Here is a 53788-nt window from a genome sequence, read left to right as displayed (position 1 = left end):
GCTTGGAGCACTCTTGAAGGATAATTATTAGGAAATTAATTTATATTTTTAAACTTTGGGTTTTCTTTTAGAAAATAAGTTATGTTTTTGGGCTTTGGGCTTCCTTTTATAAATTAGTTTATGTTTTGGTTTGGGCCTTCTTGTAGGGTTCTTAGGTTTTCTTAAACTCATGTACCTATCTATATATAGAAGTATAAAAAACTATTCTAGACACTTTTAGTCATATATTGAATTTGATTTTCATTAAAGAGAGGGTTCTCTTTGTTCTTGGCTTAGGCCTCTGGTTCTTATCAAAGATTAACATCTTTGTGGCGAATCTTCACTTGACTTATCAATCTACTAGATTGTGGCGTCCTCCATCTCTGTCTTATTCCGCGTTCTTCTCTGATTTATTCGTGTCGTGCCTCTTCAGGATTCAAATTCAGAAACGATCATACTCTTTCCTAGATAGGATCGTATCATCTGGTATCTAGAGCAAGGTTCTGGTTTGAATTTCCTCTTCTATGTTATTTTTCTGTCATATGAAACAAAAAAAATTAATTACAATTTTTAATGTCTGTTTGTTCTATATTTTGTTTTAAATTTTGTTTTTTTCCTTTGTAAGGAGTAAAACCCCTAAGGTTGTTTCCAATTTGGTTGAATTTTTTGTTTTTTTTTATTTGGCGTATTTATTTATTTTTTTCTTTTTTGTTCTCTGTTTAAATTGTGTATTTTTACATTTGATTCGTGGAAATTATTTGTTATTGTGTTTGGGATTTGCAAGTGCCCTTAGTTTGATTTACATGAGTATGAGGGTTTGAAGGATCAATTGTTTAATTTGTTTTTGTGTTGAACTGCAAAAAAAATATATAAATACAACAAAAAAAAATATTGTGGATCAAGTCAAAAGGAAACAAATATATATTGGAAAAAAAAAGTAGAAAAAGAAGGATCCAAAAAAAAAGGGGGGGGGGGAGTTCAACACAACTTTTATTGCAATTTTATTTGTGGTTTATTGATATTTACTTGCAATCAGTCTTTCTCTTAGAGTCTCCATGTTGTCTCATTTAAATCTCTTTGGTAGTCCTATTATTTTCTAATTTTAATTTTCTTGTTTTGTGTCTTTACAATTCCTTGAAGTTTTGTCTAGTGTTTTGAATCCTCTTTGTCCTCTTAAGTCAAGATTTAGATCTCGCAACTTTCTTCACATTGTTTGTTCACTCTTTCCTTAAGCTACTAGAGTTCTTCGCCAAGCACTAAAGGGAATTTGAGTGGTAAAAGGCAAGAGAGTACATTCAAGAAAAAGCCTATATGTGTGATACACGAGTGGAAAATTGAGTGAAACACTTAGCGAAGTGGTGAGGTCCTAAAGATATTTTATTATACTAAACATTTTCTTGCAGGAATTAGCAAATATTGAGTAATGCAAAATGTTTCCACAGAGGCATCCTTCTGGAACTGGTTTAACATATGGTTTAAATTATCCTACTCCTAACAAAAATCATTTGGTTCAAGGACTTGAACGTACCAAGAGACTGACATGTAGAGATACACCTAGTGTTTATGAGGTATTGGTAGCAGACGTTAATGCCTTGGAGTCCAGAATTATAAAGCTAATCGGCAAGATTGCTAGTATTAAACGGAAGCACAATCCTGATAGAAAATTATTGCCAAAGACAAGTACACTAAGATGTTCCAAATGTGAAGGCTCTGGGCGTGAAACTCATCAATGTCCTAATGGGGATGCAAGTCCCATGACTCATGAAGACCTCAAGAACTACATTTCATACTTGAGAGAGGAGGAAGAAAGGATAATGCAAAAATTAGATATATTGAAAAGAAGGCAAGAGCGAAAGCTAAAAAGAGTCCATGAGAAGGAAACACTTATAGAAAATTAAGCAAAGGAAAAGAGAGAAAGAGACGAGAAAGAAAAGAGAGAAAAAGTAGGGAAAGAAAGGAGCGAGAGAGAGAGGAGAAAGAAGAAGGAGAGAGAAAAGAGAACAAAGAGCGAGAAAAAGTAAAGAAAGAAGAGAGTAGGAAAAGAGAAGGAAGAAAAGAGAGAAAAAGAAGAGAGCGAGAGAGAGGAGAAAGAAGAAGGAGAGAGAAAAGAGAAAGAAGAGCGAGAAAAAGTAATGAAAGAAGAGAGTAAAAAAAGAGAGAAGGAAGAAAAGAGAGAAAAAGAAATAAGAGAGCATTATGAATTGTCAATGAAAAAATGTACTAACTTTCCTCTTATTGTTTTATTGCCTATGGACGATTTATTCATCAAAGAGCAATGGCATCAACAATGGAAAGACGAAAGGATACTTAGGGAAGAGCTATTCATCAAGCAACAAGGAGATCAACAATGGGAAGACGAAATGATGATAAAAAAAGACACAAGCTTAGAAATATATGCTCATGAGTTAGCTTGTTTACCCATTTCTAACAAACCTACGGGTGATCAAAGTCATACCTATAATTAGGTTGTTTGTTTGAGCAATATTCCTTTTCTTTTCTTTGAGCATTTTATCTTTAATTTAAAATTGTTTGATGATTGGTGCAGGTGGGTATTTGACCCTGGAGGTAGAACTCCAAATCTTTTATAATAAGAGATTGACCTCTTTCAGGATCCAAATTTCATTTTAGTAGAATTTCTATTATTTTATTTTTGATTTGTGTCTTTGATTTATGTTTGTGTTTGTGCATAGGACCTTCTAGAATTCGGGTTGAATTCTCTCCAAACAGGAGAGAATGATAAAGAATCTTCAAGTGAGACAAATTTGAGGACAAATTCTCTTTAAGAAGGAGGGAATGATAGAGCACTATCCTAAGATTCCATACAAGAAGAACTTAAAGATGAACATTTACAACTCAAAGGACCTATGACAAGGGCAAGGAGTAAGAGATTGAAAAATCACATTTATTCAAGACTCTTGATATTACAAGCAACTACAAGTGAAAATTCAAAGGATATGAAGATCATGGCTTGGAGCACTCTTGAAGGATAATTATTAGGAAATTAATTTATATTTTTAAACTTTGGGTTTTCTTTTAGAAAATAAGTTATGTTTTTGGGCTTTGGGCTTTCTTTTATAAATTAGTTTAGGTTTTGGTTTGGGCCTTCTTGTAGGGTTCTTAGGTTTTCTTAAACTCATGTACCTATATATAGAGGTATCAAAAACTATTGTAGACACTTTTAGTCATATATTGAATTTGATTTTCATTAAAGGCAGGGTTCTCTTTGTTCTTGGCTTAGGCCTTTGGTTCTTATCAAAGATTAACATCTTTGTGGCGAATCTTCACTTGACTTATCAATCTGCTAGATTGTGGCATCCTCCATCTCTGTCTTATTCCGCGTTCTTCTCTGATTTATTCGTGTCGTGCCTCTTGAGGATTCAAATTCAGAAACAATCATACTCTTTCCTGGATAGGATCGCATCAAATTAAAGATTTGAATGAAAATATTTGTCTTTGGGAGACGACTTGGTTCATTTTCACATACTGCATTTAATATGTTTTAATTTGGTGGGGTACAACCTCTATCAGGCCTCATCTTATATCAATACCATGTCCCATTAATTCCAACTCACTCATTAATTTCACATGCCAAGCTTCCACGATATCCATCATTCCATTCATGAATTATGTCACACATACATGGCATTCCATTATATATATATATATATATATATATATATATATATGTATATATATATAGATATATATATATATATACATATATATATATATATATATATATATATATCTCAACATATCAATCATACCCAAACAATTACAAATCATCCAACGACAACCAAGCAACCAAACCACGCACTGTCTCGCCCAATCCCTCGCTCAGGCTGAAGGATCTCGCTCAAGTGAGACAGTCTCGCTCAGGCGAGCCCCCTTCGCCTAGGCGAGGGCTCGAAAAGGAAACAGGAACCAACGTGGGATCTCGCTTAGGCGAGACCCCTCTCGCTTGGGCGAGTGGTTCGCTCGCTCAAAATAATGAGCTGGTCGCCTGGGCGACCTTTCGCGAAAAAGGATTTGGGCGAGCCTCCGCCAGACTCGCTTAGGCGAGTTCAACTCGCCTGGGCGAGATTATCAGTTCTCGCCCTAGTCTCACCTACAGCAGATGTATCTTTCAACCCCAGCCAATCACACAAAGCATTTCACGTCCTAAGAACAATGATTAACCCATACAAATAATTCGCAAGCTCAAGAATAGGCATAAAAACATAACTTAAACTCGAACCCTAACTTCCCGTACCTGGAAACGTTAGCTAAGGATTTGATACTCGAACAGTGAAGGACGATTGCTCATGGGACAGTTTCGCGAGTTGAAAAACAGTGGGACAAGTTCCAAAAATGAGCTCATTAGAAAGCTCTAACTGAGAACATACGGAAGAATCAAAATGAACATAGAGCTTGAGTTGGGAGGGACTTACACAGAACGGAAGAATAAGGCTGAGCTTGCTAAGCTATGACGACTCCAAACCCTAGTAGAGGATGACGACAGCAGCTCTAAGAGATGTGTGGGATCTGTTTTACTAAGAGTAGTTACAAGTTAGGGTTTTGGGGTATCTTAGGTCAGAAATTGAATTGGGCCAACCCCATTTAGGCCCAAAAGATTGGGCAGCCTCTACAATAAAATGGGCAAAAATAATTGTGCCTTACACCAGAGGTGTGCATTTATTAGGAATATTTCTAATACATATTTCTAATAACTCTAAAATATCATATACATATTTTCCTACCGTTCTTTTTCTATTTCTTAGGAAATCTTTTTAAATCTCATGTATATAACCATATTCACCCACGTAACAATATATCTTTTCAATAAATCCATTTAACAAATAATCATCATTTATAACTCATTTATAGGGCAATAATTACACTAGTGTAGTAAGGGCTTTTTGCCCCGGTTATTATCCTCATTTTGCCTTGGGTCTGGAACCGAGGCATATTGGGACGAGGCCTAAAGGCACCCCGTTTAGCCTCAGTCGTTACTCGAAGCCATAGAGTACCTTTTATGCCTCGGTTCTAAATGAACCGGAGCCATAGTGTTAAGCTTCCTCGCCGACGTCACACTCAATAGCACCACTATCACCGCGAGTTCCGGCACCGCAACAGCAGCCTGCGTTCTGCAACAGCAACAACACTGTTTGGACCTGCAACCACCAAGGCAGCACTTGCAATGTTCACCATCAACACAGATCCACTGCCTGCACGCGAGCCAGATTTAAACCATCATCAACGCTACGTAGATCTGCAACTACGACCAACAACTCCATTGCAGCAGCGAGAGCAAGACGCATTCTCCGCAACGCTTCAACACTGATCTGCACCATTAACGTTCACGCAAAGCGTCATTGCGCCGCGACACACAACCCGCAACAGCAACGTCAACGAGCCATGGAACCTGCATTAGCCACCGCAACTCCACCATCTCCGTCGCACAGCCACATCACAGGAGAAGAAGAAGCACAGGCAGCAGCGCATCCAACCATCACCACCGCACCTGAAACAGCCATGCCAGAGGGAGAAGAGAAAGGGTACTGTTGCAAAGAGGGGCGCAGGGAAGAAGAAGAGAAAGGGGGCTCGCGAATTTGGTGCCCTAAATAAAGCATATGGCCTCGGTTATTAATTGAACCGAGGCATATAGCCCTATTTGGCACCGATTCAGACCCACTCGAGGCCAAAGAGGTCACGACTAGTGGGTTTTTGGTTTCGGGTTTGTGTAACCGAAGCATATGACACTTCTTTGGCACCGGTTTTTGGCGAACCTAAGCATATACCTCTCTTCTGCTTCGTGTTAAGCTGAACCGAGGCATAAAAGTTGTCTGAAATTGCAAAAATGCCATCGCGCCATTATATGCTTCGGTTCCTGGACAACTGAGGCATATAAGGCGAGGTAAAAATCAATTTCTGCCCAAGTGTTACTTTATATATCCTTCAAAAGAATCTCTTATCTTTCATATTTTAAAACATCATTTAAATAAAATAAATCTTTTAAATTAATAAACCATTACGTTTCTTGTAATAACTTTCTAAATAAATACTTTTTAAATAATTAATGGTCACTTAAAAATATTTAACATCTTTTAACAATATCTCATAATATTTAACGACATATATCTAATATATTTTTAATTAAATAAATTTTAAACCATTTTGTCTTTTACTTTAAATATTTATTTAATCTCATTTATTTATTTTTATAATTATTATAATTTTTTGGATCTCTTATTCTCTTAACAAATAAATTTTTCGTCCTAAAAAATGAAATTTCTAGAATGCATTTTATACAAAATTAAAAATATTTTAAAACTGTACAAAATTAAATTAATATTTTAAAACATGAATTTGATCGTATAAAATCATATTATTAGTATCTATATATAAATATTTATACAATTGTATAATTAGTTATTAAATTAAATAATTAGTTATTGTAATATATATTACTTGTTTCACGCTCGTAGAAGAAAATTGGGCTTGCTAGAGGAGGAATATGACTCTAAGTTGCCAGAGGATTCTAAAAAAGTACTAATGATTTTGGTAATGTTGCAAAGACCAGAGGTGTGCATTTGTGTTATCTTTCTAATAACTCTAAAATATCATATACATATTTTCCTACCTTTCTTTTTCTATTTCTTAGGAAATCTTTTTAAATCTCATGTATATAACCATATTCACCCACGTAACAATATATCTTTTCAATAAATCCATTTAACAAATAATCATCATTTATAACTCATTTATAGGGCAATAATTACACTAGTGCAGTAAGGGCTTTTTGCCCCGGTTATTTTCCTCATTTTGCCTCGGGTCTGGAACCGAGGCATATTGGGACGAGGCCTAATGGCACCCCTTTTAGCCTCGGTCGTTACTCGAAGCCATAGAGTACCTTTTATGCCTCGGTTCTAAATGAACCGGAGCCATAGTGTTAAGCTTCCTCGCCGACGTCACGCTCAATAGCACCACTATCACCGCGAGTTCCGGCACCGCAACAGCAGCCTGCGTTCTGCAACAGCAACAACACTGTTTGGACCTGCAACCACCAAGGCAGCACTTGCAATGTTCACCATCAACACAGATCCACTGCCTGCACGCGAGCCAGATTTAAACCATCATCAACGCTACGTAGATCTGCAACTACGACCAACAACTCCATTGCAGCAGCGAGAGCAAGACGCATTCTCCGCAACGCTTCAACACTGATCTGCACCATTAACGTTCACGCAAAGCGTCATTGCGCCGCGACACACAACCCGCAACAGCAACGTCAACGAGCCATGGAACCTGCATTAGCCACCGCAACTCCACCATCTCCGTCGCACAGCCACATCACAGGAGAAGAAGAAGCACAGGCAGCAGCGCATCCAACCATCACCACCGCACCTGAAACAGCCATGCCAGAGGGAGAAGAGAAAGGGTACTGTTGCAAAGAGGGGCGCAGGGAAGAAGAAGAGAAAGGGGGCTCGCGAATTTGGTGCCCTAAATAAAGCATATGGCCTCGGTTATTAATTGAACCGAGGCATATAGCCCTATTTGGCACCGATTCAGACCCACTCGAGGCCAAAGAGGTCACGACTAGTGGGTTTTTGGTTTCGGGTTTGTGTAACCGAAGCATATGACCCTTCTTTGGCACCGGTTTTTGGCGAACCGAAGCATTTACCTCTCTTCTGCTTCGTGTTAAGCTGAACCGAGGCATAAAAGTTGTCTGAAATTGCAAAAATGCCACCGCGCCATTATATGCTTCGGTTCCTGGACAACCGAGGCATATAAGGCGAGGTAAAAATCAATTTCTGCACAAGTGTTACTTTATATATCCTTCAAAAGAATCTCTTATCTTTCATATTTTAAAACATCATTTCAATAAAATAAATCTTTTAAATTAATAAACCATTACGTTTAATAACTTTCTAAATAAATACTTTTTAAATAATTAATGGTCACTTAAAAATATTTAACATGTTTTAACAATATCTCATAATATTTAACGACATATATCTAATATATTTTTAATTAAATAAATTTTAAACCATTTTGTCTTTTACTTTAAATATTTATTTAATCTCATTTATTTATTTTTATAATTATTATAATTTTTTGGATCTCTTATTCTCTTAACAAATAAATTTTTCGTCCTAAAAAATGAAATTTCTAGAATGCATTTTATACAAAATTAAAAATATTTTAAAACTGTACAAAATTAAATTAATATTTTAAAACATGAATTTGATCGTATAAAATCATATTATTAGTATCTATATATAAATATTTATACAATTGTATAATTAGTTATTAAATTAAATAATTAGTTATTGTAATATATATTACTTGTTTCACGCTCGTAGAAGAAAATTGGGCTTGCTAGAGGAGGAATATGACTCTAAGTTGCCAGAGGATTCTAAAAAAATACTAATGATTTTGGTAATGTTGCAAAGACCAGAGGTGTGCATTTGTGTTATCTTTCTAATAACTCTAAAATATCATATACATATTTTCCTACCTTTCTTTTTCTATTTCTTAGAAAATCTTTTTAATCTCATGTATATAACCATATTCACCCACGTAACAATATATCTTTTCAATAAATCCATTTAACAAATAATCATCATATATAACTCATTTATAGTGCAATAATTACTTTATATATCCTTCAGAATAATCTCTTATCTTTCATATTTTAAAACATCATTTAAATAAAATAAATCTTTTAAATTAATAAACCATTACGTTTCTTGTAATAACTTTCTAAATAAATATTTTTTAAATAATTAATGGTCACTTAAAAATATTTAACATCTTTTAACAATATCTCATAATATTTAACGACATATATCTAATATATTTTAATTAAATAAATTTTAAACCATTTTGTCTTTTACTTTAAATATTTATTTAATCTCATTTATTTATTTTTATAATTATTATAATTTTTTGGATCTCTTATTCTCTTAACAAATAAATTTTTTGTCCTAAAAAATGAAATTTCTAGAATGCATTTGATACAAAATTAAAAATATTTTAAAACTGTACAAAATTAAATTAATATTTTAAAACATGAAATTCATCGTATAAAATCATATTATTAGTATCTATATATAAATATTTATACAATTGTATAATTACTTATTAAATTAAATAATTAGTTATTGTAATATATATTACTTGTTTCACGCTCGTAGAAGAAAATTGAGCTTGCTAGAGGAGGAATATGACCCTAAGTTGCTAGAGGATTCTAAAAAAATACTAATGATTTTGGTAATGCTGCAAAGAGCAGAGGTGTGCATTTGTGTTGTCTTTCTAATAACTCTAAAATATCATATACATATTTTCCTAACTTTCTTTTTCTATTTCTTAGGAAATCTTTTTAAATCTCATGTATATAACCATATTCACCCACGTAAGAAATCGTATATCTTTTCAATAAATCCATTTAACAAATAATCATCATATATAACTCATTTATAGTGCAATAATTACTTTATATATCCTTCAAAATAATCTCTTATCTTTCATATTCTAAAACATCATTTAAATAAAATAAATCTTTTAAAATAATAAACCATTACGTTTCTTATAATAACTTTCTAAATAAATACTTTTTAAATAATTAATGGTCACTTAAAAATATTTAACATCTTTTAACAATATCTCATAATATTTAACGACATATATCTAATATATTTTTAATTAAATAAATTTTAAACCATTTTGTCTTTTACTTTAAATATTTATTTAATCTCATTTATTTATTTTTATAATTATTATAATTTTTTGGATCTCTTATTCTCTTAACAAATAAATTTTTTGTCCTAAAAAATGAAATTTCTAGAATGCATTTGATACAAAATTAAAAATATTTTAAAACTGTACAAAATTAAATTAATATTTTAAAACATGAAATTCATCGTATAAAATCATATTATTAGTATCTATATATAAATATTTATACAATTGTATAATTAGTTATTAAATTAAATAATTAGTTATTGTAATATATATTACTTGTTTCACGCTCATAGAAGAAAATTGGGCTTGCTAGAGGAGGAATATGACCCTAAGTTGCTAGAGGATTCTAAAAAAATACTAATGATTTTGGTAATGCTGCAAAGAGCAGAGGTGTGCATTTGTGTTGTCTTTCTAATAACTCTAAAATATCATATACATATTTTCCTAACTTTCTTTTTCTATTTCTTAGGAAATCTTTTTAAATCTCATGTATATAACCATATTCACCCACGTAAGAAATCGTATATCTTTTCAATAAATCCATTTAACAAATAATCATCATATATAACTCATTTATAGTGCAATAATTACTTTATATATCCTTCAAAATAATCTCTTATCTTTCATATTCTAAAACATCATTTAAATAAAATAAATCTTTTAAAATAATAAACCATTACGTTTCTTATAATAACTTTCTAAATAAATACTTTTTAAATAATTAATGGTCACTTAAAAGTATTTAACATCTTTTAACAATATCTCGTAATATTTAATGACATATATCTAATATCTTTTTAATTAAATAATTTTTAAACCATCACTACAAGAAATCAAGTGATTAGAGTCCCAATAAAACCCTTCCAAAATCCAAAAACCGATGCTATCCAAAATTTGCGTGCGAATAAGAGCGGACTCAATTAAGAGACGTCCTATCCCATTGAAAAGTGACTCTTTCATTTTTTGACACATTTACCTATGTTGCCAGTAGCGTGGGTCTGACCCTCACTTCCAATTTAATATTTAAATGTTTGTGTTGTCAATAGCGTGAGTTTTAACCTTTTTTTTTTAATAATTTATTTGAATTTAGGTTGGACCCTCTCTTATTAAATTTATTATCAAATCTACTGGTGGACGTTGATTACCAATTGCCTCAATCAAAATTAATCATTCTAAATACAAATTAATAATAATAGAATCTCAAGTCATTTTAAACATTAATTAATATGCAACCAAATTATATTTTCATTTATAATTAAGATATATATTTAGGAAGTGCAATTCCAAGTTATTAACTAAAATATACTAGCAACATAGGAACCAAAATACTAGTAACATTGCACTTCAAAAGTGTATAAAAACCTAACCAAAATGACAGAACAACATATAAGAACAAGTGCCATTACAAATCTCAAAATGACAGAAAAGTGCATGAAACCTAACCAAAAGTGTTAATAAATATTACATGAGAAAAGAGAAAAAAACAACATATTTTAAAAGTAGATTCTCTTAGACAGAACAACACAGGAAGTTAGAATTATATTACCTGCAAAAACAATAGAAATAATTAGAATAAATACAATGCACAAAGTGTTCTTTGTATAATAATAAGTCCTCATAATATGTATATATTCTTTGTATAATTCATATCAAGGCTGGTGATTTCTTAACATACCTGAAGCAAATTCTTTTGAGATCAATTCTCCCATTAGTAAGAGACACAAAGGTAATATGAACCCCTAGTTCCACCCATCCCTCCTTGGTTTCATTCTCTTCCTCAACAACTACATCACATGTTGGTGCTGACTCAGGCCTTATAGAGGTTCTATTACCATAACCCCCCGCCCCCAATAAATCTTTGATCGGATTTAACACCAAGGGAAATAGGAGCTTGGGAAGTTCCAAGCAAAGGTTGAAGTTGAGCTTGCTCCTCCAATATAAGGGGTATAAAACCCCTTTTGAAATGGTGTCAAAGTCAGGATATGGCCTTTGTCCTTTCTTGTAGGTACTGGAGCCTGTGCAAGGTCTGCTCTACTTGTAAGAACCTGAAAACATCAGTACCATATCCTTTAATTGCGAATGTAGAAAAGAAAAAAAAAATTAGATTAACATCAATGCTTTAAACATTCTAATTCCCAATTGTCAAATTTACCTATGTTGATGGATGTTTCTAGTGCTAAATGTGAACTAATCAGAAATACAAGGAGCCATTTACAAAATTACAATAAAATAACTTCGTTACTTTCTTAAAGTACTAAGACTCAAAATGATAGAATCACTTAACAATAGGAACCAAAACAATGACAGGGTATAATTATATATCCTCAGAATTGGAAATAATCCAATTCTTTTGATGATAATGCAATGTAAACTACACAAACAAGAGAAGGAAAACTAACTACATAAACCATAAATTTAAAGGGCATACTTCTTTTTAAAAGGGTAGAGAAATCTAGGACCAATCTACAAAATCTAAAACTGCCAAGCCAGAAAAAGGCAGGATATAGTAAATGTTTAGAATGGGTTCAGTGAACGACGACGACATACCTCTCAGAACAATGGTATCAGGCTCTCGCTAACTTCAAAACGCGAAATGCTCCTATGAGTCCTTCGTCATTCTGTTAAAATCGTCGAAACCAGAAACAAAAACGACAAGTTTGGGTGAGAGAGCGAGAGACATGGAAGGGGAAAGTAATAAAAGCACATGACTTGCTTAACTTTAGAGATGTTGCTTACCACACCTCTGCTTTGAGAGTCACCGGTAACAAAGGGAGCTAAAATTAGGGCTTTACATTGGGACTCATCGTTGTGGCAAAGGAAATTGAAATCAGGGTTGGAAAGAAAGGGGAAATGGGAAATAGAAAAAAGGTTGGAGAAAAAAAGGGAAAAAAAAGAAGCGGAGCAGAGCGAAACCTGCCCTTTTGAATGAGCAGAGTTACTAGCTCCCAACCTTCAATGTCCCGGGCACATTAGGGATTTTTATTGGTAGCACATCAGGGGCCAACACCAAATTTTAGAGGTTGATTCATGAAGTTATTTAGCTTCAGTCGAATTCTAGCACTGAACGATGGGTTAGGGTTAGCAATTGGACGGTGTGAAATGGCTAAGACAATGAAACCTCCTTGTAACCTCAAGTTTTAAAAATATACTATTTTTTTTAATCAATATTTTGATTTTCCTTAAATATTGAATATTAAAATATATAATGGAGTCCCTAAAACCGACGCTTAAGATGTAGAAAGTTAAACGCTGCATCATATATTAGCTGTTTCTCACTCACCTAACATTTTTATTCAATAAAATAAAATTCATATAACATGTGTCGGTTAAGCCAACTAAAAAGCTTTTTAACCGACTCTAATGATGTTCACCTCTAATCCAACGTAGCTCAACGGAAGCTAAATTGTGTGATTCTTGTACTGCATTTTGTTTTTTTACTTTAAATATTTATTTAATCTCGTTTATTTATTTTTCTAATTATTATAATTTTTTGGGATTTCATATTCTCTTAACAAATAAATTTTTCGTCCTAAAAAATAAATTTTTAGAATGAATTTTATACAAAATATTTTAAAACTGCACAAAATTAAATTAATATTTTAAAACATGAATTTGATCGTATAAAATCATATTATTAGTATTTATATATAAATATTTATACAATTGTATAATTAGTTATTAAATTAAATAATTAATTATTGTAATATATATATATATATAATTTATACACAAATTTTATTTATTAATTTAATCACTATTAGTAATCATCTTATTAATAATTTGATAGTTACGTTTGACGGATTTCACTCTCAGTCATTTCAGTATAAATAGTTATCATCCCTAACATTAAATATATGCTATAAAACATAATAGAAACATATTCGTATATATTTATATATTTATTATGTACATATAATGGATCATGCTTCTACTAATATACGCCGAAATAGAAGATCCATAAATCTGAAACTTTTCCGATTCACAGCTTAGAATATATATATATATATATATATATATATATATATATATATATATATATATATATATATATCAATATTTCGAAAAATAAAAAAGTCCACAGCATCTAATACCCATTAAATCTATTCAATTCTAAAAATAATAACAAATCAACAACATTAAATAAACAAAAAAAATATTATTTTGATACCAATCAAAATTTTTTGGTTAAATCATGTATTAGTTTTATCTCCTTCAAATATTTGAAGAACTCATTCATATAACTACAGTATAATACTATTAATATTGTGTCAACACTTGACTCGTAGAACCCTAAAACTATCACAAATGTTAGGGCTGGGCAAAGTTATTCTAATTGCACTGAATTATAAGTTATTTGTACTATATTATACTAAAAGAATTAAACTATTGTCAATGAAAACTGTATTGTATTATTTTGTAGTTTAGTTTAAAAAAACTAAACTTCTTCTATTTCAGTGCAATTAATTGTATGAACTGTGTGTTTTATTCTTCTTTTTTATGGTACCAAATATAAGAGTTAGCGTAATTTTTTTTCAAAGAGGCCAAAATAAAAAGTTAAAACCATGCATCATTTATCCTTAACTTATTAACCCTACATTCCATTTCGTGTTTTTTTTTTCATATGATTTTTAAGAAAAATGAAATTTATGTATAAACTAAATTATGTATATGTAAATTAAAAATTAAAATATAATATTATATGGAAAAAAATTGTTTGTGTCAGTATAAGTTGTTGAACAAAAAAAAAATCGAAACTAATTATCTTGAGTTAAAAATGTGATAACATTTTTATAACTTATTGATACTTAATTTCACTACTATTTCTTTTCAAAACTTGATAAAATTTTCATAAATTAATTTACAAAATAGTTAATTTTAATTATTTTAAAAAAACTTTATAGAAATCAATAGTCTCGTAGATGTGGAGAAGTTCAAGCCTATACTTAAAAAAAAAAACACTTCTCACCTTACACTTTGGTTGATAGATTTTATTTTTCCTCTTTAAGAGATGGATACATGAACTCTGACTAAAAAAAATCATTTTTGGAAGTGACTGATATTTTTTTTTCACAACTTTTTACTTTAATGTCTCTAAGCTATGCTTTAATGGTTTTGTGATAATCCACAAACCACATAATCACAAACAAGATATTTGGAGATGTATTAATTTTTTGATTTTGTTTTTTATAGGAAAATCTATATTTTTAAGTAAAGATAAATTTTTCCTATTTACTATTTACTTAGTTTTATGTCTTTTTTTTTTTTGTTTACGAGAACCTATATTATGAATGAAGTGGGTAAATACTACCTAGTTTCTTAATTGAGATGCAATGTTTAGTTGAATAAGTTATTTAAGTAACTCAAAAATCGTTCACAATCATTTCGATTCAAAAACATTGTAGTTCGATTCAAAATTAGTGTAGTTCGGTTCAAAAATAGTACAGTTCAAAAATATGATATGGTATATAGTAGTCAGTTTAATTCATATTGCACTTACAATTCAGTTTAGTGCAGTTAGATATAACAAAATAATATTTAGTTAAATTCAGTTCAGGTAAACTATTTTTTTAGTTCAAAAATAGAGCAATTGATTCAAAATCAGTGCAATTTGGTTCAAAAACGGTTCAAAAACATTGTAGTTAAGTTCAAAAGTAGTGCAGTTCAGTTCAAAAATAGTGTAGTTCAGTTCAAAAATAGTGCAGCTCAGCTCAAATGTAGTGTAGTTCATAAAATAGTTCAGTTTATAACTGTTTAGTTCATATTATAGTGCAGTTCAGTTCAATTCAGTTCAGTACAATTTTTAGGTTTAAATACGCTTTTGGATTGCCCACACTTTTTAGGCTAGTTTAGATATCTTAGTTTTGGATATATATTACTTTATATTTTAATGAAATTAAATTATAGAAGCTATATATGTACTAAATTATAACAATAAAAACTTTATAAATTGAAACCTTACTACTAACTAGTATTTATCAAAAATCACGTGTTATTTAAGCTCAAAATATTAACAAATTCAGCTTAAGTTAGCCTAAGAAAACCCCTCCTAAATTTTTTGTTACATTATAGTTTTTTTATAATATATTTAAGTAATTATATTTTCTTATAAAAAAAATCTAGGCATATTAAAATTCATTATTTTAGTATATCAAATTAAAAGATGAGGATATAAAAAAATTATTTTAGAATACTAAAACAAATTTTATTGAATATCAAATTTAATATGTTGATTATCTAATTTTACCTTCTAAAATTTGATAACAATATACAACAAACTCCTTCACCCTCTTCTCTATTTGCTCGCTCTAGAGCCTCTTCAAATATTTTCCCTTCTTCTCTCTGTTTTCTACTACTTTTGACGTGGATTATCGTTCTCATCTATTTTTCGCTTGTGAAGGTAGAGAACACAAAATGGTGATGAAGAGCAAGAGTAAGAAACCCAATCCATGTTCTTTGATATCAATAGTATGCAATGATTTTAATTGTTTATTTTTTTATTATTGTTGTGAACTTTTTGGGTTGCAGAGATTTAGAGTTAGAGGGTTTCGTTGAAGAAGAAGTACAAGGTGATACGGAAGGTGAAAGAGCACAATAGAAAAAAACGAAGGAAGCGAAGAAGCTTAGGCTGAGTGGGAAAAATAAGGTTGAGAAGGATCCTTGTATTCCCAACAATTGGCCTTTTAAGGAACAGGAACTCAAAGTTCTTGAAGCTCGAAGAACGAAGGCCATTGAGGAATTGGAGCAAAAGAAAGCCGAACATAAGGAGAGGGTAATTGTTTTATCATTATTCAACTCCCATTTCATGAATTATTTCTATTGTTGGTTGATTATGTTTATTATGATTTGGTATGTTACATGATCAACTAAATGAATGAATAAATAAAAAATTTCGGTAGAAGTTTTATGTAAACCTTGTTCCTGTAGAAAGTTCTTCATGGACAGGAAGAAAGATATATGATAGAAGATAATGAGGGTGCTTGATTGTTGGTATATTAAAATGTTTTTGTATTATTGTATCAGTGAAGATTGACTGTTGCTACGAAGAAAAACAGTCCTTTGTGATTTCTGTTTTCCTTGGAGTTAGGAACTTACTATTCATTACTTGTTTTAGGCACGTAAAAGGAAATTGGGCTTGCTAGAGGACGAAGATGACTCTAAGTTGCTAGAGGATTCTAATAAAAATACTAATGATTTTGGTAATGTTGTTGTCGCAACCTAAATTGCGACGGGATGATTTACTAAAAAAGAAAGGATTTGGAAAAAGAGATTAGAAGTCGCCACCATAGTTTATTCTCGAAAACTATGGAAAACCATAAGAATAAAATAAAGTCTACGAAAACGAAATTTAGGGTCCGAGAGTCGGTTACGCGTAGGGAAGGTATTAGCAGCCTACAGCGCCCACCCAAAGGCGATACCTTTAATTAAAGGGTTAAATATGTTTTTAGTCCCTCAAGTTTCAGTCAATTTTGGAATTAGTCCCTCATCAAAACTTTATACCAATTTAGTCCTTCATCTTTCAAAATGCGTGAATTTAGTCCTTTTAACCAAATTTTGTTAAGTTTATCTGACGTTTCAAACACATTTTATGATAGTATTTAAGTTAACATGGAAGCAAAGATGTGTCAAACAGTGTAAATAATTTAAATACTATCATGAAATGCGCTTGAAACGTCAAATAAACTTAACAAAATTTGGTTAAAAGGACTAAATTTATACATTTTGAAAGATGAAGGATTAAATTGGTCAAAAGTTTTGATGAGGGACTAATTCCAAATTTCGCTGAAACTTAAGGGACCAAAAACATATTTAACCCTTAATTAAATTTGCAAAAGAGATGTGTTTATTTAAATATTTATTTTTCCCATAAATAAGAAAAAATTTTGAACAAAATCATTTTTTGAGTGAAAGGGACCCCCGACAAGGGTTAATTCAGGGCTACGTAATTCAGGACTACATATTCTCATTAAAAAAGAAAAATCAAGGCTACGTAATTCTTTATAAAACTATTTGAAAATGATTTGGAAAACCTTTTGATTTTTGGAAAGTGAGCCTGACAAGGACTTGCCCTGCTCCTACGTATCTCCATTCATAATAGAGAATCAAGGATCACGTAGTTCTTGATAAAACTTGATTAAAATATTTAATTCTTAAAGTTGTCTTTTGACATTTTTGAAAATAAATGTCATGCGACGCGTGCGGCCAGGTTGACACCAAAATATTTCTATGATTTTTTATATTTTGAAAAGGAGTGTCGTGCGACACGAGCGGTCGAGTAGACACCAAAATCATTTTAATAATTTTGTATTTGAAAAAGGAGTGTCGTGCGTAAGCGGTCGATTAGACACCAAAATCATTTTAATAATTTTGTATTTTAAAAAGGAGTGTCGTGTGACGCGGACGGTCGATTAAACACCAAAATTATTTTTTTTATAATTGTTGTATTTTAAAAAGAAGTGGCGTGCGACGCGAGCGGTCGATTAGACACTAAAACTATTTTTATAATTCTTGTTTTTGAAAAGAAGTATCGTGCGACGCGAACAGTCGATTAGACACTAAAAGAAAAAAAAATATTTTAAATTTTATTTATTCTTATTTTTATTAATTTTGAAAATTATTTTAATTTTTATTTCAATTTAAAATATTTTTTATTATTTTTGAAAATGATATGATTGAGATGTGATATTTAATAAAATAAAAAGGTAAAATTGGAAATAGCAAATGAAAGTGCATAAGTAAATATGTGGGTGCAATGAGAAAAATTCCACACATAGGAATGAGGTGCACATAGAAGAAATACATGGTGCATAAAGTAAACTAATGACCAAAAATAAATTCCAGCTGCATTAACAAATTAGCAACTACTTTAGCAACCTAGAGTTATCACTGGGTGCAGGTATTTCAGATGTTGCTTGTGTTGCTTCATCTGATCTTCCTCTTTCATCATTAGGTACAACTTCATTGTCCTTATCTTCATCTTCTTGGGCATCCCCAAGGCCATGTATTTGCTTACCCGATCTTAAAGTAATAGCACTTACATTTCGCGGGTTGATTACAGTTTGTGCAAGGAAATTGCTCGAGCCTTGTTGAGACTTCATCTGATTTAACTCATTTGCCATTTGTCCAATCTGGTTTTGCAAGTTTTGATTGGTTGCGTCCATTGTCTATTTCAACTCATTGATTTGTCCCTTCATCATGTCAGCCATCATTTTCATCATTGCTTCCATGTTTGAGTCACTAGAGGTTGCAGCTGGTTGTGGTTGTTGCCTCTGTTGAAGTGGAACATAGACTTGTTGGTGTTGAGGCTGTTGATTTCCCCATTTCTGGCTGGGATATTCCTTCCAATCTGGGTTGTACTTGTTGGAGGACAAATCATGGTTGTATTGTTGCCGAGGTGGTCTATTATTGCCATAGATGTTTGCAGCATATGCCTGAGGTTGTTCATTGTCTAACGTCCCTGTCTCTTTTAACATAGAACAAGCCTCGGTAGGATGATTAGTAGAAGCACAAATTCCACATAAGGTAGAAGGGATAGGCTTTTTCTGTAAGTCTGTCAAGGTCCTTACCATGGCCGCTAAGTCATCCAACTTCCCTTGTATTTTCTTGTGATCTGCAACATATGAAGCTTCTACTCCATGGGTTCCCTTCAATAGAGTTATAGAATTACACCTTGTGGAAAATTGTTGATGGTTCGACGCCATAGTTTCAATCAATTGTCTTGCATTTGTTGGCGTTTTGTCCACCAATGACCCTCCATTTGCAACATCTATCATTTGTCTATCCATGATACTCAATCCCTCATAAAAGTACTGAATGAGGAGATGCTCGTTTATTTGGTGATGAGGACAGGAAGCACATAACTTTTTGAATCTTTCCCAATACTCGTGAAGACTTTCTCTTTCTTGTTGCCTTATCCCATAAATATCTTTGCGAATAGCAGCAACTCTAGATGCTGGAAAAAACTTTTCCAGAAATAATCTTTTCAGAGTCTCCCAAGTATTGATGGATCCTGGCGGAAGGCAGTATAACCAATTCTTAGCGGCATCTTGCAATGAGAATGGAAAAACCTTAAGCTTGATATGTTCCTCTGTCACTGTTGTAGGTCTCATGGATGAACAAACAACATGAAATTCCTTCAAACGATGGTACGGGTCTTCTCCTGCTAATCCATGGAATTTAGGTAGAAGATGGATTAGTCCAGACTTAAGCTCACATTCTCCATCTGGATATTGGATGCACATGTTTTGTGTAATTGCTGCATCTGGTGAAGCCAACTCTCTTATTGTTCTTGAATTTCTGGTTCAGGTGATGGATCAGAAGATATGTTAATCACCGGAGGTGATTCTAGTGGTACACTTTCAGTGGTAGGTTCAGATGATGATGGTGCTATTTTAGTAGAACACCTGAGTTCAAGTCTCTTACGTGATTTACGCAAGTTCCTTTCAAGTTCTGAATCAAGTTGATAGAATTGACCCGGATTGGCCCGAGTCATGCACTATGCAGTCCACCTGAAAGTGTTTCCCTGTGTGTTTTTTTTCTTCCTACTCTTGTTTTGGAGAAAGATTTCAAGAAAGAAATGAGTTAAGATGTCGTTGGGTCTACTCCCAGGAAAGAGAGGTGCGTCACAGTGGACAACTTAAATACCAAGTCTTTCCTAGACAGAGTTTTCCAAACTAGTCTCAAAAAATTTCTTAAAAGAAATTCTTAATCAAAACAAAAATAGAACTTTGCATGGAATATATTAAAAGAAAACTAAAGACTACAAAATAACAAACTCTATTAAACGTATATGCGTAAAATAAATAAATAAATAAAAATAAAATAAAATAAAATAAAATAAATAAATAAAAACAAAATCAAAATAAAAGAAATACTAACCGTACTCACCGGCAACGGCGCCAAATTTGATTCGTTGTCGTTAGGCGATCAAATTACCACTACTTTAGCAACTTCAGTATTGCCAGTTAGTAGTGAACAAAATAGTTAGGGTTAAGATAACCCTGAGTCGTCTCACAACAAATACGGAATTGATCTCAAATATTTGATTCTTAAAACTGCAATTAAAACTAGCAACTATAAAAATAGGGGGATTTTGATGTGCAAAGAAAATGACACGGAAGATTGTAAACACAGTAATAGTAAATAGGTCAATTCCACTGCTTTTTCTAAATAAGATTCTTCATTGGTTATCTAGAGATTATTGCTAAATTAATTATTGTTGTTGATTTACAAATCAATCAATGTAAAGACTCAATTCATTTGTTGGCATCCTCACTTTTAATCAAAGTACAATCTCAATTAAAAGTGAGAATTGTTAGATTGTCCATAGTAAATTCAATCAAAGTACAGTCTCAATTAATTTTACTATGCCTAATCATGTCTATTCCTTTATTTCTTCACCAAATAGAAAACTTAATTAATCAAAGTAATGTCTTGACTAATTTTAGTTAAAGTAATTACCACTAATCAAAGTAAAGTCTCAATTATTGGCAAAAACTTATTTAATCAAATGAAAGTTTCTAAATAAAATCAAAGTAAAGTCTCAATTTAATTTAAAAACCTTTTAACTCATATGATTAGCATGCATGTAGATTTAAAATCATTATTTTCTATTCGATTAAGTAGCAAAGGACATAGATAAACAAAAACCACAACAATAATCAAAATAACAAACACATAAATTCATCTAACCTCAGAATCTATTTAAGAAATTACAGTGGAATCAACCCTAAAAGCTTAGCCCTCCATGGCTTTGATGGAATACATGATGATATGAAGGAAAGAAAAATAAAAGAGAGAATGAGAGATGTGGTGCAGACGATATCTGCCAAAACCAGAGAGTTCTAAGTGTCTAAGTTGTGTCAGTCTGCTGCTCCCTTAAGTCTCTTTATATAGGCTTTAACTGGACTTTGGGCTTTATCTGTCAGTTGCTAAAATCTTTTATTTTTATTTAATTAATTAGCAACTTAATTCCTGTCCAATTTCCAATTCTGCCCCTCTTATTTAGGGTTAGGAGAGAAGAAAATTAGGGTTAGGGTTTCATGAGTGAGATGGAGGAGATGATGACGTGGCAAGATCTGAGTGGTCAATTTGGTGAGTGGAGGATTATGACACGTGGCTTGTTCTGGTTGGCTAATTTTAAAAAGTGGGGATTGCCACATGGCATGATTTGGTTGAGTGGAGTTTAAGTGGTAGGAGGGGTGTAACTTAGTGAAAAATGGGGGTGCAGAACAGGTTTTTGGTGGTCCACTTTAGAAGGAGTGTGCAAATAAAATCTGGGGGTGCATTTAGCTCCTGATTTATTCTTTTCCAGAATTTTCTGATTTTGGACTTATTTTGTAACTTTGAATATTTTAAATCCACACTATTAATGACCAAAAATAAATTCCAGCTGCATTAACAAACGTTAGAATATCCAATAATATTTTATGCAACTAAAATCAATTTTTACGCCACTTTTACCAAACTTACTCAATAAATCCAATAATCACAAATCCTAATTAAATCAATCTTTAAGCACAGAAAATTCAATTAAATCCCCAAATTTAAATATTAAATGAGGGCAAAAATTTGAACTCATCATAAACACATCCTAGCCTAAAAAAGGAAATTAAAGAGTGGGGTGTGTGCTAAGTGAAAACGCGGGTACATAAGGTGAAATAAAACTAAATGTACCGGGTGTGGGGTTATTACATTTTGGAGTGCATCAAGTAAAGAAAATAAAAACAAATGGTCCAATTATAAAACATATTTGCATAGGTGTGTGAATTAAGTTATGGGGGTGCACGAAGAATTAAAGAATCTACCCAATACCCTAAACCTAAATCAAATTATTCTTCCAGAAAGCACATCACCTAAAACTCTTCTTCCCCAACTTCATCTTCTACCTCACGATGCACCAACCATAGACGCTACTCACTGCCAAGTCGCTGGCGACGCGGCTAGCAACGGCGCCGGCCTCCATCATCGTTCTTCCAGTGACGGCGGCTTCGCCTCTCTCAAATGCGCGGAGCACCACAACATGGCCTCCATGTTTGCGTCTCTCTTCCGCCTGGTCAACATTGTGCTACTCCGATATTATCAAGCCATTACCGTAGACATCCACCATCAAAACGTGCCGCCAAAGAGCATCAACTCCACAACACCACACATCACCGTGACCCCTTTTCTCTCTATTCAAACCCCTTCCTTTCCAGTCGAATTTCAGTTTTGATTGTGGTTTATTAACTTCAAAGTTGGAGATGAAAGTAATATTACAAAAATAACCTGCTATGCGCAAATCTTTTTCGTTCCCTTGTGTTTGTTCTTTAATTATCGTTGTCGTTGAATTGTCGGATATACACCTTTGAATCTTTTTTCTGGGTTATGGCTCTCAATTGAATTGAAATGGAGATGAGTAAATTAATGTTGATATGAGGATGAACTTTTTTGGACGAAAACTGTGAGAAGATCCTATTACAGTGAATCTTCTCCTTTTCTCCCCTCAAAATGGCATTTCCTCCCTCTATATTAACGTGTTCTTTAAAAACTGATTGAAGTTACTGCTATCAAAACATCAATTGTTCCCTCCCATTAATCAAAACTGTTTTCCCTTTTTTTTAATTTTTAAATTTCAATTAATTAAATAAAGAAAACGTAAAAACAAATGAATTTATTTTAATTCAATCTTTAATTTGAAAACAAAATCTCTTTTTTTTATTATTATTTAAAAATAAAATAATAAATAATAAATAATAAAATAAAATAAAATAAAAATTTAAAGAAAAACTTTTTAATCAATTTTATTATTTTTTTAAGACAATTTATTACCACTTATTTTTTTTGGATATTTTGGAAATAATTTTTTAATAACCTGGACGAATTTGGGTGTTGACATCTACAAAGACCAGAGGTGTGCATTTATGCTGTCTTTCTAATAACTCTAAAATATCATATACATATTTTCCTACCTTTCTTTTTCTATTTCTTAGGAAATCTTTTTAAATCTCATGTATATAAGCATATTCCCATATTCACCCACGCAACACTATATCTTTTCAATAAATCCATTTAACAAATAATCATCATTTATAACTCATTTATAGTGCAATAATTACTTTATATATCCTTCAAAATAATCTCTTATCTTTCATATTCTAAAACATCATTTAAATAAAATAAATCTTTTAAAATAATAAACCATTACGTTTCTTATAATAACTTTCTAAATAAATACTTTTTAAATAATTAATGGTCACTTAAAAATATTTAACATCTTTTAACAATATCTCATAACATTTAACGATATATATCTAATATATTTTTAATTAAATAAATTTTAAACCATTTTGTCTTTTAATTTAAACACTTAATTCATTTCTTTTATTTATTTTTATAATTAATATAATTTTTTGGATCTCATATTCTCTTAACAAATAAATTTTTCGTCCTAAAAAATGAAATTTCTAGAATGCATTTTATACAAAATGCAAAATATTTTAAAACTGTACAAAATTAAATTAATATTTTAAAAGATGAATTTGATCGTATAAAATCATATTATTAGTATCTATATATAAATATTTATACAATTGTATAATTAGTTATTAAATTAAATAATTAGTTATTGTAATATATATATATATATATATATATATATATATATATAATATATATATATAATTTATACATACTTTTATTTATTAATTTAATCACCATTAGGAATCATATTATTAATAATAATATTATGAATGAAAAAATAAAAATAATCGAAACTTCCTAAAATTTCCAAATAATATTATAATATTATTTGATAGTTACATTTGACGGATTTCACTCCCAGTCATTTCAGTATATATAGTTATCATCCCTAACATTAAATATATGCTATAAAACATAACAGACACATATTCGTATATATTTATATATTTATTATGTACATATAATGGACCATGCTTCTACTAATATACGCCGAAATAGAAGATACATAAATCTGAAACTTTTCCGATTCACAACTTAGAATATATATATATATATATATATATATATATATATATATATATATATATATATATATATATATATATATATATATATATATATATATATATATATCAACATTTCGAAAAATAAGAACAATCCACAGCATTTAATACCCATTAAATCTATTCAATTCTAAAAATAATAACAAATCAACAACATTAAATAAACAAAAAAAATATTATTCTGATACCAATCGAAATTTTTTGGTTAAATCATGTATTAGTTTTATCTCCTTCAAATATTTGAAGAACTCATTCATATAACTACAGTATAATAATATTAATACCGTGTCAACACTTGACTCATAGAACCCTAAAACTATCACAAATGTTATAATTCCATGTCAACCTCTGAAACATAACACCTCATTCGTATCATATGTTGAACCCATACTGGTCATTACCACCCCATGAGTATAGAGCCTCATCTCATATCAATACCATGTCCCATTAATTCCAACTCAATCATTAATTTCACATGCCAAGCTTCCATGATATCCATCATTCCATTCATGAATTATGTCACACATACCATGCAGTCCATTATATATATATATATATATATATATATATATATATATATATATATATATATATATATATATCAACATATCAAGCATACCCAAACAATTACAAATCATCCAAGGACAACCAAGCAACCAAACCACGCATTGTCTCGCCCAATCCCTCGCTCAGGCTGAAGGGTCTCGTTCAGGCGAGCCCCCTTCGTCTTGGCGAGGGCTCGAAAAGGAAACAGGAACCAACGCGGGATCTCGCTTAGGTGAGACCCCTCTCGCCTGGGCGAGTGGTTCGCTTGCTCAAAATAATGAGCTGGTCGCCTGGGCGACCTTTCGCGAAAAAGGATTTGGGCGAGCCTCCGCCAGACTCGCTTAGGCGAGTCCGACTCGCCTGGGCGAGATTATCAGTTCTCGCCTTGGTCTCACCTGCAGCAGATCTATCTTTCAACCCCAGCCAATCACACAAAGCATTTCACGTCCCAAGAACAATGATTAACCCATACAAACAATTCGCAAGCTCAAAAACAGGCATAAAAACACAACTTAAACTCGAACCCTAACTTCCCGTACCTGGAAACGTTAGCTAAGGCTTTGATACTCGAACAGTGAGGGACAATAGCTCACGGGAGAGTTTTGCGAGCTGAAAAACAGTGGGACAAGTTCCAAAAATGAGCTCATTAGAAAGCTCTAACTGAGAACATACGGAAGAATCCAAATGAACATAGAGCTTGAGTTGGGAGGGACTTACGCGGAACGGAAGAATGAGGCTGAGCTTGCTAAGCTATGACGACTCCAAACCCTAGAAGAGGATGACGACAACTGCTCTAAGAGATGTGTGGGATCTGTTTTACGAAGAGTAGTTACAAGTTAGGGTTTTTTGGTATCTTAGGTCAGAAATTAAATTGGGCCAACCCCATTTAGGCCCAAAAGATTGGGCAGCCTCTACAATAAGATGGGCAGAAATAATTGGGCCTTACATTTCCTCCAACAACAAAAATTTTCGACCTCGAAAATGAAAGCTTACCAGGCAAAAAGATGTGGGTGTGATTTCCTCATATCCTCCTCCAACTCCCGAGTCGAGTCACCCGTTCTCTGATCCCAGATGTCTATAACCAGGCGGACTTCCTTTCCTCAACGCTCCTCAACTTTGCTATCATCTAGAGCGATAGGTGGTACTTCCACTGTGAGGTCTTCCCTGATTTGTATATCCTCGGCTTCCAACACATGCGCTGGGTCAAACACGTACTCCTCAATTGTGAGACATGAAATACTGGATGAAGGTTCGCCAACTGCGGGGGTAAGGCTATCTCGTAAGCCACCGGTCCAATCCTCCTCGTGATCTGATAGGGGCCAAGGAACTTGGGCGAAAGCTTCCTTGAGCGGAGAGCCCTTCCCACGCCCGTGGTTTGGGTCACCCTCAGGAATACATGATCACCAGCTGCGAACTCCAGAGGTCTCCTCTTACGGTCTACATAGGCCTTCTGCCTACTCTGAGAAGCCTGTATCCTGTTCCTCACCGTTCTCACTTTCTCAGTGGTTTGCTCTAACAATTCTGGTCCAACCAACACCGCTTCCCCATCCTAATACCAACATAGAGGAGTCCTACACCTCATAGTCAACTTGATCCCCAAAGCCTCCTGTAAGGTTTGCTAGAACCGGGATGTAAACTGTGGGTCTCTGTCAGAAACTATGCTCGAAGGTACTCCATGCAACCTCACAATCTCCTTAATGTACAGCTGGGCTAACTTGGCCATAGACATCCTCAAGTTCATCGCCAAAAAGTGGGCACTCTTGGTCAACCGGTCCACTATCACCTAGATAGTGTCATGTCCTCTAAAAGTCCGTGGCAAATGGGTTACAAAATCCATGGAGATGTTGTCCCATTTCCACACTGGTATTTCTAAGGGCTGTAGGTTCCCACCGGGCCTCTGGTGCTCCACCTTCGCCTTCTGACAAGTTAAACATGCTAATACGAACTAAGCCACATCCCTCTTTATCCCTTGCCACCAGAAAGTCTCCTTGAGATCTTGGTACATCTTAGTCATGCCAGGATGCAAACTAAGATGACTCTTATGTCCTTCCCCAAGAATTAACTTCTTTACCTCAACATCATTGGGTACACAGATCCTGCCCTAGAACCTCAAGATATCATCATTACCTAAAGTGAAATCTCTAGTCTCATCTGACCCAAGCTGTTCTCTGATTCTGTTCAGGCAGGCATCTAATAACTGCCTCTCTCTCACTAAGCTCAAGAAGTCACTAGATATAGTAAGGGTACTACACCTAATGGACTCGGACAAAAAATTTGGGAGTGCCAATTTTTTTTTTATATAATTTATTAATCAAAAAAATATTTCTTTTACTTAAACCATTTTTATATTACAATTCACACTTCTCAATTTTTAATCTTTCTAATTGATTGAATTCAAGCAAAATGATATTCTAATTTCTGGTCCAATTCAAGATTATTAAACTAATTCATAAAATAATCCCTAAAATTAAGTTAGTTTTCATACTAATTTAAAGAAAACTTAATTTAGAAGAAATATCATAATGGAAGAATCATAAATCTAATCTACATGAATCATATGATACTATGATACTGATTCAGGAGATCTTGTAAATATGAGTTCTTCGATCTCTTTGTTCTCCCATCTCCATTTCTCAATCTGTCTTTCTTTTTACAATTACATTTTATTAACAATTTGATATGAAAAAAAAAAACTTTATAGTCAGATACAAAACTTTAATCCTTTATTAATCAAGATCCATCAAATTAATTTTTATTTTATTTTTTAAAAATATATAAATAATATATATATATATATATAATAAAAATAATATATAAATTTAAATTTAAAAAATATATACAAATATATAAAATTAAAAATTAAAAACCATGAGGGAGCCGTGGCTCCCCTTGGTCACGTGCTAGTTCCGCCGTTGCCAACTCCACCTGTAGCCTCATGTCCCTGAACTTCTCCAGCAATTCTACCTCTTTTATCATGAGATGTGCCGTATGTACAATCTTCCTACTCGGATCATCTGCCACCACATTTGTCTTCCCCGGATGATATAGGAGCTCGAAGTCATAATCTTTCAGGAACTCCATCCACCTCCTCTACCTCATGTTCAACTCATTATGGTCAAACAAGTACTTTAAACTTTTGTGGTCGCTGAACACATGAAACTGAGCACCATAAAGATAATGCCTCCAAATCTTCAAGGCAAAGACTATTGCCGCCAACTGCAAGTCATGAGTGGGGTAGTTCCTCTCATGCACCTTGAGTTGTCTCGAGGCATATGCCACAACCTTCTTCTCCTGCATCAAAATGCAACCAAGTCCGAGGTGGGAGGCGTCACAGTAGACCTCGAACGGCTTCCCGACATCCGGGATCACTAGTATCGGAGCGCTAGTCAATCTTCTCTTCAACTCCTGGAAACTTTCCTCGCACTTATCTGTCCAAGTGAAGGGTTGGTCCTTCCGAGTAAGCAGTGTCAAGGGTGCCACTGTTTTGGAGAATCCCTCTATGAACCTCCTATAGTAGTCCGCTAACCCCACAAAGCTCTTGATCTCTGTGGCCGACTTAGGACTTTCCCACTTTACCACTGCCTCAACCTTCGTTGGGTCCACTGCAATCCCCTTGGCGGATATCACATACCCCAAAAACTGAACCTCATCCATCCAGAATTCGCACTTGGACAACATGGCATACAATTGTTTCTCTCTCAGAACACCAAGCACCAACCTCAGGTGTTCTGCATGCTCCTCCTGAGTCTTAGAATACGACAAACTTATCTAAGAAGGGTCTGAAATCCGGTTCATGTAGTCCATGAACACTGTTGGAGCATTGGTCACACCAAAAGGCATAACTACGTACTCATAGTGTCTATACCGGGATCGGAAGGCCATCTTCTGCACATCATCAGCCTTTACCAAAATCTTATGGTATCCCGACCGCAGGTCTATCTTCGAGAATACTGACGACCCATGCAGCTGATCCATCAAGTCATCAATTCTCGGGAGCGGATACTTATTCTTGATCGTCATCTTGTTCAGTTGCCTGTAGTCCACACACAGGCGTGAACTCCCATCCTTCTTCTTTACCAGCAACACTGGTGCTCCCCACGGTGAAGTGCTGGGTCGGATAAACTGCTTCGCCATTAGTTCCTCTATTTGTTTCTTAAGTTCCACCAACTCTGCCGGAGCCATGCGGTATGGAGCCATCGATACCGGAGCTGTCCCCGGTACTAGGTCAATAGAGAACTCCACCTCCCTATTGGGAGGTAACCCAGGTACTTCATCCGGAAACACGTCCTCAAACTCATGCACCACAGGTATAATTGATGGTCCCTCTCTCTCCTCCATTTCCAAACGGGCAAAGATTATGAAGCATTGCGCGCCACTCTGAATCTCCCTCACCACCCCCTGAGGAGACACCAACTCGAGCTCCTCTAAATCGGGAAACAACAACCTCTTCTCGCGGCAGTCTATAAGGATGCGGTTCGCAGAGAGTCAATCCATCCCTAGGATCACTTCCAACTCGTGGAGAGGCAGACATATCAGATTCACCCTATATCTGCGTCCTTCCACCTCCACAGGACACTTAGCACACAAGGACGACATCCTGACCAAACCCGATGCTGGAGTAGATACCACAAGTTCACACTACAGCTCACACACCGGTAGACCCAACTTTTTCACACTAGCATTTGACACAAAGGAGTATGTCACGCCAGAATCATATAACAAGCAACATCTCATCCCAGAAATCACACAATAACCCATAACGAGGTTACCTGAACCTGCCGCCTCTTCTTCGGTCATGGCGTAGACTCTGCCCGTCACCTGAGGCCTGTTGCCTCTATCTCTCCGCTGGTGCTGGTGAGGAGTCTGAACTAGAGGGCGTGCCGCTGCCCTAGCAAGAGTGGGACAATCCTTCCCAAAGTGGCCCTACTTGACACAATTGTTGCATCTGCGATAACCCTCCAAGCGTGGGCAAGCGCTCCTCAGGTGTGGCCCCCCATATATGTAACATTGCACTCGACCTTGCTGGGGAGGAAGACCCCTAGACCCCTGAGGTTGATGGGGAGGTATGTCATATGGTCTCCTCCGCTCGTTGTGTCTAGGCTTGGACCCAGATGGTCCTCCAATCCTCTGAGGCTGTTGGGGTCGCTGACCCTCTACCTCATTCTTCATCTTCTCCATCACCCTGGACTTCTCCTCCGGAGCGGCAAAATCCTTAATGGATAAGGGTGCTACCATCAAGCGAATATCTTCCCTGAGACCGTTCTCGAATTTCCGGCATCTCCACTCCTCATCGAGCGACAAGGTATAAAAGCGGTTGAGGTGCTTGAACTTCTCAGCATAGCTGGTCACCGTCTTCCCTACCTAGGTCAGTTGGAGGAATTTCACCTCCTTGGCATATCGAATGTTGTCTGGGAATATTTTGAGAGGAATTTCCCCCTAAAGGCCTCCCACGTCATTGGCTCGCCTCTCTCCTCCACGATGGATTTGGTACTGGTCCACTAGTGCTCAGCCTCCCCAGTGAGCATGTATACTATGAAAGCTAACATGTTCTCCGCTGGGCATATTTTTGCATCAAAGATCCTCCTCAGATCCTTCAGCCACTAGTCTGCTGCGTCAGGGCTCGTCTTCCCGTTGAACTTCACAGGATGGTGTTTCAGGAAGTGTTTCAGACTCCACTCCCAGACTGGTGGTCGTGCCTCCGGGCCAAACATAGGAGGGCCTCCATATGCTGCCTTTGTGCATCCTCGGCAGCCACACATGCAGCCTCCATCTGCTACATCACTGCTTGTTGTTGCTCAAGCCACACCGCTTGTCGCTGCATCACCATCCAATATCCATACAACAACCATGCATGTTATGACTTTTCAATGGATACACTACGACTCAACTCGAATCATCCGGATACGTATAACCTGGTCGGATTAAGTGAATGCTTGCACTTGTGGTGGATACCTTTGCTCACCCTCAAGCTGCTCACCCCCGAGCTATGTGTTACAAGTGTTACGATGGATCAATTTTCCCTCACCACAAGGTTAGTCCATAGTGAATTTCAGGCCTCCTACTACTCTCACCACAAGAGTCAGTCCGCTCTAGGTGAAACTAACTAACTCCTTAGAGTGTCAGGATGCAACCTTACCTTGAATCTTTACCTAGTTATACAGATGGGGCACCACCATGGACACCCACTAATAGGGGCCATGGAATTACGTCCCGACCACTAAAGCGCAACCCCGGAGGCCTTGCCTAGAGACTCCAAGGAGTTACACACTGACACGGACCCAACAATCATAAATCAAAAATAAGAGAATACCAATCATGCTTACAATTCCATGTCAACCTCTGAAAAATAACACCTCATTCGTATCACATGTTGAACCCATACCACTGGTCATTACCACCCCTTGAGTATAGGGCCTCATCTCATATCAATACCATGTCCCATTAATTCCAACTCACTCATTATTTTCACATGCCAAGCTCCACGATATCCATCATTCCATTCATGAATTATGTCACACACACATGGCAATCCATTATGTATATATATATATATATATATATATATATATATATATATATATATATATATATATATATATATATATATATATATATCAACATATCAAGCATACCCAAACAATTACAAATCATCCAAGGACAACCAAGCAACCTGATGAGTTCAAATTTTTGCCCTTATTTAATATTTAAATTTGGGGATTTAATTGAATTTTCTGTGCTTAAAGATTGATTTAATTAGCATTTGTGATTATTGGATTTATTGAGTAAGTTTGGTAAAAGTGGTGTAAAAATTGATTTTAGTTGCATAAAATATTATTGGATATTCTAACGTTTGTTAATGCAGTTGGAATTTATTTTTGGTCATTAATAGTGTGGATTTGAAATATTCAAAGTTACAAAATAAGTCCAAAATCAGGAAATTATGGAAAAGAATAAATCAGGAGCTAAAAGCACCTCCAGATTTTATTTGCACACTCCTTCTAAAGTGGACCACCAAAAACCTGTTATGCACCCCCAGTTTTCACTAAGTTGCACCCCTCCTACCACTTAAACTCCACTCAACCAGATCATGCCATGTGGCAATCCCTACCTTTTAAAATTAGCCAACCAGAACAAGCCACGTGTCATAATCCTCCACTCACCAAATTGACCAGTCAGATCTTGCCACGTCATCATATTCTCCATCTCACTCATGAAACCCTAACCCTAATTTTCCTCCTCTCCTTCCATCACCATGGCAGCCGCCACCCTAGTCGCCAATCTCGCCGCTGGCCACCACGATTCTACGCACCAGTCACGGCAGCGACCATCAACACTACCACACCTCTTCGTTCACGCTGCAGTAACGCCACCATCTTCAATCTTCTCCACCATCTTGCCGGAAAACAGCAGCGCCGTCACTCCATTATCTTTGCACCAGCGCGCCTCCACACCACGGTTGCAACCACCATCGCGAATCATCTTCTCTCCGCAAGGAAACCATGGCAGCAACAAGGACGTTAGTGCACCAGTTCGCGCAGCACCATCACAACGAAGCATCCTCCATTCGCACAGTTTCCATCTTCTCCGCAGCGCATCCACCATGCAAGCAGATCGACCACTCCCGAGAACCAGAACAACACCACGTCCATTCACGCACCTCGCATCGTCAGTTTGCTCCACAACTGCAGCGAGCTCCTTCGCTTGAACCAGCGCGCCACACACATAGATACATTGCAGCGGAAAATGGAGCAGCTCCACATGTATCTGCACCTCGTCAGATTTCGTGCAGCACCTGTTCGCGTAGCCAAAGGAGTCCATGAAACCCTAAACGCAACAAACCCTAGTCTGGAGAGAGAAAGTGCACTCTGTGCCACGTGTCAGGCTGCTATTGGATAGTCAAACTGATCAACTGGTCAATTGGTCAAAGCCAATAGTCAACTCTGGTCAAAACTGCAAAAATGATTAAATAAGAGGGGCAGGATTGGAAATTGGACAGAAATTAAGTTGCTAATTAATTAAATAAAAATAAAAGATTTTAGTAACCGACAAATAAAGCCCAAAGTCCAGTTGAAGCCTATATAAAGAGACTTAAGGGAGCAGAAGGAGAACTGACAACTTACATCAGACACTTAGAACTCTCTGGTTTTGGCAAACACCGTCATCCATCACATCTCTCATTCTCTCTTTTCTTTTATTTTCTTTCCTTCATCATATATTATCATGTATTCCATCAAAGCCATGGAGGGCTAAGCTTTAAGGGTTGATACCACTGTAATTTCTTAACTGGATTCTGAGGTTAGATGAATTTAGGTGTTTATTATTTTGATTATTGTTGTGGTTTTTGTTTTTTATGTCCTTTGCTCCTTAATCGAATAGAAAATAATGATTTGAAATCTACATGCATGTTAATCATGAGTTAAAAGGTTTTTAAATTAAATTGAGACTTTACTTTGATTTTATTTAGAAACTTTCATTTGATTAAATAAGTTTTTGCCAATAATTGAGACTTTACTTTGATTAGAGGTAATTACTTTAACTAAAATTAGTCAAGACTTTACTTTGATTAATTAAGTTTTCTATTTGGTGAAGAAACAAAGGAATAGACATGATTAGACATAGTAAAATTAATTGAGACTGTACTTTGATTGAATTTACTATGGACAATCTAACAATTCTCAGTTTTAATTGAGACTGTACTTTGATTAAAAGTGAGAATGCCAACGAATGAATTGAGTCTTTACATTGATTGATTTGTAAATCAACATCAATAATTAATTTAACAATAATCTCTAGATAACCAATGAAGAATCTTATTTAGAAAAAGCAGTGGAATTGACCTATTTACTATTATTGTGTTTACAATCTTCCGTGTCATTTTCTTTGCATATCAAAACCCCCTATTTTTATAGTTGCTAGTTTTAATTGAATTTTTAAGAATCAGATATTTGAGATCAATTTCGTATTCGTTGTAAGACGACTCAGGGTTATCTTAACCCTAACTATTTTGTTCACTACTAACTTGGCAATACTGAAGTTGCTAAAGTTAAGTAGTGGTAATTTGATCGCCTAACGACAGCGATATCAAATTTGGCGCCGTTGCCGAGGAATACGGTTAGTATTTCTTATATTTTGATTTTGTTTTTATTAATTTATTTTATTTATTTATTTATTTATTTTATTTTACGCATATACGTTTAATAGAGTTTGTGTTTTTTGTTGTCTTTAGTTTTATTTTTATATTTCAAGGAAAATTCTATTTTTGTTTTGATTAAGAATTTCTTTTAAGAAATTTTTGAGACTAGTTTGGAAAACTCTGTCTAGGAAAGACTTGGTATTTAAGTTGTCCACTGTGACGCACCTCTCTTTCCTCGGAGTAGACCCAACGACATCTTAACTTATTTCTTTCTTGAAATCTTTCTCCAAAACAAGAATAGGAAGAAAAAAAACACATAGGGAAACACTTTCAGGTGGACTGCATAGTGCATGACTCGGGCCAATCCGGGTCAATTCTATCAACTTGATTCAGAACTTGAAAGGAACTTGCGTAAATCACGCAGGAGACTTGAACTCAAGTGTTCTACTGAAGGAGCACCGTCATCATCTGAGCCTACCACTGAAAGTGTACCGCTAGAATCACCTCGAGTAATTAACATATCTTCTGATCCATCACCTGAACCAGAAATTCAAGAAGATAGAATGGAAGAAAGAACAATAAGAGAGTTGGCTTCACCGGATGCAGCAATTACACAAAACATGTGCATCCAATATCCAAATGGAGAATGTGAGCTTAAGTCTGGATTAATCCATCTTCTACCTAAATTCCATGGATTAGCAGGAGAAGACCCGTACCATCATTTGAAGGAATTTCATGTTGTTTGTTCATCCATGAGACCTATAACAGTGACAAAGGAACATATCAAGCTTAAGGCTTTTCCATTCTCATTGCAAGATACCGCTAAGAATTGGTTATACTGCCTTCCACCAGGATCCATCAATACTTGGGAGACTCTGAAAAGATTATTTCTGGAAAAGTTTTTTCCAGCATCTAGAGTTGCTGCTATTCGCAAAGATATTTATGGGATAAGGCAACAAGAAAGAGAAAATCTTCATGAGTATTGGGAAAGATTTAAAAAGTTATGTGCTTCCTGTCCTCATCACCAAATAAACGAGCATCTCCTCATTCAATACTTTTATGAGGGATTGAGATTGAGTATCATGGATAGACAAATGATAGATGCTGCAAGTGAAGGGTCATTGGTGGACAAAACGCCAACAAATGCAAGACAATTGATTGAAATATGGCGTCGAACCATCAACAATTTTCCACCAGGAGTAATTCTATAACTCTATTGAAGGGAACCTGTGGAGTAGAAGCTTCATATGTTGCAGATCACAAGAAAATAGAAAGGAAGTTGGATGACTTAGCGGCAACGGTAAGGACCTTGACAAACTTACAGAAAAAGCCTATCCCTTCTACCTTATGTGGAATTTGTGCTTCTACTAATCATCCTACCGAGGCTTGTTCTATGTTAAAAGAGACAGGGACGTTAGACAATGAACAACCTCAGGCATATGCTGCAAACATCTATGGCAATAATAGACCACCTCGACAGCAATACAACCATGATTTGTCCTCCAACAAGTACAACCCAGATTGGAAGGAATATCCCAGCCAGAAATGGGGAAATCAACAGCCTCAACACCAACAAGTCTATGTTCCACCTCAACAGAGGCAACAACCACAACCAGCTACAACCTCTGGTGATTCAAACATGGAAGCAATAATGAAAATGATGGCTGACATGATGAAGGGACAAATCAATGAGTTGAAACAGACGATGGAATCAACCAATCAAAATTTGCAGAACCAGATTGGACAAATGGCAAATGAGTTGAATCAGATGAAGTCTAAACAAGGTTCGAGCAATTTGCCTGCACAAACTATAATCAACCCGCGAAATGTAAGTGTTATTACTTTAAGATCGGGTAAGCAAATACAAGGCCTTGGGGATGCCCAAGAAGATGAAGATAAGGACAATGAAGTTGTACCTGATAATGAAAGTGGAAGATCAGATGAAGCAACACAAGCAACATCTGAAATGCCTGCACCCGGTGATAACTCCAGGTTGGTATCCCCTAATACTTCCTCTAAAAATTCTTCTCCTTATTCTCCTCCTCCTCCCTATCCAAACCGTTTGAAACCAAAAACTAAAAAGATGGAGGAGTTAGACAAAGAAATCTTGAATACTTTCAAGAAAGTGGAGATAAACATCCCTTTGTTGGATGCTGTAAAACAAATTCCTAAATACGCCAAGTTTTTGTTCCCTGCATTATAAGAAGTACTAAGTTTGACAATGCTACGTTAGATTTAGAAGCTTCCATTAATGTAATGCCTTTATCTGTTTTTACTTCACTTCATCTTGGACCTCTTAAGTCTACTGGTGTGGTCATTCAATTGGCCAACCGTAGCACAGTTAACCCTGCAGGTGTGCTAGAAGATGTGCTTGTCCGTGTGGACAAGTTAATTTTTCCCGCAGATTTCTACATCTTGGACCTGAAGGATGATGAAGGAATGAGTTCAACCACAATTATCTTGGGAAGACCATTCATGATGACAGCACGTACCAAGATAGACGTGCATGCATGATCATTGACTATGGAGATAGGAGATGAGAAGGTGCAGTTCAATGTGCTAGACGCCATGAAGCACCCGACCAAAGACCATTCTTTGTTTTGTATTGATTTATTGAGTAATGTAGTGAACAATTATGCTTTTGGACTTTTGGACGTTTTATCTGGTTTTTCTTCTTCTTTGGATTTTTCTTTTTCGAATATTTCGGGCTCGATTTTAGACGAAAGAGAAAATTGTAAAACAGGTGATATTGAGGACGCGGTGTCACTATTTGATACCTTTGTAGCGTCCGAATGTGATGCTGAGGTGGCTGAAATTACCTTAGGCAGTAAAATGTTGCCATCTGTGGAATAACCACCCATTTTGGAGTTAAAACCTTTACCATCTCATTTGAAATATGTTTATCTTGAGAGGGATTGGAAACTCCCTGTTATTATATCTGCCTTGCTTATTGACGAGCAGGAACAAAAGCTATTGTAGGTTATCAAAGATCACAAGCGACCAATAGGCTAGACTTTGGCAGATATTCCTGGTATTAGTCCTTCTTTCTGCATGCACAGAAAACTGTTGGAGGAGGATGCTAAGCCAGTAAGGCAACCTCAGAGGAGACTGAATCCTCAGCTGATGGAGGTTGTGAAGAAAGAAGTCACCAAGTTGCTACAAGCAAGTATTATATATCCTATTTCTAACAGCACTTGGGTGAGTCTTGTACATGCGGTCCCCAAGAAATCTGGGATCACCGTGGTCAAGAATGAGAAGAACGAGTTGATTCCTACTCGTATTCAGAATAGCTGGAGGGTCTGTATTGATTATAGAAGACTAAACCAGGCCACCAGGAAGGACCACTTTCCTTTACCATTCATGGACCAGATGTTAGATCGATTGGCAGGTAAGTCTCATTACTGTTTTCTTGATGGATTCTCTGGGTATTTTCATATTTGTATTGCCCCAGAGGATCAACATAAGACTACCTTTACTTGTCCATTCGGTACATATGCTTATAAGAAAATGCCATTTGGCCTTTGCAATGCTCCTGGAACATTTCAGCGATGTATGATGAGTATTTTTACATATTTGTTGGAGCATTGTATTGAGGTTTTTATGAATGATTTTAGTGTATATGGTTCATCTTTTGATCACTGCTTGTCTAATCTTGCTAGAGTCTTGGAGAGATGTGAAGAAACTAACCTTGTTTTAAATTTTGAAAAATGTCATTTTATGGTGGAACAAGGTATAGTTTTAGGTCACGTTGTTTCCAAGAATGATATATTTGTAGATCCTGCTAAAATTGATATTATTTCACAATTGCCTTACCCCTCTTCTGTGAAAGAGGTTCGATCTTTTCTTGGACATGTAGGATTTTATAGGAGGTTTATCAAGGACTTCAACAAGATAGCCAACCCTCTCTCCAACTTGTTGCAAAAGGATGTAGTATTTGACTTTGGAGAGAGGTGCAAAGATGCGTTTGATACATTAAAAAAGGCGCTTACCATCACTCCTATCATCCAGCCACCTGACTGGACATTACCATTCGAGTTGATGTGTGATGCATCAAACTTTGCAGTAGGAGCAGTGCTTGCACAAAAAGATGGGAAGCTATCACATGTGATATATTATGCTTCCAGAACGTTGGACGCAGCGCAGGCTAACTACACCACGACTGGGAAGGAATTATTGGCTGTTGTGTTTGCCTTGGACAAATTTAGACCGTATATACTTGGTTCCAAGGTAATTGTTTATATTGATCATGCAACATTAAAATTCCTTCTAAAGAAAGCAGATTCGAAACCAAGGTTGATCAGATGGATGCTACTGCTCCAAGAGTTTGACATTGAGATTCTAGACAGAAGTCGGGCGCATAACTTAGTAGCCGACCATCTTAGCAGGATTGAAAATGGAGAAGATAATATTCCTATTCACGATGACTTTCCTGATGAAGTCCTCCTAGCATTGACTGTTGTGAAAGGTATGTTTCCTGAACCTTGGTTTGCTGACATTGTTAACTATTTGGTTGTTTCTGCTATTCCTCCTTCCTTTTCCAAATATGAAAGAACCAAGCTAAAAACTGAGGCAAAGTACTATATCTGGGAAGAACCAATCTTATGGCGCATTGGTAGTGACCAAGTCATAAGGAGGTGTGTTCCAGATATCGAGATACCTCATGTGCTTGAGTTGTGTCATTCGTCTCCTTTTGGTGGACATTATGGCACACAAAGAACAGGTAGGAAGGTGTTGGATTGTGGATTATATTGGCCTACTATCTTTAAAGATGCACATAGGGTATATGAAAATTGTGAGCAGTGCCAAAGGGTAGCCAGATCCATTACAAGAAGGGATGAAATGCCTCAACAACCCATGTTATATTGTGAGGTATTTGATATTTGGGGTATTGATTTTATGGGTCCTTTTCCTCCTTCTTCTGGGTTTTCTTATATTTTGCTTGCGGTAGACTATGTCTCCAAATGGGTGGAAGCCATAGCTACAAGGACTAATGATTCTCGAGTTGTAATGAGTTTTGTCAGGTCTAACATTTTCTGCAGATTTGGGATACCACGAGCCATCATCAGTGACCAGGGGACTCATTTCTGTAATAGGCTACTTGAGAACATGTTGAAGAAGTATGGGGTGACACACCGCATTGCTACACCATATCACCCCCAAACTAATGGGCAAGCAGAGATCTCTAACAGGGAGATTAAAAAGATACTAGAGAAAGTAGTGAAGCCTAGTCGAAAGGATTGGGCCACAAGATTGGATGATGCACTTTGGGCACACAGGACAGCCTACAAAACACCTATAGGTATGTCACCTTTCATGGGTGGTTTTTGGAAAGGCTTGTCATCTACCTGTGGAGATTGAACATCGGGCCTATTAGGCCGTGAAAGCATGCAACTTGGATTTGGAAGAAGCAGGAAATGAGCAAAAACTTCAGTTGCAAGAACTAGAGGAGATTAGGCTTGCAGCCTATGAAAACTCAAAGTTCTACAAAGAGAAAACCAAAAAGTTCCATGACCAAAAACTTGTGGCTAGAAAGGATTTCAAGGTAGGCCAGAAGGTGTTACTATACAAATCCAAGCTTGGTCACATGAGTGGTAAGTTGCGCTCTACTTGGGAAGGACCATACATTGTTACAGAAGTCTTCCCTTATGGAGCATTGAAGATCAAGGAAGAATCCTCAGCAAGAACTTTTAGAGTTAATGGGCATCGTCTTCGGATATTCAATGAAAATCAAGATATGCTGAATAAGACGATGGATGGGATGAACTTGACTTCTCCCTCATACCTTCCACCTTGAGGAGGTAAGTACCTTTCATATTTTTTCTTTGCATTTTATACATATTGAATACATTGAGGACAATGCATGGATAAAGTGTGGGGGTGTGGGGAGATTTCCCCCTTTTCTGATTTTGTTTTCTATTTCTTTTGTTTCTCTTTTCTAATTTTGTTTTTTGTGTTGTTTTCTTTAAAAAAAATTCAATAAAACATATTGACATTGGATTTTGGGATTTGATTCACTAATTGGAACGATCATAATTCTGGGAAAATAAGAGTCATGTGCTATGAATGGATTGTTTATGTGATTTACTAATTGAGTTGATTTGAGAGTTTCTGGAATAAATCTTTTGTGAAAGAGTTTTTGACCTTGTGAGTTTTGAGCTTTATTGTAAGGATGAACTACCATGTGTCATTCCTATTTGTCTTGTGTGACTTGCTCATGTCTTGTTGGTACTCAAATGTTTAGCTTGATTCTGTTGTTTTGCATCTTAGGTGAACATGCATGATTTGATATGACTGAGGCATTTCTTGTTTTTAGCTACTTGGCCAAATAAGCTAACCATGACATTGATCCATTGGCAGCCCCTTGAGCTTAAACCTTTTTTTCTTGTTTTGAGCATATTGCTAAACCTTAAAAAGAAAAAGACCATTTTTTTTCCTTACCTTAGGGAGAAAGAAGGAGCTAGTGGATTATGTTGAGATTGGTTGAGGAATAAAGTGTGGGGGTGAGTATTTCCCCCACAAAGTTATAAAAATGGCAAAAAGGAAAATAATAGTTGATGACAGAGTGTTGAAATGAAAAATGATTGTTGTCTGAAAAAGAGCAACAAAGGATAAAAGAGAAAAAAAACAAAGAAAAAAAATAAGGATTGTTTTTGAAACTATGCCCCATAATTCTTTCTTCCTTACTATTTCAAAAACACACAAATCCTAAAGTTTTTCCTACCTTTGCCTTGGCCTCATTATATCCTGTGAAAAGTCCTCATGATTTTTGAATGCATGTTTTCTGAAAGCTGTGAATATTAGAGTCTTGCTAAGCATTGAGAGTGTTTACTTGCATGGGTATTTTAAGTGAAAACACAAGCCAAAACACTTGAGCGCATTTTGGTGAGAAAATATACATTTAACTTGAGTGTTTCTCTTTCATATTTGATTATCTTGTAAACTCAAAAGATTAATTCATGTGTGAAAAACATAATTTTATCCATTTGTTTGTGCATGACAACATGATTTCTAAAAGATTGATCTGTTTTCATTTGTATTCATTTCTTTAATCCACTGAAAATATGGAATAAAAGACCTTAGAATAAAGTTTTGAAATTATTCAATTCTGCCCAGGAGTGCAAAAGGATAAGTGTGGGTGTGTGATGAGTTCAAATTTTTGCCCTCATTTAATATTTAAATTTGGGGATTTAATTGAATTTTCTGTGCTTAAAGATTGATTTAATTAGGATTTGTAATTATTGGATTTATTGAGTAAGTTTGGGAAAAGTGGCGTAAAAATTGATTTTAGTTGCATAAAATATTATTGGATATTCTAACGTTTGTTAATGCAGCTGAAATTTATTTTTGGTCATTAATAGTGTGGATTTGAAATATTCAAAGTTACAAAATAAGTCCAAAATCAGGAAATTCTGGAAAAGAATAAATCAGGAGCTAAATGCACCCCCCGATTTTATTTGCACACTCCTTCTAAAGTGGACCACCAAAAACCTGTTCTGCACCCCTAGTTTTCACTAAGTTGCACCCCTCCTACCACTTAAACTCCACTCAACCAGATCATGCCATGTGGCAATCCCTACCTTTTAAAATTAGCCAACCAGAACAAGCCACGTGTCATAATCCTCCACTCACCAAATTGACCAGTCAGATCTTGCCACGTCATCATCTTCTCCATCTCACTCATGAAACCCTAACCCTAATTTTCCTCCTCTCCTTCCATCACCATGGCAGCCGTCACCCTAGCCGCCAATCTCGCCACCAGCCACCACGATTCCACGCACCAGTCACGGCAGCCACCATCAACACCACCGCACCTCTTCGTTCACGCTGTAGTAACGCCACCATCTTCAATCTTCTCCACCATCTTGTTGGAAAACAGCAGCGCCGTCACTCCATTATCTCTGCACCAGCGCGCTTCCACACCACGGTTACAGCCACCATCGCGAGTCATCTTCTCTCCGCAAGGAAACCATGGCAGCAGCGGAGATGTTCGTGCACCAGTTCGCGCAGCACCATCACAACGAAGCATCCTCCATTCGCACAACTTCCATCTTCTCCGCAGCGCATCCTCCACGCAAGCAGATCCACCACGCCGGAAACAACACTCACGAACCTGCACCAGATCAAAGAAGACGAATCGCTCCCGCGAACCAGAACAGCACCACGTCCATTCATGCACCTCGCATCATCAGTTCGCGCCACCACTGCAGCGAGCTCCTTCGCTTGAACCAGCAAACCCTAGTCTGGAGAGAGAAAGTGCACTCTGCAAACCCTAAACGCAGCAAACCCTATTGGACAGTCAAACTGGTCAACTGGTCAATTGGTCAAAGCCAACTGTCAACTCTGGTCAAAACTGCAAAAATGATTAAATAAGAGGGGCAGAATTGGAAATTGGACAGAAATTAAGTTGCCAATTAATTAAATAAAAATAAAAGATTTTAGCAACCGATAAATAAAGCCCAAAGTCCAGTTGAAGCCTATATAAAGAGACTTAAAGGAGCAGAAGGAGAACTGACAACTTACATCAGACACTTAGAACTCTCTGGTTTTGGCAAACACCGTCATCCATCACATCTCTCATTCTCTCTTTTCTTTTATTTTCTTTCCTTCATCATATATTATCATGTATTCCATGAAAGCCATGGAGGGCTAAGCTTTAAGGGTTGATTCCACTGTAATTTCTTAACTGGATTCTGAAGTTAGATGAATTTATGTGTTTGTTATTTTGATTATTGTTGTGGTTTTTGTTTATTTATGTCCTTTGCTTCTTAATCGAATAGAAAATAATGATTTTAAATCTACATGCATGCTAATCATATGAGTTAAAAGGTTTTTAAATTAAATTGAGACTTTACTTTGATTTTATTTAGAAACTTTCATTTGATTAAATAAGTTTTTTCCAATAATTGAGACTTTACTTTGATTAGAGGTAATTACTTTAACTAAAATTAGTCAAGACTTTACTTTGATTAATTAAGTTATCTATTTGGTGAAGAAACAAAGGAATAGACATGATTAGGCATAGTAAAATTAATTGAGACTGTACTTTGATTGAATTTACTATGGACTTTCTCAGTTTTAATTGAGACTGTACTTTGATTAAAAGTGAGAATGCCAACGAATGAATTGAGTCTTTAGATTGATTGATTTGTAAATCAACATCAATAATTAATTTAACAATAATCTCTTGATAACCAATGAAGAATCTTATTTAGAAAAAGTAGTGGAATTGACCTATTTACTATTATTGTGTTTACAATCTTCCGTGTCATTTTCTTTGCATATCAAAACCCCCTTATTTTTATAGTTGCTAGTTTTAATTGCATTTTTAAGAATCAAATATTTGAGATCAATTCTATATTCGTTGTGAGACCACTCAAGGTTATCTTAACCCTAACTATTTTGTTTACTACTAACTTGGCAATACTGAAGTTGCTAAAGTTAAGTAGTGGTAATTTGATCGCCTAACGACAGCGATATCACAACCAAACCACGCACTGTCTCGCCCAATCCCTCGCTCAGGTGAGACAGTCTCGCTCAGGCGAGCCCCCATCGCCTAGGCGGGGGCTCGAAAAGGAAATAGGAACCAATGCGGGGTCTCGCTTAGGCGAGATCCCTCTCGCCTGGGCGAGTGGTTTGCTCGCTCAAAATAATAAGCTGGTCGTTTGGGTGACCTTTCACGAAAAAGGATTTGGGCGAGCCTCCACAAGACTCGCTTAGGCGAGTCCGACTCTCCTGGGCGAGATTATTAGTTCTCCCCCTGATTTCACCTGCAACAGATGGATCTTTCAACCCCAGCCAATCACACAAAGCATTTCACGTCCCAAGAACAATGATTAACCCATACAAACAATTCGCAAGCTCAAGAACAGGCATAAAAACACAACTTAAACCCGAACCCTAACTTCCCGTACCTGGAAACGTTAGCTAAGGCTTTGATACTCGAACAGTGAGGGACAATAGCTCATGGGACAATTTCGCGAGCTGAAAAACAGTGGGACAAGTTCCAAAAATGAGCTCATTAGAAAGCTCTAACTGAGAACATACAGAAGAATCAAAATGAACATAGAGCTTGAGTTGGGAGGGACTTACACGGAAAAGAAGAATGAGGCTGAGCTTGCTAAGTTATGACGACTCCAAACCCTAGCAGAGGATGACGGCAGCTGCTCTAAGAGATGTGTGGGATCTGTTTTACGAAGAGTAGTTACAAGTTAGGGTTTTGGGGTATCTTAGGTCAGAAATTGAATTGGGCCAACCCCATTTAGGCCCAAAAGATTGGGCGGCCTCTACAATAAGATGGGCAGAAATAATTGGGCCTTACACCAGAGGTGTGCATTTATGTTGTCTTTCTAATAACTCTAAAATATCATATACATATTTTCTTACCTTTCTTTTTCTATTTTTTAAGAAATCTTTTTAAATCTCATGTATATAACCATATTCACCCACGTAACAATATATCTTTTCAATAAATCCATTTAACAAATAATCATCATTTATAACTCATTTATAGTGCAATAATTACTTTATATATCCTTCAAAATAATCTCTTATCTTTCATATTCTAAAACATCATTTAAATAAAATAAATCTTTTAAAATAATAAACCATTACGTTTCTTATAATAACTTTCTAAATCAATACTTTTTAAATAATTAATGGTCACTTAAAAATATTTAACATCTTTTAACAGTATCTCATAATATTTAACGACGTATATCTAGTATATTTTTAATTAAATAAATTTTAAACCATTTTGTCTTTTACTTTAAATATTTATTTAATCTCATTTATTTATTTTTATAATTATTATAATTTTTTGGATCTCTTATTCTCTTAACAAATAAATTTTTCGTCCTAAAAAATGAAATTTCTAGAATGCATTTTATACAAAATTAAAAATATTTTAAAACTGTACAAAATTAAATTAATATTTTAAAACATGAATTTAATCGTATAAAATCATATTATTAGTATCTATATATAAATATTTATACAATTGTATAATTAGTTATTAAATTAAATCATTAGTTATTGTAATATATATATATATATATATATATATATATAATTTATACATAATTTTATTTATTAATTTAATCCCCATTAGTAATCATATTATTAATAATAATATTATGAATGAAAAAATAAAAATAACCGAAGCTTCCTAAAATTTCCAAATAATATTATAATATTATTTGATAGTTACATTTGACGGATTTCACTCCCAGTCATTTCAGTATATATAGTTATCATCCCTAACATTAAATATATGCTATAAAACATAACAGAAACATATTCGTATATATTTATATATTTATTATGTACATATAATGGATCATGCTTCTACTAATATACGACGAAATAGAAGATACATAAATCTGAAACTTTTCTGATTCACAGCTTAGAATATATATATATATATATCAACATTTCGAAAAATAAAAACAGTCCACAACATTTAATACCCATTAAATCTATTCATTTCTAAAAATAATAACAAATCAACAACATTAAATAAACAAAAAAAAATATTATTCTGATACCAATCGAAATTTTTTGGTTAAATCATGTATTAGTTTTATCTCCTTCAAATATTTGAAGAAGTCATTCATATAACTACAATATAATACTATTAATACTGTGTCAACACTTGACTCATAGAACTCTAAAACTATCACAAATGTTAGGGCTGGGCAAAGTTATTCTAATTGCACTGAACTATAAGTTATCTGTACTATATTATACTAAAAGAATTAAACTATTGTCAATGAAAACTGTACTGTATTATTTTGTAGTTTAGTTTATAAAAAACTCAACTTCTTGTATTTTAGTGCAATTAATTGTGTGAACTGTGTGTTTTATTCTTCTTTTTTATGGTACCAATCCCATATCTTTTTCAATCATCATTGTACTACGACACAAATATGAGAGTTAGCATAATTTTTTTTCAAAGAGGCCAAAATAAAAAGTTAAAACCACGCATGATTTATCCTTAACTTATTAACCCTACATCCCATTTCGTGTTTTTTTTTCATAAGATTTTAAAGAAAAATGAAATTTATGTATAAACTAAATTATGTATATGTAAATTAAAAATTTAAATACAATATTACATGGAAAAAAATTGTTTGTGTCAGTATAAGTTGTTGAACAAAAAAAATTGAAACTAATTATCTTGAGTTAAAAATGTGATAACATTCTTATAACTTATTGATACTTAATTTCACTACTATTTCTGTTCAAAACTTGATAAAATTTTCATAAATTAATTTACAAAATAGTTAATTTTAATTATTTTAAAAAAACTTTATAGAAATCAATAGTCTCGTAGACGTGGAGAAGTTCAAGCCTATACTTAAAAAAAAAACACTTCTCACCTTACACTTTGGTTGATAGATTTTATTTTTCCTCTTTAAGAGATGGATACATGAACTCTGACTAAAAAAAATCATTTTTGGAAGTGACTGATATTTTTTTTTCACAACTTTTTACTTTAATGTCTCTAAGCTATGCTTTAATGGTTTCGTGATAATCCACAAACCACATAATCACAAACAAGATATTTGGAGATGTATTAATTTTTTTATTTTGTTGTTTATAGGAAAATCAATATTTTTAAGTAAAGATAAATTTTTCCTATTTACTATTTACTTAGTTTTATGTATTTTTTTTTGTTTACGAGAACCTATATTATGAATGAAGTGGGTAAATACTACCTAGTTTCTTAATTGAGATGCAACGTTTAGTTGAATAAGTTATTTAAGTAACTCAAAAACCGTTCACAATCATTTCGATTCAAAAATATTGTAGTTCGATTCAAAATTAGTGTAGTTCGGTTCAAAAATAGTACAGTTCAAAAATATGATATGGTATATAGTAGTCAGTTTAATTCATATTGCAAGTACAATTCAGTTCAGTGCAGTTAGATATAACAAAATAATATTTAGTTAAATTTAGTTCAGGTGAACTATTTTTTAGTTCAAAAATAGAGCAATTGATTCAAAATGAGTGCAATTCGGTTCAAAAATAGTGTAATTCAGTTCAAAATTAGTGCAATTCAGTTCAAAATCAGTGCAATTTGGTTCGAAAACGGTTCAAAAACAATGTTGTTAAGTTCAAAAGTAATGCAGTTCAGTTAAAAAATAGTGTAGTTCAGTTCAAAAATAGTGCAGCTCAGCTCAAATGTAGTGCAGTTCATAAAACAATTCAATTTATAACAGTTCAGTTCATATTATAGTGCAGTTCAGTTCAATTCAATTTATTAGAAAAAAAAAACAGTGCAGTTCAGTTTGCCTGAACTGAAGGTTAATATTTAAATGCTTGTGTTGTCATTAGCGTGAGTTCAAACCATTTTTTTTAATAACTTATTTGAACTTAGGTTGGACCCTCTCTTATTAAATTTATAATCATTCTAAATACAAATTAATAATAATAGAATCTCAAGTCATTTTAAACAATAATTAATATCCAACCAAATTATATTTTCATTTATAATTAAGATATATATTTAGGAAGTGCAATTCCAAGTTATAAACTAAAATATACTAGCAACATAGGAACCAAAAATAGAGCAATTGATTCAAAATCAGTGCAATTCGGTTCAAAAATAGTGCAATTCAGTTCAAAATTAGTGCAGTTCAATTCAAAATCAGTGCACTTTGGTTCAAAAACAATGTAGTTAAGTTCAAAAGTAGTGAAGTTCAGTTAAAAAATAGTGTAGTTCAGTTCAAAAATAGTGCAGCTCAGCTTAAATGTAGTGCAGTTCAGTTTAATTCAGTTTATTAGAAAAAAAAAACAGTGCAGTTTAGTTCGCCTTAACTGAGGGAGCAATTTGAAATTTGTGATTTTTCAAGCAGTGTAGTCAGAGAGGTTGGATATATACAATTTTTAGGTTTAAATACGCTTTTGGATTGCGCACACTTTTTACGCTAGTTTAGATATCTTAGTTTTGAATATATATTACTTTATATTTTAATAAAATTAAATTGTAGAAGCTAAATATGTACTAAACTATAAGAATAAAAACTTTATAAATTGAAACCTTACTACTAACTAGTATTTATGAAAAAACACGTGTTATTGAATCTCTAAATATTAACAAATTCAGCTTAAGTTAGCCTAAGAAAACCCCTCCTAAATTTTTTGTTACAATATAGTTTTTTTATAATATATTTAAGTAATTATATTTTCTTATAAAAAAAATCTAGGCATATTAAAATTCATTATTTTAGTATATCAAATTAAAAGATGAGGATATAAAAAATTTGTTTTAGAATACTAAAACAAATTTTATTGAATATCAAATTTAATATGTTGATTATCTAATTTTACCTTCTAAAATTTGATAACAATATACAACAAACTCCTTCACCCTCTTCTCTATTTGCTCCCTCCAGAGCCTCTTCAAATCTTTTCCCTTCTTCTCTCCGTTTTCTACTACTTTTGACGTGGATTATCGTTCTCATCTCTTTTTCTCTTGTGAAGGTAGAGAACACAAAATGGTGATGAAGAGCAAGAGTAAGAAAACCCAATCCCTGTTCTTTGATATCAGTAGTGTGCAATGATTTTAATTGTTTATTTTTTTTATTATTGTTGTAAACTTTTTGGGTTGCAGAGATTAAGAGTAAGAGGGTTTCGTTGAAGAAGAAGTACAAGGTGATACGGAAGGTGAAAGAGCACAATAGAAAAAAAGGGAAGGAAGCGAAGAAGCTTAGGCTGAGTGGGAAAAATAAGGTTGAGAAGGATCCTGGTATTCCCAACAATTGGCCTTTTGAGGAACATGAACTCAAAGCCCTTGAAGCTCGAAGGACGAAGGCCATTGAGGAATTGGAGCAAAAGAAAGCCGAACGCAAGGAGAGGGTAATTGTTTTATCATTATTCAACTCCCATTTCATGAATTATTTCCATCGTTGGTTGATTATGTTTATTATGATTTGTTATGTTACATGATCAGCTAAATGAATGAATAAATAAAAAATGTCGGTAGAAGTTTTATGTAAACCTTGTTCCTGTAGAAAGTTCTTCATGGACAGGAAGAAAGATATATGATAGAAGATAATGAGGGCGCTTGACTGTTGGTAAATTAAAATGTGTTTGTATTATTGTATAAGTGAAGATTGACTGTTGCTATGAAGAAAAACAGTCCTTTTTGATTTCTGTTTTCCTTGGAGTTAGGAACTTACTATTCATTACTTGTTTGAGGCTCGTAAAAGGAAATTGGGCTTGCTAGAGGAGGAATATGACTCTAAGTTGCTAGAGGATTCTAATAAAAATACTAATGATTTTTATAATGCTGCAAAGACCAGAGGTGTGCATTTGTGTTGTCTTTCTAATAACTCTAAAATATCATATACATATTTTCCTACCTTTCTTTTTCTATTTCTTAGGAAATCTTTTTAAATCTCATGTATATAACCATATTCACCCACATAAGAAATCGTATATCTTTTCATTAAATCCATTTAACAAATAATCCTCATATATAACTCATTTATAGTGCAATAATTACTTTATATATCCTTCAAACTAATCTCTTATCTTTCATATTCTAAAACATCATTTAAATAAAATAAATCTTTTAAAATAATAAACCATTACGTTTCTTATAATAACTTTCTAAATAAATACTTTTTAAATATTTAATGGTCACTTAAAAATATTTAACATCTTTTAACAATATCTCATAATATTTAATGACATATATCTAATATCTTTTTAATTAAATAATTTTTAAACCATCACTACAAGAAATCAAGTTATTAGAGTCCCAATATAACCCTTCCAAAATCCAAAAACGGACGCTATCCAAAATTTGCGTGCGAATAAGAGTGGACTCAAAAAAGAGACGGCCTATCCCATTGAAAAGTGACTCTTTCATTTTTTGACACATTTACCTATGTTGCCAGTAGCGTGGGTCTGGCTCTCACTTCCAATTTAATATTTAAATGCTTGTGTTGTCATTAGCGTGACTTCAAACCATTTTTTTTAATAACTTATTTGAACTTAGGTTGGACCCTCTCTTATTAAATTTATAATCATTCTAAATACCAATTAATAATAATAGAATCTCAAGTCATTTTAAACAATAATTAATATCCAACCAAATTATATTTTCATTTATAATTAAGATATATATTCAGGAAGTGCAATTCCAAGTTATAAACTAAAATATACTAGCAACATAGGAACCAAAAATAGAGCAATTGATTCAAAATCAGTGCAATTCGGTTCAAAAATAGTGCAATTCAGTTCAAAATTAGTGCAATTCAGTTCAAAATCAGTGCAATTTGGTTCAAAAACAATGTAGTTAAGTTCAAAAGTAGTGAAGTTCAGTTAAAAAATAGTGTAGTTCAGTTCAAAAATAGTGCAGCTCAGCTCAAATGTAGTGCAGTTCATAAAACAGTTCAGTTCATATTATAGTGCAGTTCAGTTTAATTCAGTTTATTAGAAAAAAAAACAGTGCAGTTTAGTTCGCCTTAACTGAGGGAGCAATTTGAAATTTGTGATTTTTCAAGCAGTGTAGTCAGAGAGGTCGGATATATACAATTTTTAGGTTTAAATACGCTTTTGGATTGCGCACACTTTTTACGCTAGTTTAGATATCTTAGTTTTGGATATATATTACTTTATATTTTAATAAAATTAAATTGCAAAAGCTAAATATGTACTAAACTATAAGAATAAAAACTTTATACATTGAAACCTTACTACTAACTAGTATTTATCAAAAAACACGTGTTATTGAATCTCAAAATATTAACAAATTCAGCTTAAGTTAGCCTAAGAAAACCCCTCCTAAATTTTTTGTTACAATATAATTTTTTTATAATATATTTAGGTAATTATATTTTCTTATAAAAAAAATCTAGGCATATTAAAATTCATTATTTTAGTATATCAAATTAAAAGATGAGGATATAAAAAATTTGTTTTAGAATACTAAAACAAATTTTATTGAATATCAAATTTAATATGTTGATTATCTAATTTTACCTTCTAAAATTTGATAACAATATACAACAAACTCCTTCACCCTCTTCTCTATTTGCTCCTTCCAGAGCCTCTTCAAATCTTTTCCCTTCTTCTCTCTGTTTTCTACTACTTTTGACGTGGATTATCGTTCTCATCTCTTTTTCTCTTGTGAAGGTAGAGAACACAAAATGGTGATGAAGAACAAGAGTAAGAAAACCCAATCCCTGTTCTTTGATATCAGTAGTGTGCAATGATTTTAATTGTTTATTTTTTTATTATTGTTGTGAACTTTTTGGGTTGCAGAGATTAAGAGTAAGAGGGTTTCGTTGAAGAAGAAGTACAAGGTGATACGGAAGGTGAAAGAGCACAATAGAAAAAAAGGGAAGGAAGCGAAGAAGCTTAGGCTGAGTGGGAAAAATAAGGTTGAGAAGGATCCTGCTATTCCCAACAATTGGCCTTTTAAGGAACATGAACTCAAAGCCCTTGAAGCTCGAAGGACGAAGGCCATTGAGGAATTGGAGCAAAAGAAAGCCGAACGCAAGGAGAGGGTAATTGTTTTATCATTATTCAACTCCCATTTCATAAATTATTTCCATCGTTGGTTGATTATGTTTATTATGATTTGTTATGTTACATGATCAGCTAAATGAATGAATAAATAAAAAATGTCGGTAGAAGTTTTATGTAAACCTTGTTCCTGTAGAAAGTTCTTCATGGACAGGAAGAAAGATATATGATAGAAGATAATGAGGGCGCTTGACTGTTGGTAAATTAAAATGTGTTTGTATTATTGTATAAGTGAAGATTGACTGTTGCTATGAAGAAAAACAGTCCTTTTTGATTTCTGTTTTCCTTGGAGTTAGGAACTTACTATTCATTACTTGTTTGAGGCTCGTAAAAGGAAATTGGGCTTGCTAGAGGAGGAATATGACTCTAAGTTGCTAGAGGATTCTAATAAAAATACTAATGATTTTTATAATGCTGCAAAGACCAGAGGTGTGCATTTGTGTTGTCTTTCTAATAACTCTAAAATATCATATACATATTTTCCTACCTTTCTTTTTCTATTTCTTAGGAAATCTTTTTAAATCTCATGTATATAACCATATTCACCCACATAAGAAATCGTATATCTTTTCATTAAATCCATTTAACAAATAATCCTCATATATAACTCATTTATAGTGCAATAATTACTTTATATATCCTTCAAACTAATCTCTTATCTTTCATATTCTAAAACATCATTTAAATAAAATAAATCTTTTAAAATAATAAACCATTACGTTTCTTATAATAACTTTCTAAATAAATACTTTTTAAATAATTAATGGTCACTTAAAAATATTTAACATCTTTTAACAATATCTCATAATATTTAATGACATATATCTAATATCTTTTTAATTAAATAATTTTTAAACCATCACTACAAGAAATCAAGAAATCCAAAATTTGCGTGCGAATAAGAGCGGACTCAAAAAAGAGACGGCCTATCCCATTGAAAAGTGACTCTTTCATTTTTTGACACATTTACCTATGTTGCCAGTAGCGTGGGTCTGGCTCTCACTTCCAATTTAATATTTAAATGCTTGTTTTGTCATTAGCGTGACTTCAAACCATTTTTTTTAATAACTTATTTGAACTTAGGTTGGACCCTCTCTTATTAAATTTATAATCATTCTAAATACAAATTAATAATAATAGAATCTCAAGTCATTTTAAACAATAATTAATAACCAACCAAATTATATTTTCATTTATAATTAAGATATATATTTAGGAAGTGCAATTCCAAGTTATAAACTAAAATATACTAGCAACATAGGAACCAAAAATAGAGCAATTGATTCAAAATCAGTGCAATTCGGTTCAAAAATAGTGCAATTCAGTTCAAAATTAGTGCAATTCAGTTCAAAATCAGTGCAATTTGGTTCAAAAACAATGTAGTTAAGTTCAAAAGTAGTGCAGTTCAGTTAAAAAATAGTGTAGTTCTGTTCAAAAATAGTGCAGCTCAGCTCAAATGTAGTGCAGTTTGTAACATCCCTAGGGAATATTACTTAAAAATAAATAATAAAAGAAATAAATTCATTAATGGTCAACTCGATAAGAATCCCAACGCGGGAAAATTTCAATTTATAAAGATAGCGCGCCAAAACTCAGAACTGAATTCATAAAATGTTTACAAGTTTCCAAAGTCTGTGTTTAAAACATAAAATACATATGATTAAAAACTCTAGTTCTAATCCTATGCTAGCCCTCACTCCGCCATCTGAACATCCTCAGCACCACCTATATCAACATCTGCTCCCGTGTAACGAATCACACGATCATCGCCAAACACAAACAGAAAGGGTGAGCTGAGAAAATAAAATAACAAGTATATATACACAAGGTAGATCATTTACCCATC

The 53788-nt window shown here is 34.0% G+C and overlaps 1 long non-coding RNA gene and 1 pseudogene across 1 annotated transcript; one reads left to right on the top strand and one right to left on the bottom strand.

Annotated features, from left to right (window-relative positions):
- Positions 1–11084: 11084 nt before the first annotated feature.
- LOC146886310 (uncharacterized) lies at positions 11085–12683 on the bottom strand. Its single transcript, XR_014994970.1, has 4 exons — positions 12442–12683; positions 12253–12323; positions 11381–11750; positions 11085–11251 (listed from the first exon to the last, which is right to left on the bottom strand). It is a non-coding gene; the product is annotated as an uncharacterized LOC146886310 (long non-coding RNA).
- A 24553-nt stretch (positions 12684–37236) lies between these two features.
- On the top strand, positions 37237–52029 carry LOC114172714 (uncharacterized; annotated as a pseudogene).
- The last annotated feature ends 1759 nt before the right edge of the window (positions 52030–53788 follow it).

This window comes from Vigna unguiculata, chromosome 5 (assembly GCF_037176805.1).
Source record: "Vigna unguiculata cultivar grain cowpea cultivar isolate G323 ecotype 2 chromosome 5, ASM3717680v1, whole genome shotgun sequence".
Lineage (NCBI taxonomy): Eukaryota > Viridiplantae > Streptophyta > Magnoliopsida > Fabales > Fabaceae > Vigna > Vigna unguiculata.
This window is presented reverse-complemented; position numbering and strand designations above follow the sequence as displayed.